The sequence below is a fragment of the Equus quagga genome, chromosome 2, assembly GCF_021613505.1.
Source record: "Equus quagga isolate Etosha38 chromosome 2, UCLA_HA_Equagga_1.0, whole genome shotgun sequence".
In the NCBI taxonomy this organism is placed as follows: Eukaryota; Metazoa; Chordata; class Mammalia; order Perissodactyla; family Equidae; genus Equus; species Equus quagga.
This window is the reverse complement of record NC_060268.1, coordinates 30,375,127-30,447,215: the sequence shown is the minus strand read 5'-3', so window position 1 is coordinate 30,447,215 and position 72,089 is coordinate 30,375,127. Positions and strand designations below refer to the sequence as shown.

The following is a 72,089-nucleotide window of genomic DNA, read 5'->3' as shown; positions in this document are numbered from 1 at the left end:
ATTTGTAAATATTTTATATTTTTTAATGCTATTGTAAATGATTATCTTAGTTTCTTTTTCAAATAATTCATTGTTAGTATATAGAATGCAACTGAGTTTTGTATGTTGATTTTGTATCTTGCAACTTTACTGAATTCATTTATTACTTCCAGCAGGTTTTTGGTCGAGTCATTAGAGTTTTCACATATGGCATCATGCCATCTGCAGAGGCACTTTAACTTCTTTCCTCCTGGTTTGGGTGCACTTTCTTTCTTTCTCTTACTTAATTGCTTTGGCTAATAGTTCCAGTAATATGTCAAAATTGTTGAAAGTAGGCATTCTTTTCTTGTTCCTGAACTTAGGGGAAAAGCTTTCAGCTTCTCACCATTGAGTATGATGTTCACTGTAGGCTTGTCCTACATGGACTTTACTATGTATAGATATATTCCTGCTATATCTAACTGGTTGACAGTCTTTGTCATGAGAAGATATTATATTTTGTCAAATGCATTTTCTGTATCTATTGAGATGATTGTATGAATTTTTATCTTTCATTCTGTTAATATGATACGTCACATATTTTGTGTATCCATTAAATTATTGTAATGAGCTATTTTTAATACTTTGCCTTTTATCTTTTATGATAGGATTGAAAATGATTTATGCACCACTTTTAAAGTATTAGTATATTTGGTATTTAACTATATATTTACCTCCACTAGTGAGCTGTTAAATTCATATTTTTCATCCTGCTAATTAGGGTCCTTTTGTTTCAGGTTGAAGAACTCTGTTAAACATTTCCTGTAAGGCAGATCAAGTGGTGATGAACTCCTTCAACTCTTGTTTGTCTGGTAAAGTCTTATCTCTCCTCCACTTTTGATGCAAGTCTGTGGCAGGTATAGTGTTCTTGGTTTGCAGTATTTTTCTTTCAACATTTTGAATATATCCTCCAACTCTCTTCTGGCTTACAAGGTTTCTGCTGAAAAACTTAATGGCAGTCTTACAAGGACTCCTTTGTTTAAGAAGAGTCACTTTTCTCTTGCTTATTTCAAAACTCTCTTTGTCTCTGGCTTTTGACAGTGTGGTTATACTATGTCTCACAGTAAATCTCTTTAATGTAAACCTATTTGGAATCTTTGGAGCTTCATGATTCTGGATATCCATTTTCTTCTCCAGATTTGGGAAGTTTTTAGACATTATTTCTTTAAATAAGCTGTTTTCCTCTTTCTCTTTTCCTTCAGGGCCTCCCATGATGCATATTTGTGTTCACTTGATGGAATCCCATAGTCCATGAGGCTTTCTCCACTCTTTTTCATTCTTTTTTGTTTTTGGTCCTCCAACCAGATAAGTTCAAATGACCTGTCTTCAGGTTCATTGATTCTTTATTCTGCTTGATCAAGTATGCCCTTGAATCCCAGTAGTGAATTTTTCAGCTGAGTTATTGTATTCTTTAACTCCAGCTTTTCTGTTTGGTTCTTTTTTCTATCATACGTATATCTTTCTTGATATTCTTATTTTGTTCTCATTTGCTTCCCTGATACCATTTGATTATTTATCATGTTCTCTTGTAACTATTAAGCTTCTTTAAGATGATTATTTTGAATTTTCAAGCAATTCACAGATCTCCATTTCTTTTGGATTGGTTGTATATATTTGTTTTATTTTTTGGATTGTGTCATTCTTCATGATTCTTTATGTTTATTGTAGGTTTGTTTTGTTGTCTGTGCATTTGAAGAAGGAGCTTCCTCTCCTTGTCTTTATAGATTTGTTTTGACTGGCAAAGACCTTCACCAGTCAGCAGTGCTCAATACAAAGCAAGATAAAGACCAGTCCCTCAGAGAATGTGCTTTAAAATTAGAGACAAGGCCCCTTTTAATTTCTGCCCTCCCTCCTGAAGTAAAAGCCTCAGTTCTGTGCTTTTTCTCAATCACATAAAACTGTGGCACCTGGAAGGGGACACCCACTCCTTTTCTTTTTTGCTAGCTGACCCAAAACACCAAGCTCTTCCAGTTTTTTGACTCTTTGTATGAGCAAGATAGAAATATTACAAAGGACACTGAATTTCCGGGAATTAGGCCCGATTTACTTCATTCCTTCCTTTCTAGAGGAAAAAGCTCAGTTCTATGCTTATTCCCAATCTCACAGAGCAGCATGAGCTGTAACTGAATGCCCTCCCCTTTCCTATGTTCTGAGTTGTCACAAGTGACCAGGCTCTGCAGGTTGTTCAGTGCCCAATATGAGGTGAGATAAGAACCTGCTGTCTAATGGACAAAAAAACAAGTCTCCATAAATTTCAAAGGATTCAAATCACACAAACTAGGTAATTGACTATAATGAAAATAAATTAAAATCAACAACAGAATAATAGTTGGAAATTTTCCATAAGAATTATAATTCATATGTTAAAGAAATTAAAAGGAAAACTAGAAAGTATTACGATCTGAATATAAAGAAACATCTATCCCACATCTGGAAATATCATGGGTCCATGTCATAATTTTTATCTTTAATATTTATACATAGTTTAGAGTACTTAAGAGGAGAAAAATAATCTGTTTATATTTTCCAGGAGATTTATCATTCCTGTTCCTTCTTAAGTTCAACCCTCTTCTGGCATTTATATTTTTTTCTGAGTAAACTGATATTTGTAGCATTACCCTCTATGTAATGTGTCTGTTCTCTTAGGCTGCTTTCAGGATTTGTCTTTGTCTGCAATTCTGTGAAGTTTTATTATAATGATTCTAAGCATGGTTTTCTTTGAGTATATTCTGCTTGGTTTTGCTGAGCTTTTTGAGTCAGTAAATCTGTCTTTCAATATATTTGGAAAGGTCTCAACCATTATTTTTTCAAACTTTGTTCCTATACTAATCTCTTTTTTTATTTATATCTTTATAATCTCTGTTATCCAGAGTGGGCATGTTTAATCTATGTTCTTCAGAGTAGATCATGTATATTGATGTATCTTCAAGTTCACTGTCTCTTTCTTTTGGCATCTCCATCTGTTATTGATCTCATCCCACAAATTTTTATTTCAAATATTGTATTTTGAAGTTCTAAAGTTTTCATATCATTCTTGTTTATACTTTCTGTATTTTTGCTGAGAAATTTTGTATTTCTGTTCATTTAAGGCATCTTTACCCTTCTTATAAATCATAATAATAATAGTTACTTTAAACTATTTGTCAGCCAATTACAGCATCTTGGTAATATTGTGTTAGTATCTGTTGATTATCTTTTCCCTTTGGAATTGATTGAATTTTCTTGATTCTTGCATGTCAAGTAATTTTAGATTTTATCTTGGACGTTTTTAATGTTATTTTGTGAGACTCTGGGTAATGTTAAAGTCCTCTGGAAAATTTTTTGTCACTGATTGATTGTTTTAGTAGGCAATAAATTAGGCTCGGACCATAAGTTCTAGTGTGTGTGTGTGTATATATATATATCATTTTCTTCATTCATCCACTGATGGACACTAAACACTAAAGCTGTTTCCATGTCTTGGCTATTTTGAATGATATATGAACAATAGCCAATATTGCTGAAATGAACAAGGGGATGCAGATATCTCTTCAACATAGTGATTTCATTTCCTTCAGGCATATGCCTAGAAGTGGGATTTCTGGATCATATGGTAGCTCTATTTTTAAATTTTTTCAGGGAACTCTATACTGTTTCCCTAAGTGACTTCACCAATTTACATTCCCACTAACAGTGCACAAGGGTTCTCTTTCCTCTGCATCCTTGGCAACACTTGTTATCTATTGTCTTTTTGATAGTAGCCATTCTAATAACTGTGAGTTGATATTGTGGTTTTGATTTGCCTTTCCCTAATGATTAGTGATGCTGAGAATCTTTTCATGTACCTGTTGGCCATTTGCATGTCTTCTTTGAAGAAATGTCTGTTCAAGTCCTTTGCCCATTTTTTGATTTGGTCTGTTTTACTACTGAGTAGTTTGAATTCTTTATATATTTTGGATATTAATCCTTTGTCAGATAGAAGGTTTGCAAATACTTCCTTCAATTCTGTAAGTTGTTTTTTTCATTTTGTTGATTATTTCTTTTGCTGTATAGAAGCTTTTTAGTCCACTAATTTATCTTTGCTTAGGTTGCTTACACTTCGGTATCATATCCAGAAAATTGTTGCCAAGACCAACATCAAGGAGAATTTTCCCCATGTTTTCTTCTAGTAGTTTTACAGTTTGGGTTCTTATATTTAAGTTTTAATCTATTTCAAGTTAATTTTTGTGATAGTGTTAGATAAGGGTTCAATATCATTCTTTTGAATGTGAATATCCAGTTTTCCCAGCATGACTTATTGAAGAGGTTATTTTTTCCCCATAAAGTATTTTTGGCTCCCTTGTTAAATATTAGTTGACTGTATAACCATGAGTTTATTTCTCTGCTCTGAATTTGTTACATTGGTCTATGTGTCTGTTTTTATGCCTGTGCCATATTATTTTGTTTATATAGCTTTGTCATAAAGTTTGAAATCAGGAAGTATGATGTCTCCAGCTTTGTTCATCTTTCTCAGATTGCATTGATTTTTGGAATCTTTTGTAGTTCCATGTGAATTTTAGGATTTTTTAAATTGTCTGTTAAAAGTACCATTGGATGGGGCCGGCTCCATGGCCGAGTGGTTAAGTTCGCACGCTCTGCTGCGGCAGCCCAGGGTTCAGATCCTGGGCGCGGACATGGCACCACTCGTCAGGCCACACTGAGGCGGCGTCCCACATCCCACAACTAGAAGGACCTGCAACTAAGATATACAACTATGCACCGGGGGGGTTTGGGAAATAAAGCAGAAAAAAAAAAAAAAAAAAAGATTGGCAACAGTTGTTAGCCCAGGTGTCAATCTTTTAAAAAAAAAGGAAAAAAAAAGTACCATTGGAATTCTGATAGGGATTGCATTGAATCTATAGATGGCTTTGGGTGGTATGGACATTTTAAAATATTAATTCTTCCAATCCATGAACACCAGATATTTTTCCATTTATTTGTGTCTTCTTCGATTTCTTTCATCAGTATTTTGTAATTTTCAGTATACAGATTTTTCACCTCTTTGCTTAAATTCATTCCTAAGTATTTTATTGTTCTTGATCTTATTGTAAATGAGATTGTTCTCTTTGTGTCTTTCTCAGATAGTTTATTATCAGCGTATAAACATACAAGTAAGTTTTGTATACTGATTTTGCAACCTGCAACTTTACTGAATTCGTTGCTTAGTTTCTAACTTTTTTTTTTGGTGAAGTCTTTGGAATCTTTTCTTGCCTAGTTGCTCTGGCAAGGACTTCCAGTAATGTGTTGAGTAGGCATGGCGAGAGTGGACACCCTTGTCTTTTTCCTGATCCTAGTAGGAAACTTTCAACCTTTCACCATTGAGCGTGATGTACACTGTGGGTGTGTCATATATGCCCTTTATTATATTCAGGCATATTTCTTCTATAGCAAATTTGGTGAGAGTTTTTATTATGAAAAAATGTTGAACTTTGTCAAGTGCTTTTTCTGCATCTGTTGAGATGATCATATGATTCTTTTCTTTCATTCCATTAATGTAATGTATCATATTTATTGATTTGCATACAGGCATCAAATAATCAGACTGTACACCTTATACTCACATGTTATATTTCAATAATATCTCAATAAAGCTGAAGATATATATAATCTATTTTCTTAATTTTAAGATTCTCTGTCTTTACTGATGGTTGTTGAAAAGAGGAAAGACTTAAAAATATAATCATGCAACTAGTTATACTTGGAAACCATACTTGCAATAGAGAATTGCAGTAGCTCATTTACATTATAATAAAGTATGTTTGTTGTTAGAAGGAGAATTCGTTCATTAAACTGTAAAACTACTCGCTACTCTCATGATAAATGAACCCATCACCATTAAGTTTTGTAGATTTCCTTGCAAGTCAGAAAATTTCAGCCCCTGAGTCTACTGTTCAGTTTGAAGCCCCCAAAACTACGGGTAAATTCAATTCAAACACCAAAAATCTCTTTTCTTTCAGAATGTGTGTCTGCAACTCATAGCAATTCCAATAGAAGGTAATCAAGCACACAACTTTAGCACTGAATCACAGGTGCACAAAAACCTTAAAGCTGCCATCCTTTCTTTGGAGTTTTCAAAGGGAACCACCTGTCTTTGCAACTAATCTCTAATTTGAGATAGAGCCAAATAGTTTTATTTTGTTCTGTTTTTCTTTTTCCTGTAAATTTGCTGGAAAAATTAATGAGATAATGAAAAGGAAATTCATGCAATTATTGGGTAAGGATCCAAAGTCATATGACAATCTGAAAAGCTGTATTCCCACTCATGAAATTTTATCAGACTCTCAGTATCTAAAAGCAGTTTTAGGAACTGAGAAAAGGAAATAGGAGCAAAAATGCATAATAAATTCTGAGGAGCAAAAGCATATCACAAAAAATGACCACAATGAACCATAGCTGGCCAGTGATGAAACAAATCACAGAAATGTTGAAAATGGACAAGCTGTACCACTACCCAACTCTAAGTTAGCAAACATTCCAGAAGATATCCCTGAACAAAAACCTCAACTAAAATTTCTTCAGGGAGTCACTACCATAACAGTCGTGAATAAAGTCTTTGCGTCTAACTAGTTTCAATTTTCATTTTGTTGGTGTTGCAAAAAAGAAAAAACTAAATAAATAAAAAAAATAAGAGACTGAAAAAGTGTTGAATGGAAACATTTTATTAAATGCAATCCAGCAACAGACTGACAAGATTGCTAGTTTGGAGGAAAAGTGGAGAAAATCAGTAAGTCTGTTAAAGCCAAAAGGCCATGATCTAACTCTGTCCCATTTTTGTAAAACAAAGTCTCTGAATTTGCCTGATTGGTTGGCAGTATCCAGGTAAATGGGTTAGGGAAACACTAACTCACTGGGCTGGCTGTTGGTGGTCTACTGCAGGAGAGGAGTCAGATTCTAGATCTGCACATGCGTCTGCAGGGCTAGTTGGCTAGGATAATTTTCAAAAAACTAAAATCACGATGCTCATACAAAGTCATTAATTAATGAGGGAACTGGTAAGATGTTAAAACCAGTTTAAATGAGGATTTGACTTACAGAGACTTATATTCTCTGTTGGAAAAACTGTGTTTGCACTGCCATGAGCAGAAATGATTTCCATTGCTCTGAAGAGGAAATATATGTATTATTATCAGTTTTCTAAGAGTTAACTTCTAGCTCTATATGTTTGTGAAATAGGCTAGTCAAAGAGAAAGGCCTGCATTTGTATAGAACCACATAATCCCAGAGGAGCCCCTAGACAATGCCCAGTATTCCATTGAAAGCACATCCAATAATCTCTTTGCCAATTTCCAAGTCATTCTCATTTTTCCTAACAGAAAGTATTTCCCTGTTACAGAGACCAAGACCTGATTAGATTGAGGTAGAGAACATTGTCTCTCCTCCAGTGCAGTCAAATGATGTTGAAAGGAGAGGAAAATTCTCCTCCGGTCATTCATTGGCCAAATCTAACTGCCTCACTGCAAATAAATGATCTGCAAGAATCCTGAAAGTGCTGTCCCAGTGTGATTGGGTTTGAGTGTATTCTGCATGAAATAAAGTTATAAATACTCAGTTGAGTTCTGACGCTGACCCAATGTGAATCAAGTTTCTCTACTTGATCCTGATATAATAGAAATAAACAGAAACATTGTTAATGTGTTTTGCAGTGCCTTCACCTCAAACACTCTTGCTGTACAAGCAGAAGCTGATTTTGAAGTGGGAGGAGGAGGTGGTCTAGAAATAGCTATCCCTCTAGAGAATTGTCATCACAAATTTTGGAAAGGTGGAATTGTTTTGCTTTTTCTCTTGCTAAAAATTATAACTGAATTCTCTGTCTTTGGAGCTGGGTGTAGCTATGGGAACAACTGTTTATAATCACAATTTTCTATCCTCTTCCTTTCCCATTAGCCTAGCAAATCACAAGTAATGAATTTCTTACTTGAGGGTTATTTCCTCCCATTAACAACTAGTGACTTATAGTAAGTTAAAACCCAGTAAAGTGCAGCCAGTATGTGTGGTTCATATGGATAAAACATGGAAATAAGGTAAAAGGCCAAAGAATATAGAGAAACCTGTATTTAAGTATGTTGAAAATATAGAAAGTAAGAACTGATGTGAGGGAGAACAAAAAGGGTAAAACTAAATTACCGAATAAGTCATCCTTTGGCCTCTAACCAGACAAAACTGACTTAACAACATAAACTAACTGAAGGAATCTTTCTCATTTTAACCTTAAAATCAACAAAAATCCTCTTCTGGCAAAGGAAATTGGGTAAAAGTCAAGTCTATTGATAGGAAGTGGTAAGAATGGAGCTGCAAAATGCTCTATTTTGACTATATCTTTTTCCTTTTAGATGAGGAGTACAGGTTAATGAAAAATTATCAACTTCTCTTTGAAAGACAATTACATGAATGCAAGGTAACTAGACAGAATGTTTACATGAATTTGTGAGAAGGTACGTTTGTTTTTTAAAAAGGCTGGATGTCTTTACTCATTTAGGATAATTGATGGATTTTGAATATACTAGATTTTAAAGGCCTTAAAACTAATCAAATTGTGTTATCGCAATTGAGTTATTCATTAAAATCATTAGCTTGATGGCAGGTTTGCTGTATTAAAAAAAAAAAAAACTGGGGCCCACCCAGCGGTGCAGGTGTTAGGTTCGCAGGTTCTGCTTTGGCGGCCCGGGGTTTGCTGTTTCCGATCCTGGGTGCAGACACTGCACCGCTTAGCAAACCATGCTGTGGCAGGTGTCCCACATAGAAAGTAGAGGAAGATGGGCATGGATGTTAGCTCAGGGCAGTCTTCCTCAGCAAAAAGAGGAGGATTGGCAGCAGATGTTAGCTCAGGGCTAATCTTCCTCAAAAAAAATAGTAAAGAAAGAAAATAAAACATTAAAAAATTTTAAAACCTTACTGAATGGTAACTAATTTCAATAAAAGATAGAAGTACTCTTTCATCTCAATGACAAGACTCAAGTTGATTCTTTATGGTTAGAACTCCAATAAAAATAGGAGACAAAGACTAAGCTGCAGACACACACTAGAAAAAAGTGTCTAACTTCCATTGAATCCTGATTTGCGCCTACTGTCACTATGATTTCTGATCTGATAAAAAGAAGCAAATAGCCATCCACTTTCCTATTTTCTAAAGGAAAGATGAATTTTAAAATTCACATTATGAATGTTAAGAGTTAGCACATTTGGAGACTTTTTATAGTAACTGTTTTGGTTTATAATACTAGAAAAAATATGGTATAATTGTTTTGTATCTTCAGTTTAGGAATTTCCCGAATAAAATATTTTAAAGTATTCATTAGTAAATTTAAGGATTTTTATGGGAACATATCCTCCTCAAGTAAAGAAATCTGCTATAATATTAGTAAATAGTATTATTGACTTATTGCAGCAGGGGCAAACATAATTTCAAAATAATATTTAATTAGAGGAAGTGCTAATCTGGATTTTATGGCTTATGAATTGACCTCACAAGTGCTTACAGAAGGCTGTCAGAAACATGGAAAATCTTTGGATCAGTTGATGTGTTAAGGCAAGAGTTGATGCAGGAAAGCCTAGGTTTTGTGCCAAGAAGGAAGTGTTATGTGAATCACAAGATGTTCCCTGGTTGTAGTTACACAATTGACAGAGATGGTTGTTCTAGCTGTCAATCTTACATAACTGATAATTATGCTTTGGCCAGAAGGTCAGGAAAAAAGTAGCCTCACTATTGATCTATAGCATTGTCAGGTTCAATAGATGGCATTGTTGTCACAGTAATAACAATTTGAAGTCTAATTAAGGGCTGATCTCCATGCTCCTTTTGTCAGATGATGAGTTGTTGAATCATGTGATATGACATTAGCTGTATAGCAGCATTTAAAACTTTGGAAATCACTTGCAGTTACAATGCATAGAAATTCAAGAGAAGAATAATGATTAAACATTGCAGAATGCATCAGAGACATTATTAAAAATTACCAAACTCAGACTAAAGTAATGTGTCCCTGAATATATTTACTTACCTTGGGGAGCCAGGTAAAAAAATAATAATTTTAGAGATTAATTGTTCCATCTGGCTCATATATTTATCCAAGTGCAACAAAAAATTTTGGTTGTAATACAGGCATAACTTGCTTAGCTAATAGAAAGTCAAAAGCTATTTGGTTGTCCATTATCACACAAGCTAAAATGTTTAGATTTGCCTATTGAGCCTCAAGAACTGTCAGAGTTTGCATTGGCCCCATGACCTAGCAGTTAAGTTTGATGTGCTCTGCTTTGATGGCTGGGGTGTGATTCCCAGGCACAGACCTACACCACTTGTTGGCAGCCATGTTGTGGTGGCGACCCACATACAAAATAGAGGAAGATTGTCACAGATGTTAGCTCAGGGTAAATCTTCCTCAAGCAAAAAGAAGAAGATTGAGAACAGATGTTAGCTCAGGGTAACTTTTCCTCAGCAAAAAAAAACAAAACAAAACTGTTAGAGCCATTTATAACTTTGGCTAAGATTAAAGCAAATTTTTGATCATGTTTTCCAATTAACAATTTCCCTAAAGGAATCTCCACTTGGATGATACCATAAAAAGTAAATCAGTGATGCTCTGGGAAATTCTCCAAGTTTTAGGTCATGCAATTGTTTCTTGGGAGGATGAGGAAAAAACATTCAGACCTGTTAAAAGACCATTCTATTTTATGAGTTCCTTGTAGCTTTTGGCCATATCTGCTTGCAACAGAGTTAGTCTAAGATTAGATGTTACTGTTAGATGCACAGATTGGCTTGTTACTAACCTATCGGAAGAGAGAGGATGAGCTGGGGAGGGTCAAATGTTTCTGAAAGTTCGACTAACTTTAACTTGAAAATTCCATTTTTCTTTCCTAATAAGCCAGAAGATTGCAGAGAGTATGGATAGTGGAGTTTTTGTGCAAGTAATGATGACTTTGCATAGTGGAGTTTTTGTGCAAGTAATGATGACTTTGCAGTGCTCTTTAATGAGAGTCTCGTGATTTCCCAAGTGGGAAACACGAAACAGTAAATTTTCACCAGCGTCAGAGCCATAGAGAAAGATTTCGACCATTCTGAAAAGCATACAAAAAAAAAATTCATATCCCATTGAAGAGATTAATAATAGGGAGTCAACTTGGAAGTATGAAATGTGCTGTGAGATTTTGCCTCCCACATATGTCCAATCTTGAGTGTTTTGCAGGATTATATTGTTGGAAGATGAGATGTATTAGAGTTATTCTAAGGAATTTTCCTAAAATTTCCCTGGCACTATTAATTTATAGTGATGGCCATTTTTTTCTTACTATGGTGGTTGAACTCACATGGAATAACAACAAGATTCTACTTGAAATCATCTAGGGCTACAAGACCAGTGCCCCGGAAATACTAGATTATCTTCATGTAATTTACATCCATATCACTTTCAATATTTTTTTTTTGATGTTGGAAACTAATTTGGGAATTCTTTGATGGCCCCTTGGAACTCTTCCAAGTCCTATTTAGGGGAAGTATTACAAAGGCAAACACCCTTGTAAGGGCTTTATACTACTACTCCCTGCAACGAGGCCTTCTCATTTATAAAAAAACTCCATTGTCCATAGCATCTCCAATATTCTGGGGTAGTGGAAAAGACAAACGTAATTCTTAAAATTCTTCAAAATTAGTCAAACTTTCAGGAACATTTGAACTTCCTTGGCTCAGAGTCTCTCTCCTAATAAGATAACTAATTACAGTGCCTTGTAATTTAACATGGTCCTTTAAATTTTACCTAGTGTGGAGACAGGTAAGAAGGGAATTTGCAAATCCTTGATCAGAATGGGTGAGGTACGCCTCTAAAAATGTTCATTCATACTAGCTTAAAGTATAATAATAATAAATGCCGTACATCAGGAGACTCAATTTCCAGGTTGCAAATAGTCATTTTAATTAAGTGACTACTAAGAGATGAAAATATAGGTGCCTAGGCCACATCCACATCCAGGGATCTTCATAAATTTCTTCTGTGAGTTGTCCTCTTAATGAGCTCTTTCCCTTGGCTATATCTCTGATTTTAGAAGCATAATAATCTAATCAATCAGCACCATGTAGATTGATCAAAGAGCATAAAATGAACTTGCCCTTTACTCCAACTGTTGCTAAATCTACATGAAGGAAGCCTTCACCTCATTGCATTCTTTTTCTCCCTTCTACTATCTTGTGATGAAAGTAGGCTGTTTTTCTTTCTCCAAAGACTCAATTCTCTTCGACTATAAATTTCCAAAGTCAAGGGCAGTTTGTAGTATTTATATGCCTTCTATGTGTAACTCGTAGAACACTCCTGTATATACAGTAGACAATCAGTTATTGTTAGGAGGCACATAAAACAAATGCATTAAATCTTTCATATTTTACCATGTAAATATTGTCATATTTGACTGCTCTATAAAAATGCTAAGAGGATTTTAACTTTCTTTTGTATGACTGGATTTCAGTATTTGCCTCGAAGTCAGCCTTCAGGATACTGTTGGTAACAACTCCAGTTGGTCTCACTCTTATTTTTAACAATAACTACCCAAGGATAAAACTGGAATCAACCAGTCCAAAGTGTGTTTCCTCATGAATTATGCAGAGAATTAGGGACTGCCATTATAAGCTCCATTTTTAAAGGATACAGCAATTGCATGTGAAAGCATCATAGTATCCCCGGTGGTACCAAACTCAGAGGTTGACCCAAACTCATTCAACGAATGAAGGATATGCAGACCACTCAGACACACTTTCCTATCAGAGAGAATGGTAAAATGTATAATGATCTATAGGTTCACTAAAGACACACCAATAAAAACGCAATAAAATTTTTGAGACTAAAACTCATGGCTGTTAGAATTATTTTAAAGGTCAGGTATAAGGCAAATAAGTTACCACCAATGATTACGATTTACACAGACTAGCAAAATACTTTTGCCAAGGTTCAACATGAAAAATCTGTGAAAAATACCAAATTTTAAGAGATTTTTAAAATGTGTTTGACTATTTTAGTATCTTCTTTCATTGTTACACGATTTGTTATAAAAATACAAAAATTACAGATAAATGCAAGAAGATAAAGAAAACCACATATATCAACCCTCCAGGGAGAAACATCACTATTAACAGTTTGGCTTATATATGTACATTATTTTAAAAATCAAATTTTAGATCTTGTTTCGTTACCTCCCTTTTCACTTATTAATCTATCTTGAGCAACTCTCCATTTTATTAATTATGCATTATATAATAGCAGAGATATATGTATATACCATAATTCCACCGTGTTCATAACATAATTTATTTAATTTAGAATTGTTTTACCATCAACAAGGAGCTGACATAAATATAGGGGAGAAAAAGAAAATAGACAAATTGGCCCTAAATGAAGAAAGATAAGCTAGGACTCTCCAGGATCAATATTAAATAAATTTTATAAGAAAAAAATAAGATAATGATTAAAAATCCAGCATCTGGAACCACACTGCCTGGATTTAAAGTCAAATCTACCATTTACTAACATTAGATAAATTACTTAACCTCTCTGTGTTTTCGTCTCCCAATGTATAAATGAGGATGATAATAGTATCTGTCTCAAGGATTGCTGTGAAGATTAAATGAGTTAATACAGATATGACTAAGAGCAATGCCTGACACATAGTATGCACCCTGAAAATATTCACCATTGGTACTTTTACCAATGAACTAAAGAAGGAAGTAAACTATTAAATCTTCATTTTGGCAGGTGACACAAAGCAATGAAAGTGCATACCACAATACTATGAAAAGACAAGTAATGGAGATCCATCACAAGATGTTTGTGTGTGTGTGTGTGAGAGAGAGAGAGAAAGAAAAAGAGAGAGAGACAAAAAGAAGTACAAAGTAGAAAGTAATTATAACATGCATTATAAGATAAAACTATTTTATATTTAAGCCAATAGACTCCAAGCAAATGGTTATAATCTACCAAAGAAACCAAGGCTAATTTTTAAATCATTAAAGCCTTTTCAAATATCACCTCAGTTAGTCATAACCATAAACCTATGAATTCTATTGTAGCCTTTGAAGAAACCGAAATTCAGAGAGGTTAAGTGACTTAAGTAAGATAACCCAAAAAGTGAGCCAGTGCTGTTGGGACTAAAATCTCTGAATTTTAACTGTAATTTTGTGGGATGCTATACTGCCTTTCGTTTTAGATTCTTGTTTTAAAACAAAGGCTGTGATATTTGACGGATTAGGAAAATCTATATATTGAATACCCCAAATTTGGCCTGCCTTCTGGTTTTGTGAATAAGTTTTATTGGAACTCAGCAATGCCTATTCATTTACGTGTTGTCTTTGGCTATCTCAGTACTGCAACAGCAGAATCGAGTGGTTGCAACAAAGATCATATAGCCCACAAATCAAAAACTATTTACAATCTGACTCTTTAAATAAAAAGTTTGCCAACACTTGATCTACTTGACTGAAAATGAAGTCGAGAACATTCTTTAACATATGGAGCAAAGTATGAAAGCAAAATTTGTTAATCAGGATGTGTAAGAAATCACAGATCCTAAAGATGACTGCTATTTTTTACTCATAACTAAAAGGCTGACATAACAAAGCAGAACAAGTGAAAAGAGAGATATGGGATACAAACAGATAATGAAGCATGATTTTAATAAATGTACCAATTATAGGGCAGGATAGCTTAAAAACAGTAGTATGTTTAGCCTGGGAAACAAACTTATTTACATCACAATTTGATATGTGTGAAAGGTGTTATTCAGTTATTTGGAAACTGCAAAGTGAAAGTTTATATAATCTTTGATTTCTATACCTTTGATATAAAAATTTCTCTTTTTTTTCAGGGAAGAATGACCTCCATTCTCGAATGATAACAAAATAGACTCACCATATAGGTGACAAATGTCCACAATCACTCAGTAACATATAGTAGAAAGATGGTTCCAGTTCCGGTTCAAGATGGGGAGGTAAGATGATCCTGAACTCACTTCCTCCTACAAACACACCAAATCTACAGGTACATATGGAACAATTTTTTCTGAAAAAAAAAAAAAAATAAAAACTGACTGAGCAACTCCTATGCTGGGCCAAACAGGTCAAGGATCCAAGGAGAGAAAGCACACTCTAAGCCAAGAGGAGAGGCTGGGACACAATTTTGCCTTAACCCCCCCAATCCCCAGCCTCTGTTCCCATTCCCCCCTCAACCCCTGTAACCCAGACTAGAGGGAACTCAAAACTCTGACCTTCTCTGTGAGGAGAGAATGATTCCAACCCCATATTGGGCAGCTTCAACTTTTAAGACCTGTACCTGAATGACAAGGCCCCAAAACATCTAGCTTGAAAAACAGCAGGACACTTGTCCAAGAGACTCACAAATCTATAACAATCTGAGAAACTGCTCTTAAAAGTTTCCTGCGCTTGGACTCACCTGCCTCAGGGTCCAGCATGGAAGCTGCAGATGAAAGCCGCCCAGACTTTGTGCGGAAGAGGCTTATTTGCTTTCTGCTTTTCTTGGAGTGTAGACCTGAGGGGCAAGCATGTGATTTGATACACATTTGGAAGCCTACTGGGGCATTATCCACTCCCAGGGACAGAGACTGGTGGGCGCCATCTGCCGACTCTCCCTTTGCTGCTCCAGAGTGCCAATATCTCCTGGAGCAGAACTTTTCCCCGTCTGGTGTCCTTTTTTTTTTTTTTACCTCTGGCGTCTCAGTCTTTATGATTGCCACCCAGAGGATGCCCCTTGATTGCCTGGCTCTGGTGGCCAGGGAGGCTTGTGTTCCTGTGTCCCACAGGATGGTAACAATGGGAGAAAGAGTCCTTGGAAGGCTACCACCCCCAGGGCGCTGCATAGACAGCAGATTGAAACAGACCCCCAGTCTTTCTGTGAAAGAGGCCTATTTTTCTTGTCCTGGAGCTTAAGCCTGGGGTCAAGCTTCAGGTTTAACCCACATTAGGAGCCTACTGAGGGATATGCTCTGAGGGAAAGTAGACCCTTGCACAATGTCTGTGCACTCACGTCTATGCCTCACTACAGCTGACCGATATCTCCTAGATAGGAGCTTATATACTTGTCTGGAACCCCAATTTTTGTGACTCCATCCAGGGGACACCTCTAGAGTGCCTGGCATTGGTGGCCAGAGGCGCTTACATTTGTGTAAGTGTATATATTTGCATACTTTAAAAACTGTTGCCTGATGATCTGTCTTCCAATCAACCTGAATCTAGGTTCTGACTGAGATCCTCCTTTTAGGGACACTAACAGGTCTTGGCACACCCTCAACTACTGGGAGCTATTAAAAATAAAATAAGCTGCTTGGACAATTACAAAGGCTTGAGAGACAAACAAGAGCTAGAGCAGGATTGAACGGTAAGGTTCATCTCCTACAAGAGGCCACTCATTCAAGACTGGGAGAGATAGCTGTTTTATCTAATGCATAGGAACCAACACAGAGTCAAACAAAATGAAGAAGCAAAGGAATATGTTCCAAATGAGAGAACAAAATAAAACCTTAGTAAGATGGTCCCGTCTTCATGAGAATTGGCTATTAGGGCCAGAAAATTTATTAATAGTCACTTGGAAACTTTTTGTTTCAATAAACACATTTAGTGATTTTTTCTAAAACCCATAAGCTGAGTGAACACTCACCTTATTGCCTTCTGCATCTCTCTGTTCCTGAATGTGTAAATGACTGGATTTAGAAAAGGAGTTAAAACTGCATCAAATATGGCTAGAAATTTATCCAGATGTGTTGAAGGAGAGGGCCACATATAGAAAAAAATCAATGGACCAAAGAATAAAACCACCACAATAATATGAGCTGATAGAGTGGAAAAAGCCTTGGATAAACCACCTGAGGAGTTTTTCTGAAGAGTGGCCAGAATATAGACATAAGAGAGGATGAGCAAGAAGAAAGCACCCAAGGAAATGAACCCACTATTAGCAGTGACGATGAACTCCAGCCTGTAGGTATCTGTGCAAGCAAGTTTGATGAGCTGAGGTATATCACAGTAAAAGCTATCTAATACATTAGGGCCACAGAAAGGCAAGTTTACCACAAAACCTAATTGAGTCAATGAATGAATGAAACCAATGGTCCAGGCAACCACTAAAATCAAAATGCACATTTGTGGGCTCATGATGGTCTGGTAATGGAGAGGCTTACATATGGCCACATATCTGTCAAAGGCCATAGTGATGAGTAGCACCATCTCAGTGCCTCCAACAGCATGGCTAAAGAAGATCTGAGCTATACAGCCCCCAAAAGAAATGACTTTCTGCTTCCTGAAAAGATCACAAATCATCTTGGGTGCTGCAATTGAGCAAAATATCAGGTCTATGATGGAGAGATTGGCTAATAGAAAATACATGGGGGAGTGTAAATAAGGGTCAGAAGTCACAGTGACAACTATGAGGAGGTTTCCCATCAAACTAGACATATAGAAAAGAGAAGAAAAGAAAAAAAGAAAAAGCTGGATCTCCCAGGAATTGGAGAGTCCCAGGAAGACAAACTCAGACACCACAGAGTGGTTGGCTCCATTCATCAGCTCATTCAGTAGGTTCAATCTCCTGTTACCTAAAGGAAGAAAATGACACAATTCAAATTAATACTATTATATTGATACCCTCTGTTAAAAAGTATATGAATTTTGGAAGTCAAGTATTACCTGAGCATTTCACAAAAATTAAATAATACCATTTTGGCTACTATTACTATAGTTACACATGAAAGTAGCTGAGTTGCCCAGTAGCCTTGCTAACACAAGGAATGGTGAGTGATCCAGTGGACTGGTACCCATGGGTGCACCTAATGAAACCACAGAAAAAGGGCATTCAATGTTAAATTGCTTTACCAGTATGATCAACGTCAACCATCCTCTCCTTGGAGGAGTAATAACTAGTGACATATACTAGATAGGCAAAAGACGACAATTGCATGACAAAGAGCCTTATAAGATCCTGTGACTCTGATTGTGTTGCTCAAGCCAGAAATTATCCTTCTTTTTTTATACTTCCTAAAATATGGTTAACTTTAATATCCAGATCAAATATCACCTCATCTGTCTAACCTTCCTCAAGACCCACCTATACATCCACATTTACTTACTATATTTAGAGTTAGTCATGTGACTATTTCCTCCATAGGATTATACACTACTCAAGGTTATAATTCATCATGCTTTTCAATTTTTATCCCCATAAAGTAACTTGCAAATATTAAGTGGTGAAAAAAAAGACTTTTGAGTAAAGGAGTGATTGGACCAAAGTAGTTCCCATCTAGTGACTCGTTCCATTCAACAAATATTCATCAAACACCTGCTTTGCTCCAGGAAGAGTCTAAGCACTAGGGATAGAGCCAAGAACAAAATAGACAGAAGCCCCTATCCTCATGCAGTTGCATTTTGTCAGAGAAAGAAAGAAAATTTAAAAATAAATACTCAAAAAGATATATAGGTTGTTAGATGATAATTCCATAATGGAGAAAAATTAAGCAGGGAAGGGAAATAAGGCAGTATGGGGAGAAATTTTATAAAATACAATTGATGGGAAATTTCTTGCTGATAAGTTGACTGATTAGAAAGCTAAAGAAGGTGAATGAGCAAACCATGAAGGTGGTTGGAGGAAGAATATTCCAGGCAGGGAGAACAGCAAAAGTAAAACCCTTGGGTTGTGAGCTCACTTAGTGTGTTTAAGGAACTACAAGGACGTCATTGAGGCTAAACCTGAGTATGTGGGGAAAAGGTTGGGGGTGGGGAGTATAGGAGGGCCTTAAAAACTATTCTAAGGATGTTCGTTATTATTTTGAATGAGATAAGCAGCTGGACTTTGAACAGGGGAACAAAATCTAGCTTACACTGTTAGGGGATCACTCTGGCTGCTGCATGGTGAGTAAACTTCAGGAGCCTCAAGGATAGAAACAAGGAGATTATTGGAAACTATTGCAATAATCCAAGCAAAGACGATGATGACTTTAATCAATGAGGAAGGTAGAGGTAGTGAGGTGGGGGTTATATTCTGGATATATTGAGATGATGCGTGTTGAAATTCCAGGGCTATAAATAACCCTGGCAATTTGGAGATTGGTAAATAGTACACCTCATTGCAGAGGGTTCATATTAAGATAAATTAAAAAATTCAAAACCTACAAATTTATGGAAGGCACTAATAGAGTAAATATACATTTAGTCACCAAATTTAGTAAGGACTCTATAATAAAGAGGCATCTGAAGCTTGAAGAAGGGAGTCTGAAGGAAGAAAAAGTAATCCCTTACACTGCAGGTGGAAAGCTATGAAACTCAATAGCACAAATAGTGGTACAGGCTGATAATGTTGTCACAACCCAGTGGGAATTTTTGAGTGAAGAGGACAAAATGTTCTCTGTTTATTTTTTTTTTAGAATCTAAGTCATTTACCCCTCTTTATAATGTAACCAAATTATCAACCCCAAAATGCAAATAAAGAGCAAAATACTGGAGCAACAGAAAGATCAGTTTCTACTTCCAGCCAGAAAAATCTCAACTTAGTTATTGTCAGGACTGCATGTGCCCAAAAGACAAAACGTCACCCTGCTATGGTTGGCTACATTGGCCAGCTAACCAAGGGCAGACCAGATTGCACTTTAACAAAGATTCAGATACAGTTCATAAAGAATGTATTAGCCACTTATACTACAATGAATTGCAAATTGTAGAGAAGTCATTCTCTCTCTGGTATGTACATTTATCCTGCAAAGACATCTAGAACCGTGATAAAAGTCTGTGTGTACCCAAGTGAAGAACCCCAGAGACGAACATTCGAATATTACTAGCAAGTGTCAGTTTTACCTCTATTTAAGAAGTTTACTCTGCATCTCTAATTTAGGCAGAGAAGTTATGCTCCTTAACCTCTCTTTATAGGTAGATAGGTATGGCGAATTAAATGTTGAGAAACATTTTGCCCTGGAAGTAAAGAGCTAATAATTGTCAACACGATAGTATAACAACTCTGCCGTCACAAACCTACTAATTACCAGAAACCTTAGCAAAAAGGAAATTGCAAATTCCTCCCACTTCTACCCATGGCCAGTATGCAAAGAATTCCTATACTCAAAGTTTTATAGGACTGAGTGAGGAGGGGGAAAGCATTTGAAGCAAGATTCAAATGATTACTTGAATGCTAGAATTAGAAATGCATAAAGAACCATGACATTCCATCAACACTCTCCAGAAGCTGAAGGAAGATAGGCTTCAATCTAGAATTTAAGAGAAAACAACACTGGAGCATCAATAAATGAAATGATGTAAGGAAAAGAATTGTAAAACTAAGGGACCTGTATTATCTGCTGCATGAGTAAATCAGTACAAACATCTCACATCCAGTTAGGTTTAATGAAATATCATATATCTTAACGATTGGCAACCTTTGCTTGTGCTATAAACCATGAAAGGTCTGTGCTTAAAAACTAGATAAGTAATAATAACCTCAATTAAAAGTGCTCTAAAATTTTTGTTTAGAAAAGGAAACATAGGCCCCCCAAAATCTATTTTGATCAGTTGATTAAAAATTCCAGTTGTTTCCATCCTGGTCTATACACTGGCTCATTTTTAGCAATTTAATATTTAACAACTACTGTTTTAAAAAGAGCATTTGTATTAAATATCTCTGCAAGTCATTTTAACAGAAACTGCATGATAGTAAAAGCAACAAGAAAGTCTAACTAGCTATTTGGCTGAATAATTTACCTGGATGAGGATCTATCACATGGAATAGCAAGTCACTGTAGTGCAAAAGAAGTCAACCACAAGTTGAGATGAGTAATCTCCTGAAATGTAAGATCTCCTTTTGGAATTGAAGTAAGAATTACCTTGAAGGAGTATATTAGTAATGATCAAGATGGGGAGAAAATTCAGAATACATTCAAAATACATCCCTAATGTGTGCACCTTAATTGTAGGATTTATCAAATGCAGGGAGATTATGCCCGTTTAAGTCTCTTTCATTAAACCAGTGTTCTCGTTGTGGATGCCTTAATTCCCCACAAGGGACATTTGGCAATATCTAGAAATATTTTTGGTTGTCACAAGAGGGGTGAGGGGGAGGGAGAGCAGAGTTGTTACTGGCACCCAGTAGGTAGGAGCCAGAGATGTCATTACGCATGCCACAATGCACAGGATAACAGTATATCCCCCACAACAAAGAATTACCAAGCTTCAAATGTCAATAGTGCTGAAGCTGAGAAACTCTGCATTAAACTGTAAGTTTCTCCAGGGAAAAGTCAGAGTCTTGTATATTATTCTATTCCCCCAATGTCCCCCAGCATCATTCCCATCACATGAAGTGCTTCTAATTAGTGTTTGTTGAAGGGGCGAATGAGTAACTGGATGAATGGATAGATAAAGGGAGGGAGGGAGGGATGATGAATAAGCGGACAGACAGATGGATGTGAGAGGAGCAAAGGAAGAAAGATCGCTAATTAATTGCTAACTAGTCATTTTTAGAAACACTAAGAGCCAATAATGACCACAATCCATAAAAATGTAAACCTCATGAAATAATTCATTATCTCTACACAAAGAACTTGTCCATATACCTAATATATTGCCTAATTTTGTAGATAGAATTTTCCTAGGCACCCAAGCAATACATCTGGAAAATAGTATACTAATGTGCTCAAGGGTTAGACAATAAGAAATGACAAGTTTTTTCACATCCTTATGCAAATTATTTTTCCAATCACTTTTGGGGAGCAGGAGCTAACTCAACTCTAGGTATTCAAGCAACTGAGAGCTTTGGTAGTAAAAAAAAGTAGTATAAAACAAGGTAGTATAAAAAGCCACATAAATTTGGAACATTTGATGCTGTCCAAATATAATGATCCTAAACGAGATACAGTGGAAGGAAGAATTGGACAAAGAAACAGGAAAAATAGGGAGTCTGGATAGGGTTCTGAAAATTTAAAAAGGAAAAGGAAGCAAAGCAAAGAAATGAATACTAGAAGACATGACCATGTATATGGCTTGTATCTTCAGACTTTCAAAGAAAAGGTTGATCCTGGTTGAATACACAAATTAGAAGAAGAGATCCAACTGCCCCGAAACAGTGATTCTGAGCCATTTTTGCTCTGAGTAAACTGAGCCTCTTCTAAAAGAACACTTTGAATCTTTTGTTCTCTAGGACTTTCATCTACAACGATATTTTTCTTCATTAAAGGTCATTAAAGGTAGAATGACCCTTGACCATTTTCCCTCTGAAAACAACCATGTGTGTTGTAGATTTACATAGATTTGGTTAGTCTCCCAGAAGAGATTCTCATCCATTTTAAAGTTTGCAGTCGAATAAAATAGAATGAGTGTCCTACTAATTCCTGGTCCAGCACAGATAAAACCTCGGTGGCATATCTAAATCATCTAAGACATACTATTTGGGCAGTCAGAATGTCTCCTGTTTGGCTCTTCCTATGCTTTATCAATTCAACAGTCTGAAATTTCTTCCCTGTTTCCAACTGAATGTTCTGGTTCTTTATTTTAAGCCTGTATCCACTTTCTGTTGCTCTGTGAAAGTGAAATAAAGATTTTGTCAAAAACTCTTTTAAATAAGTTATTTCTGTACTTGAATTAAGTAACCAAATTAAGTTCTCCCTTTCTTTCACCTTTCCTCTTGAGATCAATTTCCATACCTTGGATTCCTAAATTTGTTATTTTCTCTGAACCCTAGCTACATCTATTTGACATTATAGTGGCCAAAATTAGAGAGGGAGGAAAAAACAACTAAATTCCCAACAAATGTAGACCATGGCAGAAGGATTAATTCCCCTTTAATGCCATTACAGCAGTTTTTCTACATAGCAGTTGAAAATAATGACAGGTGTGTAATTAGATATGCAAGTGGAGTCAGGTGAGTTCTCAGGAAGCCAGTTTACCAGTCAAGGCTTCTCCAAAGTCTGTGTGCATTGTTTTATTTTAGCCCCAAGCAATGCCATGCGGGACTAGTCTCTAGCAGATTTCTTCCTTTATAACTTTTCTGTAAACTAAGAAATAAATCAGAATAACTGGTCTTGACTTCTAACTTCTGTGAGTTATTAATTTTCATTCACTCCAATCAAAAACGTTAATGAGATAAAAAGTAAATCAATTCTTTTCTAAGTCATGATCTAAACCCCCAACTCCCTTGCCTATGTTAAAGACATTGCATTGTGCTAACCGTGACTCTTCTCCATAGCTTTAGTTTCACCCTGGAAACCTAAGACACATGTCTAGAACCAGATAAAATTCAAGGTCAGTTATTTGCCTTTCTCCACAATCAATAGCCCGTTATGTACTCCCTAATATTATCTTTTCCTTCTTCCCTACATTATAACCTACTTAACCATAACCACAATTTTATTTGACATCTGCAAATGGAGATTCTGCTAGTAAAACTATTTTTCTGAAACTAAATTTAATAGATCAAGACCATGTTTTTCTTTCCTATTGTTGCTTGACGTTCTGTCTTTCCATCTGCCTGATCCCAGGCCACAGTATCTTCAGGGAATTAGAGTATCTTGTCAATTGAGCTTCTTCTTGTGTCACTGCTACTATGCAAAAAGTTGAAAGAATTTAAAAAGGTAATTAATTAACAGCACTGGAGAATAGTGACCAGATGCTGCTGCAGAGACCTGGATTGCTAACTTAGCGCATGTGGTCAGGGAAATTGTCCCTGGAAACCGATTGTTTTAGGAAGAATAACTGAAAGAAAATCTTGTAATGAGTCCTGGAGAGGAAACAAAACTGAGGCTGGGTGTTTCAAGAACATCACCTTTGGTAGCTTTGCTTGTCAATTCTGACTTGCTCATTGGTGATTTCAAATGAGGCAGAATACCTAGGGGGTGTGACGGCATTTAATCAAAATCATGTGGCTTTCACTATAAATTTCAATCAGCTTAAGCACACGTAATGCTGAATAGACAGAAGAAATTGCTTGAACCTCTTTCACATTACAAAAATTAGCATGGGAGGGATTACCAGGGCGGGTGCTTGTTCACGTTGTGTGGTCAAAGTAGCTGAGACCTGAAGGGTTAGGAGGAGGCAGCATGGGGTACACAGGGGCATGGAGAATGTTTCCAGCAGAAGGAACAGCAGACAAAGACTGGAAGTGGGAGGAAGCCATGCAACGTTTACCCTTCAAAACATGGTAAAATCTCTCCTTTTCCAGAAACCTCTCAGGATTGACCATCAGCACAAGTTGATTATTCTATATGTTTTTGGCACTTTCAGGACCTCCACTGAAGCAAAGCCAGCAAGGAAATGTGCATAAAAATAAAATCAATGAAAGATTTACTTTATAAAAGAATGATTCCATGTAATATTCCCTTTTCAAAAGGAACTAATTCCATATGTGTGAAATAATGTCCAGCACAGCGTAGGCCCTCAATAAATGTTTGATAAGAATGGATGATTATATTTATTAAAATACAGGAAACAGATGTCCACAATTCACTTTGAAATGCATCAAAAATGTATTGATACATGGCTAGATGGATATATGTATGATAAAACAAATATAGTAAAGTGGTTTTTTCCTAGTTGTTGAGATTTTATTGATGCATAGTGTTGTATAAGTTTCAAGTACAACAAAATGATTTGATATATATATATATCACAAAATTATTACCACATAAGTTTAATTAATACCCATTGTTTCATATACAATTTTTTTCTTGTGATGAGAACTTTTAAGATCTACTCTCTTAGCGACTTTCAAATATACAATAGAATATTGTTAAATATAGTCAGCACACCTGTGCATTAAATTTCCAGAACTTATTTATCTTATAACTGGAAATTTGTTCCTTTTGACCACCTATATCCATTTCACCCACCCCCCAAGCCCCCACTTCTGATAACCACCAATCTGTTCTCTGTTTGCATGAATTTGGGATTTTCTTTAGATTCCAAATTTAAGTGAGATAGTACAGTATTTGTCTTTCTCTGATTTATTTCACTTAGTGTAATGCCCTCAAATTTCTTCTATTTTGGTATAAATGGCAAGATTGATTTCTTTCTTATGGCTGAATAATAATCCATTGTGTATATGTACCACATCTTGTTCCTGCATTCATTAATCAATGCTCTCTTAATTTGTTTTCCTGTCTTGGATATTGTAAATAATGCAGCAATGCACATGAGGGTACAGATATCTCTTTGAGATAGTGATTTCATTTTTGTCAGATATATACCCAAAAGTGAAATTGCTGGATCATATGGCAGTTCCAGTTTTAATTTTCTGAGGAAACTTCACACTGGTTTTCATAGTGGCTCCCAATTGACATTCCCACCAACAGTGCACAAGTACATATTTTCTTGTCCTACTGATAGCAGCCATCCTAACAGGTATGAGGTATTATCTCATTGTGGTTTTGATTTATGTTTCCCTATGACTAGTGATGTTAAACATATTTTCATATAACTGTTAGCTATTTGAACATCTTCTTTGGGAAATATTTATTCAGGTCCTTTGCCCATTTTGTAATTGGATTATTTGTTTGTATGCTGTTGAATTGTATGAGATCCTTATATATTTTGGATGTGAACACCTTATTAGATATGTGGTTTACAAGTATTTTCTCTCATTCTGCTGATTGCCACTTCATTTTATTGAAGGTTTTCTTTGCTGTGCAGAAGTTTTTTAGTTTGATGTAGTTCTATTTGTTTATTTTTGCTTTTGTTGCTTGTGCTTTAGATGTGATATCCAAAAAGTCATTGCCAAACCCAGGTCAAGAAGCATTTCCCTGTTTGTTTCAAGGAGTTTTGTGGTTTCAGATCTTACATTTAAGTATTTAATTCATTTCAAGTTAATTTCTGTGAGTGGTGTAAGGGGCCTAAGTTCATTCTTTTTAATGTGAATACCCAATTTTCCCAGGGTCATTTAATGAAGAGACAGTCTTCAGAATGATAGAATCTCTCCAGTGACTTAATGATAGAAGCTAAGTTGTTGGTATGCAGATATTCTCTATAAAATTCTAAAATTATTTTAGAAAGGGGTCAAACTAAAGAGACCATTAACCTAATATAGATTGATATATACATAGCTTATTATATATGAACTTCATGGTAATCACAAACCAGAAACCTATAATGAATAATTAACAAAAAATTAACAGAAAGGAACCTCAATATAATACTAAATAAAGCCCTCAACCACAAGGGAATAGAACAAGAGAAGAAGAAAGGAACAGAGAAGAATTTCTAAAACATGAAGAAAAAGAGTGACAAAACAGCAATAAGTACATACTTATAAAAAGCTACTTTAGTTATCAATGAACTAAATGCTCCAATGAAAAGGCAGAGGGTGGCTAATTGGATAAAAACACAAGACCCATATATATGCTGCATACAAGAGACACACTTCAGACCTGAAGACACTCACAAACTGAGAGTAAAGGGATGGAAAAAGATACTCCATGTAAATGACAGTGAAAGAAAGCTGGGATAGCAATACGTATCAGACACAATAGGCTTTAAATCAAAAATTGTAACAAGAGACAAAGAATGGCAGTACATAATGATAAAGGGAACAACCCAACTAGAGAAAATAACACTTGTAAAAATCTATGCACACAACATAGGAGAACCTAAATATATAAAGCAATTATTAACAGACATAAAAGAAGAAATAGTAACACAATAACAGTAAGTAAATTTAACACTCTACTTATACCAATGGATAGATTATCCAAATGGAAGACCAATAAGGAAACATTGACCTTAAATGACACATTAGACCAGATGGACTTAGTAGATATATACAGAACATTCCATCCAAAAAGCACAGAATACACATTCTTTTCAAATGCACATGAAACATTCTCCAGGATTGATCATGTATTAGGCCAAAAAACAAGTCTAAATAAATTTAGTAAGACTGAAGTAATACCAACCCTCTTTTCTGACTACAAAGGTACAAAAATAGAAATTAACTACAGTAAGAAAATCAGAAAAGCCAAAAATATATGGAGATTAAACAAAATGCTAATGGAAAATGATTGGGTCAATGAATAAATCAAAGGAGAAATAAATAAATTCCTGGAGGTAAATGAAAATGAAAATACAACATGCCAAAATTTTTGAGATTCAGCAAAAGTTCTTCTAAGAGGGAAGTTTATAGCATTACAGGTCTTCTTCATCAAACAAGAAAAATCTCAAATAAACAATCTAACAGTAGACTTAAAGGAGCCAGAAAAAGAAGAACAAACAAAGCCCCAAATCAGTAGAAGGAAGGAAATAATAAAAATCAGAACAGAAATAAGTGAAATAGAGACTGAAAATCAATAGAAAATATCAGTGAAACCAAGAGTTGGTCCTTCGAAAAGATAAACAAAATTGACAAACCTTTAACTAGACTCACCAAGAAAAAAAGAGAAAAGGCTCAAATAAATAAAATCACAAATGAAAGAGGAGAAATTACAATGGACACCTCAGAAATACAAAAGATTATAAGAGAATACTACAAAAAGCTGCATGCCAACAAATCAGATAATCTAGAAGGAATGGATAAATTGTTAGAATCATACAACCTTCCAAAACTGAATCAAGAAGATATAGAAAATTTGAATAGACTAATCACTGGTAAAGAGAGTGAAACAGTAACCAAAAGCCTTGCCCAAATTAAAAGTCCAGGATCAGATGGTTTCCCTGGTGAATTCTAACAAACATTTGAAGAAGACTTAAAACCTATCCTTCTCAAAATCTTCCAAAAAATTGAAGAGAGGAAGATTCCTAACTCATTCTATGAAGCCAACGTTACCCTGATACCAAAATCATGCAAGGACAACATACGAAGAAGAAAATTACAGGCCAATATGACTGATGAATATTGATGCTAAAATCCTCAACAAAATACTAGCAATCAAATAGAACAATACATTAAGAAGATCATACTTCACGATCAAGTGGGATTGATTCCAGTGATGCAAAGATGGTTCAACATCTGCAAATCAATCAAAGTGATACACCACATTAGCAAAATGAAGAATAAAAGTCACATAATCATCTCAATAGAGGCAGAGAAAGCATTTGACAGGAATAGTATCCATTTATGATAAAAGCTCTGAATAAAATGGGTTTAGAAGGAAATTACCTGAACATAATAAAGGCCATATATAACAAACCCACAGCCAATATCATTCTTAATGGAGAAAAACTGAAAGATATTGCTCTAATAACAAGAACCAGACAAGGACACTTTCACTACTCTTATTTAACATAGTATTGGAAGTCCTAGCCAGAGGAATCAGGCAAGAAAAAATAAAGAGGATCCAAATTGGAAAGGAAGAAGTGAAACTCTCACTAGTTTCAGGTGCCATGATTTAGTATATAGAAAAACCTAAACAATCCACCAAACAACTCTTGAAAATAATAAATAAGTGTAATAATGTTGTAGAACACAGAATAAGCATACAAAAAATCAGTTGTGTTTCTATACACTAGCAACAAGGTAGCATAAAGAGAAATTAAGAATACAATCACGTTCACAAGTGCAACAAAAATAATAGAATACCTAGAAATAATCTTAATCAAGGAGGTAAAAGATGTGTACAATAAAAGATGTATACACTGAAAACTGTAAAACCATCTTGAAAGAAATTGAAGAAGTTGGGAGAGAGGAGGGTGAAAGATCAGACGAGGCATGTGTTTGTCACGGTGGATTGTATTAGTCTTTGGGTGGTGAACGTGAAGTAATGTACACAGGAATCAAAATATAATTATGTACACCTGAAAATTACATAATGTTATAAACCAAAGTTACTTCAATAAAAAAAGACTCAAAATAGAAAAAGTAACTAATTTTTTGACAAAGAATAGTACGAAGAGTTTATAGACCTCTGAATCCTTTCCCCAGAGGCAGCTACTACAGTTTCTGGTTTAGCCTTCCAGAACGTTTGTCTACATCTATATTAACACCAGCCTTTGAACACTCATAATGTAAGTACATAAGTACAAAATATAAGAACAGGTGTACGAACTGAGAACTAAAGAAATATTTTTGGAAAGCTTACTTGGGAAAGGAAGGAGAGAAGTAAGAGAAACAAATATTGGGAAATCCATTACATAAATGAATGCCAGATTTCCCTATGAAATAAAATAAAGGGCCAAAACAAAGCTTTCTTAATAAATTTATGCTTAATTGTATTAATTTCATATCCAAGTTTTTCTGTTGTTGTTGTGTCATACGTTGTAAAATTCCATGTAGCAAAGGTATTTGTTCCAAAATTATAGTTGGCTTTTTCGTTCTGTCTAACAATTATGTAGCTATATCATTTCAGCAAAGTGCATCTAATTATTGTAATTACTGTCACAAAAGCCTCAAAAGAAAAATTCCTGCCCACTCACATGATAATCATGTAACACAACCTTTTAAAGGAGGTGTGGTGTGATGTTGGTCCTATGCTTGCTCCTCCAGGTCCATAGTCCACCATTTAGCATTCATTCTGTATACTCCTGGATGTTGACCTAAGGAACCTACATCATTTTCATCTTTATCTTCCCTAATTTGTAGTTATTATCCTTTTCTTAAAATATATAAGATAGGAAAGCAATTGAGAGAATTAAGGTTGGATAACGGTGATAAGATAGTTTGACAATAGCCTGAGTAGAAATTAAAACAAGGAGAGAATCATAGAACATTGAAGAAAAATGAAGACACATCCTGTGCATCTTTACATCTTAATAAAATCCCTTTTCTAAATAAACCACTCTTCCTGTTCTCTGCTCTTAATTCTTCTTATAAATTCTCACAGATACTCTAAGCTTTGTCCTTTGTGTTTACTGACCATAAGAATTGTTTTTACTTTTTAAGCATCTTAACATAATAACAACCAAGACTGAAGTTGTATTTGAAAATTGTCACTTGGAATTGGTCTCCATTCTTTGAAAATTCTAACAGGTTGCATGCACTGTTTATTGATTTAAATATTTTTTAATAAGGTTATTATTATTTTTTGATAATTATGTCTCTCTGGATTGTACTCCTTTTAGAAATAGGGCATTGATTCATTCTGTATAAGAAAAAATATGCAGTTAATTATAACATAGACCGATTTGAACACACTTGTTGAATCATATCTACTATGTTGCATATGAATGGAACATGTATATGTTCCAAATTAATTCAATCTGTACTTAATAACTTGACCATTAATATATTTGCCTTTAATTTTGGAGGCATTATGAGGTATCGGTATAAGCCCAGATTCTGCTGTCAGACTGAATGGGCTTGAATACCAGCTTGGATTCATGTGTAACAATGAGTTAGTCATTAAATAATTCTATGCCATAGTTTCCTTAAATGAAAAATGAGAATAATAATAGTACTTACCTCATGGGATTCTTGTGAACATTAAATGTGTTAATGCATACGAAAAACTTAGAACTTAGCATATTGGAATCACTTAATTGTTTTTGATCATTTTTAGTCACTCTAGATCCTATGAACAATGTCCAAAAAGCCAAGAAAAGAAGACTTAGTATGATAAATTACAACTAAAGCAAAATCTATGTGTTAGGATTGAATAATTTCCCTATTTACTTCTAAGCCACCACATATGTATATTTATGTACAACACACAAGCTCCTCACTATGAACAATGGGAATATAAAGATCTGAGGAAAGAAGCTCAAAGACATCTGAGGCTGAGTGCATGTTCCTGAAATTCTCAGTATAATAAACGTCAGAAAATAAAAATGCAAAGTGACTTTTAAGGAATTCGGACTTTCTCCCATGTATAAATTAGCTTCTAATTGTGTGTGTGTGTGTGTGTGTGTGTGTGTGTGTGTGTGTGTAGATTTGTTTGTTTTAGAACCATGGAATGACCTTTGTAACTTACTTCAAAAATACTAGACAATACAGTTCTCTCCTCTTCCAAGTTTTACATTCCTTTTACATCATAATAACATAATCTCAAGGGGTGACAGGTATAGAAAATTATGGTAAAAGGCAAAATACATACTCATTTAATTACTTACCTAATTTTTCTACATGAATAAAGTAGTGACAAAGTCAAGATCAATTGATAAAACAGTATCATTTGACAGAATAAAACCACAGAAAATGAAACTTCCAATCTTCAAATGTTTTTTATTTACTGCGTAGCTATAAGACGCTGTTTCAAAGTGATGTGACCCAAAAATAACCTCAAATTTTAAACAATAATGTGCTGGTATATTTAATATTATATGCTCTCATATCACCAACTATTATCATCCAATAGAAATCTAAAAAGATTGGTGCTAATTATGGCTTTTTTCTTCATTCTCTTTGCATATAAGGACTTCTAGAACCTTTCTGAGTGGAGAGAATGGATCTGAAAATGGATCTGCAGTGACTGAATTTATTTTACTAGGATTTTCTACACCATGGGAATTTCAGATTTTCTTTGTGACATTCTCCTTGATCTACAGTGCTACTGTGTTGGGAAACATTCCCATTATGGTCACAGTGACATTTAGTTCCATCTTTCATTTGCCTATTTACTTCCTCCTCGGATACCTCTCTTTTTTGGACATATGTCTCTCCACTGTCACCACACACAAGATGATCACAGACTTGCTCACTGAACATAAGACCATCTCAATGTGGACTGCATGGCCCAGATGTCCTTCATGCATTTCTTTGGTGGTAGTAAGATGACTCTTTTGATAGCCATGGCCTATGACAGATACATAGCCATATGTAAACCCCTGCACTACAGGACAGTCATGAGCCACAGGTTGCAGGATGGGTTGTGATACTTGCATGGATAATTGGTTTTATACACATTATGAGCCAGATGATATTAACAGTGAACTTGCCTGTCTGTGGCCTTAGTGTCATAGACAATATACTGTGACCTTCCCCTTGTGATTAAGCTTACTTGTTTCGTACATATACCCTGGAATTACTCGTCATTGCTGACAGTGGACTGCTCTCATTTATCTTTTTCATCCACCTGCTTGTTTCCTACACTGTCATCCTGGGCACTATACAACAGAGATCATCTGGAGGGCTCTGAAAGACTGTGTCCACATTGTCTGTCCAGATCATTGTGGTCACTCTGTTCTTTGCATCTTGTATTTTTATCTACGCCTGGCCATTCAATAGTTTTTCAGGCAATAAAATCTTTGCTGTATTTTACACTGCTATCACATCTTACTTAAGTCTATTATTTACACACTGAGAAATCAGAAAATGCTAGGGGCCATGAGAAAATTATGGTTCCAACATGTTAGCTCCACACAGAACTTCTAGATTTTAGCACTATATCATTAACACAACCTTCAAATACTACGCTAACAGAATTTGAATAGATTATACATAATGCATAGTTTCGTTCTTCTTATGTTTCAATCATAGCCAGCACAGGAAAAATTAATAATAAAATATTTTAAATTTATAGTTAATGCTGTTATAACACAATGATAATTAGTGACCTGCAACAAAATACACATATAAAATTGTTGAATACTTTTCTATAGGGATTTAATATATGTTTATTAATGATGAAGTAAATATGAAAAAAATATGTGGTGAATACTATTAAACATGGTTTTAATAGATAAGTATTGTTAATGACATTCAAAAAGTTATATTATCATTAAATAAATTAGTCTGAACAAATCATGATTAACGTAATGTTAACAACAATGGGAAAAATATGATTCTAGTCTCTTGAACCAATGAGATGAAAAGTAAGAATAAACCATGAAATGTGACAGTATAGTGAATATAAGATCCCTAGGGGGCGGAATAAAAGGGCAATTTCAATAGAACAACAAAGAACAGCCTTGAAACCAAGTGCTCCAAGAAATATAAGGATGCACAGCTAACATTCAATCTTCAATAAATAAAAGTAGAATCATACATCTTGATTTTATGTAACATATCATGTAACTTTTTCTTTAGCGTTTACATAAAACTACAATTAAATTTACTCCTGGTAGGCTTGTAATCCTTACTGGAATTATAAGCTAAATCTGACGTGTTTGTGAGTTTTAAGGAGTGGGGCAGTGCATGTTCAATTGGGAATCCCATACTCGTTGATGATTAACCTTAAATATTTTCTTCCAATGACAGACACCAATATTGCTCAAGTCTCAATATTACTTGCTTGACTAAAACTATTTTGTGTCATTAAGACTTAGACCCACATAATTTAAAAACATTTTATTGAGATCACATTACTTAGAACGTTGTGTAAATTTCAGGTGCACTTTATTATATTTCAACTTCTAAATAGACTGCATTGCGTTCACCAACAAATTCTAGTTTCCATCTGTCACCATACATATGTGCCTCTTTACCCCTTCTTGCCTCTCTCTGCTCACTTCCCCTCCAGTAACCACCAATCTGTTCCCTTTATCTATGTGTTTTTGTCTATCTTTCACATATTAGTGAAATCATTTGGTATTTGTCTTTCTCTGACTTATTTCACTTAGCATAATGCCCTCAAGATCTGTCAATGGTGTCACAAATGGCATGATTTTGTCCTTTTTTTTATGGCTGAACAGTTTTCCATTGTATGTATATAACACATCTTTATCCATTCAACCATTGACGGGCACTTGGTTTGCTTCCAAATTTGGTTATTGTGAATAATGCTACAATGAACATAGAGGTACATATATCTTTTTGAATTAGTGTTTTCATGTCCTTCTGAGAAATCTCCATACCCTTTTCCATAATGGCTGTACCAGTTTTCATTCCAACCAGCAGTGTATGAGGGTTCCTTTTTCTCCACACCCTCTACAACACCTGCTATTTCTTGTTTTTTTTTTAATAATAGCCATTTTGAAGGGTATGAGATAATATCTCATTGTAGTTTTGATTTACATTTTCCTAATAATTAGTGGTGTTGAACATCTTTTCATGTGCCTGTTGGCTATCTGTATATCTTCTTTGGGGCAATATCTGTTCATATCCTCTGCCCATTTTTTGATTCGGTTGTTTTTTGTTTTCATGTTGTATGAGTTCTTTGTATATTTTGGAACCTAATCGGTTATCAAATATACAAGTTGCAAATATTTTCTCAAGTTGGTGAGTTGTCTTCTGGTTTTGTTGATGGCTTCCTTTGCTATGCAGAAGCTTTTTGTTTGATGTAGTCCCATTTGTTTATTTTTTCCTTTGTTTCCCTTGCCTAGGGGGACATAATATTAAAAAAGACACTGCTAAGACAGATGTTGAAGAGACTACTCCGTATGCTTTTTTATAAGATTTTTAAAGTTTCAGTCCTTACATTCAAATCTTTAATCCATTTTGAGTGAAATTTTGAGTATTGTGTAAGATAGTGGTCAACCTTCATTCTTTAGCATGTAGCTGTCGAATTTTCTGAAAACCATTTATTGAAGAGATTTTACTTTCTCCATTGCATATTCTTGTCTCCTTTCTCAAAAATTAGCTGTCCATAGTTGTGTGGGTTTATTTCTGGGTTCTCAATTTTGTCCCATTCATCTGTGTGTCTTTTTTTCCAGTAACATCTTGCTTTGATTATTATAGCTTTCTGGTCTATTTTGACTTCAGAGAGTGTGATACCTCCAGTTTTGTTCCTTTTTCTCAGGACTGCTTTGGCTATTTGGGGTCTTTTGTGGTTCCATATAAATTTTAGGATTCTTGTTCTATTTCTGTGAAGAATGTCATTAAGATTCTAGTTGGGGTTGCATTGAATCTGTAGATTACTTTAGGTAATATGGACATTTTAACTATGCTTATTCTTCCAATCCATGTGCATGGAATACCTTTCCATTGCTTTATATCTTCTTCAGTTTCTCTCTATAATGTCTTATAGTTTTCAGTCTATACGTTTTTCATATCCTTGGTTAAAGATATTCCAAGATATTTTATACTTTTTGTTGCAATAGTAAATGGGATTGTATTCTTGATTTCTCGTTCTGCTACTTCGCTATTAAAGTGTAGAAATGTGGCTGATTTTTTATGTTGACTTTGTACCCTGCATTTTTATTGTATTCATTAATTATTTCTAATAGTTTGTGGTAGATTTGGGGGGGTTCTATATATAGAATCATATCATATGCAAATAGTGACAGTTTTACTTCTCCCTTTCCAGTTTGGATGCCTTTTATTTATTTTCATTGCCTAATTGCTCTGGCTAAAATTTCAAATACTATGTTGAAAAAGATTGGTGAAAGCAAGTATCCTTGTCTTATTCATGTTCTTAAAGGAAGATCTTTTACTTTTTCACCATTGAGTATGATATTGGCTTTGAGATTGTCTTATATGGACTTTATTACGTTGAAAATCTTTCCTTCTATACCTATTTTATTGAGAGTTTTTATCATAAATGGATGTTAGAATTTGTCAAAGGATTTCTCTGCATCTATTGAGATGATCCTGTGATTTTTATTCTTAACTTTTTACTGTGGTATATTGTTTGATTGATTTGTGTGTGTTGAATCACCACTGCATCTCTGGAATAAATCCCACTTGATTGTGTTGTATGAACCTTTTAATGGATTGTTGTATTCAATTTGCTCATATTTTTTTGAGGATTTCTGCATTTATGTTCATCGGTGTTATTGGTCTGTAATTTTCTTTTTTTGTGTTGCCCTTGTCTTGTCTTACTATCAGGGTAATGTCCGCCTCATAAAATGAGTTAGGAAGCATCCAATCTTCTTCAATTTTTCATAATGGTTTGAGAAGAATAGGGATTAAATCTTTCAGTGGTTGGAAGAATTCACCAGAGAAGCCATCTGATCCTGGACTTTTGTTTTTTTAGAGGTATTTGATTAATGTTTCAATCTCTTTATATGTGATTGGCCTATTCACGTTCTCTATTTCTTCTCCATTAAGTTTTGGGAGATTGTATGATTCTAAAAACTTATTCATTTCTTTTAGGTTATCCAATTTGTTGCTATAGAACTTTTCATAGTATGCTTTTATAACCCTTTAGATTTCTGTAGTATATGACGTATTTTCTCCTCTTTTATTTCTGATTTTATTTATTTAAGCCTTCTCTGTTTTTTTTTTCTTAGTGAGTCTGGCTCACTAAGTGCTTGTCAATTATTTTTCATCTTCTCCAAGACCGAGGTAAGAGTTATATTTATGCTTTCTATTGTTGTTTGCTGTCGTTATTTTTTGTGAAGAAGATTGTCTCTGAGTTAACATCTGTTGCCAATCTTCCTCTATTTTGTAAGGGGGTTCTTGCCACATCACGGCTTGATGAGCAGTGTGTAGTTCTACGCCTGGATCCATATGTTAATAAGTGTTATGTCTTCTTAGTGGAATCTCCCTTTTATCATTATATAAAGTTCATCTTTGTCTCTTGTTATCTTTTTTGTCTTGAAGTCTAATATATGCATAGTTACACTCACTTTCTTTTGGTTGCCATTTGCTTGGAGTATCATCTTTTCCCCTTCACTCTGAGTCTGTTTGTCTTTATTGCTGTGATGTATCTCCTGGAGGCAGTATATTGCTGCGCCTTGTTTTTTCCATCCAGTCACTCCGTGTTTTGATTGCTGAATTCAACCTATTTATATTTAGAGTGATTATTGATACATGAGGATTTCATACTGCCATTTGATGTTTTGTTTTCCTGTTGTTCTACATTTCCATATCTTCTTTTTTTTTTTTTATTTCTGTCTGCCATTTCAGTTTGGTGGTTTTCTGTGATGTTTTTCTCAGTTATATTTTCATTTATGATTTGCTACTCTGCTCTGATATTTTGTTTTTGGTTAACATGAGGTTTGTATAAGAGATCTCAAAGACATCTTATCTCCCTTAGCCTATGTAGGTTCTGTCCTTTTTCCTCTACCCCTTCTATGTTTTTGTTGTCATAAAATATTCTTTTCTGAGTTGTGAATTTGTGATCAAATTGAACTGATTATAGTTAATTTTGATGCTTTCTTTCCCTTTGCTTTTATGTTATAATTGTTTTCTAACCTATTCTGATATTAAGCTGCAATTTTCTGATTCTGCCTGTCTACTTATCACCTTGCTGAAATCTTGTAAACCATTTCATTTTCATCTCAGGTAGGAAGGTTCCTTTCTACATTTCCTGTAAGGCAGGTCTAGTGGTGATTAACTTCCAGAGCTTTTGTTTTTCTGGGAAAGATTTTATTTATCCTTCATATCTGGAAAACTGGGTTCACAAATGTCACAGTGACTGACAGGGGCCTGGGGACCTGAGGACATGTATGTAACCCCCACAGCTGGTAAGGCAAATGTCAAGGATGCCATCAGTGAGAGCTAAGTCACAGGTTCTGCTGTGGTTCCTGAAGCTTCAGTTCACATATTCCACCTGCCACCAATGAGCAGTGGCTAAGCACAGAGTGAGTTTCCTTGATGCTCGCTTGTGCAGCTTCTGGTAAGTGGTATGAGCATGTGTGTTCTGAAAACTCAGGTAAACATGCTTTGCCCAAGCTAGGGAAATCCACATTTTGGATACTGTCTCCACTGTTAGAAAGACAGAGCCAGTGCTGAGGGAGGGACGAGCTGGGTCACTGGCTCCTCTCTGTGTCCTAAATCCTCAGGATGTGTAGTCCACCCACCACCTCTGGGTTGGGGGGGAGGCGGCAAGGGCTAAGCTGCAAGTGATGTATCTGTCCCTGCAGCATTTGTTCACAGGCTTGCTTTCTAGTTTAAGGATCTGTGTTTTGGATTGCTGATGCTTGGGGAGTAGGAAGGGGCTGTTCCCCTATTTACACTGCCTCCTGGAGGTCTAGTCACCCACCTTCAGGTGTATAGATGCATAGATCTCTTAGGCATTCTGTTGTGCTTTGTAGGGAGTCTCTTTTTGGCAATGGATGTCCAATTGTTTGTAACTTAAAGAGGAGAGGCAAAGGGAATAACTCACTCCACCATGATGCTGGTTTTGTATTCTCTATATCCTTAACTGTCCTTCAAAACCCTACATAATATGGCCTGCCTCTTGGAAATTTGTTACAATTCATTAATTTTTTTTCATAAAGTTTGTATCACATTGGTTTTCTTTCAAGTTCTCCAAAGCAGCAGACATCATCTTTGGAATATTTCCAGGCTGTTGCCTTCACCTGGAATGATCTTCCATCATCTCTTCACCCAGCTAACTCCCTCTTTGAGTATAAAACCCAGATAAAATATTAAATTTTAGAACATCTTTCATCCTTGGCAGGTTTAGATTTCTTTATTTTACTCACTATAGCGTATTGCTAATTTCACCCTTTGAATAAGTAATAATAATTACTGTGAAATTATAGGTTAATGTCAGCTTTGTCTTTCAGCTATAAATTCCATACAAGTGCAGTATCTATTGCACATATTGGCACACAGTGGATCATAGACACTTACTGAATGAATAAAGAAAGGATGAAATAACCATAGTGTAGCAGAATATACTCAATTTGACCTACAAGTAAGGAATACATTCACATCGTTTATGAGATAATATCTATTGAAAAGAATAGAGTATACAAGAGTATATGGTGCTCACATATCTCAATGATTGAATTGCAGGGATTAGAGCTCTATAATTAAATCACAAGAGAATGAACACATTAAAAATTTAAGAAAATGCAAGAGAAGACACAAAGCAAGTCCAGAATATTTCTTTAAGAAATTATTTCCAACTCTATTTCTACATAGTAAACAAAACATCTCAGTCTTACATTATAGCACACCCTATATTAAAGGAATCTTAACCACTTATAATTTAAAATACACATTTGCTTGTAGGTGGGATTATATTTCAGTTGAAAAAATATTATATAAGATTTTCGTGACTGTCAGTACATCACACTCAAGATCCTGAATCTCTCTGTTTACAAAACATCTAAAACTGCTAGAATCATTTAAAATTACATTTTAATTAATGACAGATATTAAAAGGAAGTTAAAAATTACACCAGAGGCCAAGTATGAAGCTTGAGCTCCATTCCAGGAAAGCAAACCAGCAATGAAGCATTCATTGCTCACTCTGAGAACATCTACAGAATACCATTGCCTAGAGAGCCTACAAATAGAACTGTGAACTTGGGAGAGAACGGTGGCCTGGGCTTTGAGCCTGAACAGGGTTGAAGACCGACTGAAGGCCATGCTGAGGGCTCAGATGCTGAAAAAAAGAGAAAATTAGAAGAAAGCCTTCCTAGCAGAAGCAGACAAAAAGAAAAAAAGTCTCTCAAACTTGATTCTTGGTGGAGATGAAACTAATTGTTTCCCTATCCAGAGATTGGCTTGTCATCACATTCTTTGTATGTTCCAACACACAAAGGTGAGAATTTTCTTTTAATTTGATACTTAAAGTTATAGGTTATAGTGATGTTGATCATCTTTTCATGTGCTTATTTGCCATCTGTATATCTTCTTTGGAAAAATGTCTATTCGTATCCTCTGCCCATTTTTTGATCAGGCTGTTTGCTTTTGGTGTTCAGTTGTGTGTGTTCTTCATATATTATGGAGATTAACTCCTTGTTGAATATATGAATTGCAAATATTTTCTCCCATTTGGTGGGTTGTCTTTTTGTTTCGATCTTAGTTTCCTTTGCCTTTCAGAAGTTCTTTAGTCTGATGAAGTTCCACTTTTTAATTTTTTCCTTTGTTTCCCTTGTCTGAGAAGACATGGTATTCAAAAACGTCCACTTAAGTTCAATGTCAGTCTACTATCAATATTTTCTTCCAGGATTTTTATGGTTTCATGTCTTATGTTCAAGTCTTTGATTCATTTTGAGTTTATTTTTGTGTATAGTATGAGATAATGGTCTACTTTCATTCTTTTTCAAGTGGTTGTCCACATTTCCCAAGACCATTTATTGCAAAGATTATCTTTTCTCCACTGCATTTTCTTGGCACCTTTGTCAAAGATTAGCTGTCCATAGTTTTGTGGTTTTATTATTGGGCTTTCAGTCCTGTTCCATTGATCTGTGAACCTGTTTTTGTACAGTACCATGCTGTTCTGATTACTATGGCTTTGTAGTACATTTTGAAGTCAGGGATTGTGATGCCTCCAACTTTGTTCTTTTTTCTCAGGATTGTTTTAGCTATTTGGGGTCTTTGGTTGCCCTCTACGAATTTTAGGATTCTTTGTTATATTTCCAGGAAGAATATCATTGAGATTATGATTGGGATTGCGTTGAATCTGTGGATTGCTTTAGTTAGTATGGACATTTTAACTATGTTTATTCTTACAATCCATGTACATGGAATCTCTTTCCATTTCTTAATGTCATCGTCTATTTATTTCAGTAATGTCTTATAGTTTTCATTGCACAAGTCCTTCATCTCCTCCGTTAAATTTATTTCTAGATATTTTATTCTTTTTGTTGCAATTGTAAATGGGTTTGTATTCTTGAGTTCTTTTTCAGTTAGTTCATTATTAGAGAATAGAAATTCAACTTATTTTTGTAAGTTGATTTTGTATCCTGAAACTTTACTGTAGTTGTTGATTACTTCTAATAGTTTTATGATGGATTTTTTAGCATTTTCTATATATAAGATCATGGCATTTGTAAACAGTGAGAGTTACAGTTCTTCATTTCCTAATTGGATTCCTTTTATTCCTTTCTCTTGCCTAATTGCTCTGGCCAAAACCTCCAGTACTATGTTGAATAGGAGTGTTGATAGTGGGCACCCTTGTGTGGTTCCTGTTCTCAAAGTGATGACATTCAGTTTTCCCCCATTGAGTATGACGTTGGCTGTGGATTTGTCATATGTGGCCCTTATTATGTTGAGGTAATTTCCTTCTATGCCCATTATGTTAAGAATTTTTATCATAAATTGTCATTGGATTTTGTCAAATGCTTTCTCTGCATCTATTGAGATGATCATGTGGTTTTTATTCCTCATTTTGTTAATGTGGTGTATCACATTGATTGATTTGCAGATATTGAACCATCCCTTGTGTAAATCCCACTTGATAATGATGTATGATATTTTTGATGCACTGCTGTTTTCGGGTTGCCAATATTTTGTTGAGGATTTTTGCATCCATATTCATCAGCAATATTGGCTTGTAGTTTTCCTTTTTTGTCTTGTCCTTGTCAGGCTTTGGTATCAGTGATTTTTGGCTTCTAGAATGTGTCAGGAAGTGTTTTGTCTTCCCTAATCCTTTGGAATAGTTTGAGAAGGATAGATATTAAATCCTGTTTGAAAGTTTGATAGAGTTCTCCAGGGAAGCTGTCTGGTCCTAGACTTTAATTTCTATACATATCTATTAAGTCCAACTGGTCCAACCCTTCATTTAATTCCACTGCTTCCTTGTTGACTTTGTCTGGATGATTTATCCATTCATGTGAGTGGAATGTTGAGGTCCCCTACTACCATTGTGTTATTGTTAATATCTCCTTTTAGATTTGTTAATAGTTTCTTTCTATACGTTAGTGTTCCTGTGTTGGGTGCATAGATATTTATAAGTGTTATGTGTGTTCCTGATGTAGTGTCCCTTTCGTCATTATAACTGCCCCTCTTTGTCTCTCTTTACCTGTCTTATCTTGAAGTCTACTTTGTATGCTACAAGTATTGCAACACCTACTTTTCTTTTTGCTATTAGCTTGGAGTATCATCTTCCATCCATTCGCTTTGAGTTTGTGCTTGTTCTTGGAGCTGAGATGTGTTTCCTGAAGGTAGCTTATTCTTGGGTCTTATTCTTTAATCCATCTCTCCACTCTGTGTCTTTTTATTGGAGAATTCAATTGATTTACGTTTAGAATTATTATTGATATATGAGGGCTTAACGCTGCCATTTTATCACTCATTTTTTAGTTCTCCTGAATTTCCTTTGTTTCTCATCCTGTTTCTTTTGGTCTCCCAATTGGGTTGTGTAGTCTTTTATGCTTGGATTCGTAGTTTTCTCCTTATTTATTATTTGTGTCTCTGTTCTTTTTTGTTTAGTGGTTGCCATGAGGTTTGTATGCAAAATTTCATAGATAAGATAGTCCATTTTCTGATGGCCTCTTATTTCCTTAGACTAAACCAATTGAGACCCCTCTCTCTTCCCCTCCTATGTTGTTTTTGTCACATTTTATTCCATCTTGTGTTGTGAGTTAGTGGTTAAAATGACAAGATTACCTTTTTTTGGTGTTTTCCTTCCCTTTATTTTTAATGTTATACTTGAGTATTTGCTAACCTGTTCTTATGTATAGCTTCAATTTTCTGATTTTTTCTACCTATTTATCTCCTTATTCTGGGGTTTGTAACCCTTTTATTTCTTTTTTTTTTCAGGTATGAGGACCTTCTTGAGGATTTCTTGTATTCCAGGTCTGTGGCTACAAGCTCCCTTAGCTTTTGTTTATCTGGAAAAGTTTTTATTTCTGCATCAAATCTGAAGGATATTTTCATTGGATAGAGTATTCTTGGCTGAAAGTTTTGTCCTCCAAAGATTTGAATATATCATTCCAGTCTCTCCAAACCTGTTAGGTTTCTATTAAGAAATCTCTTGAAAGCCTGATGGGGTCCTTTATAAGTTACGTTTTTCTGCCTTGCTGCCTGTAGTATTTTATCTTTTCATTGACTTTTGCCAGTTTCACTACTATATGCCTTGCAGTAGGTCTTTTTACATTGAAATATTTAGGACATCTGATAGCCTATTTCACTCTGATTTCCATCTCCTTCCCCGGGTTTGGGAAGTTCTCCACTATTATTTCTTTGAACAAGCTTTCTGCTCCATTCTCCTTCTCTTCTGCCTCTTGAATACCTATAATTCTTATGTTGCATTTCCTAATTGAGTCAGATATTTCTCAAAGATGTTCTTCATTTCTTTTTAGGCTTAGTTCTCTCTCCTCCTCTATCTGGAGCATTTCACTATGTCTATCCTTGATTATGCTGATTCAGTGCTCTACGATGTCCGCTCAAGCGTTCCAGGAATCCATATTTTGTTTTATCTCATTCATTGTGTCTTTCCTCTCCAATATTTCTGATTGATTCTTTATAGTTTCAATCTCTTTTATGAAGTAGCTCCTGAACTCATTGAATTGTTTCTCTACATTCTCTTTTAACATGTTGAGTTTTTTGATGGTAGCTATTTTGAACTTCTGCCATTTAAATTATATATTTCTGTGTATTCAGGATTGATTTCTGGATACTTGTCATTTTCTTTCTGGTATGGAGATTTAATATAATTTTTGATACTGCTGGAAGGCATGGCTTTGTTCTTTCACATTATAGTATCATCGATCGCCATTACCACCTATCACCACTGGGTGAAGTTCAGGTGCTGCATATTCTGCCCTCTGCATTCTACTAGGATCTCAGGTGCTGAAGCCAGGCTCTAGGTGGGTGGGGGGAGGGACCCTTTCTTCTCCTGTGTGCATTCAAGGGCTTCTCGCTCTTCTCTCACTATCTGCTATCCTGGGGTGTTGGCTTAATGAAGTCACCCCACAATAGCTAGTCACCTCAGTAGAGGGCTTTCTTCGAGACTGCAAGGGACCTTGAGGATCTATGATTTTCCCATGAAAGAGTGCCCCCTTTCCCCTTCCTTCCCACTGAGAGGCCACAAGCAATCCCCGAATAGCAGTCTTTTGGGGAGGGAACTAACCTTTCTTTTACCCCACTCCACTTCCTCTGAGAAGGGCTCCAGCATCTCCACTTTCTGACATATGGCTGCATGGGTCTCTCAGATATCTTTTGTGTTGTGTGGATGTCCTCTGTTGGGATATGAATGTCCTTTTCCTTATATCATTTAGGGGAGAGTTCACCAGGGGAGCTCACACTCCCATGATGCTTAAGTTTTTATTTTTTAATAATAAATGCCATTGGAAACATAATACAGATTGCATTAACCTATAAATGGATTTGAGTAGTATGGACAATTTAACAATATTAATTCACGCAATTTATGATCATGGATATCTTTCCATTTATTTGTGTCTTTTTCAATTTATTTCAACGACTTATAGTTTTCAATGTACAGAGCTTTCATCTCCTTGGATAAATATTTTTTAAAACTTTGTCCAACTTTGCTTGTTGTATCAATGAGAGGGACTTTTTTCTTCTAAAAACAGTAACACACTTTTGACCAGAACTTGTATCTATTATATTTTAATTCTTTCTCATCAACTTTGTTTTTGAGGTATAACTCAATTTTGTGCTAACATGGAATCTACTTGACTAAATAAGACATCATATGTTACATGCTTTTCAAGTGATGATTTACCATTTACATATCTCCTGTTGACTATAATCAACACTTTCAAAACTGATGAAGATAAACCATTTCTTTTTCACCCTAACTCATGAATAGTTTATTAATAATTGGCATGTCTATACATATTCAATGCTGTCTCATTTGTCACTCTATTGTATCAAATGAGCTTAAGGATATTCCTGAAGTCTACTCCATATGGAGAACCCAACATCCAAACTAAAATACATTGATATGACCCGTAAAAGAATACCACATATGTTTTATGAACTCTGATTGCCTACAATATATAGCATAATTCTTCTTCTTTTTAATTTCACAGATATTGACTACATGTTACACATCTTCTTTTACTGTTACATTATAAGAGATAAATGAGAGAGAAAAATAAAGACTCATATCTTTGAGGATCTACCTGGGGGAAACACAAATTACTCATTATAAATTGATATAATAAATAAGTATATTCTTGTGTTAGAGCTAATCAGTACAGTGGAAAAAAATTGATAGTACGGAAAAGTAAGATCACGGTGAGTATGTAGGTTCAAGAAGTTTGCAGTATTAAATTGAATGGCCAGCATAAGGAAGCTATCATTGAGAAGGTAATATTTAAACAAAGACTTTAAGGAACTGGAGGAATTACACATAAGGAAAACTAGGAGTACTATCTCCCAGATAGAACGACAACTACTGCAAAGGCCATCAGGTGCAAGCGTGACTGCCATGTTCTAGGAATAGCAAGGAAAGTAAGGCGGATAGAGTGACATAAATGAGAAATAGAGTAGTAGTCATCAATGTGCTTTTTAAAGATAGTACCAGCGGGACTATGTCAGGGAATATGTGTGTATACACACACGTTATTAACAATACATATATTATTGCCTCATAATAAATAAATACAGTGACATTTTCAAAATGGGGACTTTTCCCTAAAAATATTGAAGTTTCAATATGTTTAGCCTCAGTAGGAATATTTTACTTTAAAATTAGAAGATATAATAGGATCATTTCTATTTTAAAACATGAAAGGGGGAGACACTATGGAAGACATTTTATTCTGCATAATTCCAGATTACAAAATGAGGGATATAATATCAAATATAGAGAAACAAACTCCATCTCAATATATAAATGAAAATTCAACAAATGAAGCTTTCCAGAAGGCATTGTATTGTGTTGTGTGGTTGTGAGCTCGCTGTAAGTCTAAAAGCTCAAGCTTCATTCTTGAACAGAGAGGTGTTCAGTGCTGTGTTGGATCCATTGTTGGAAAGGATTACATCTGAATTCTTTAATTTAACAATTTTTCAATATCCATCTAGTACTACTCTCATTGGCTGTATGATACTATCTAATTAATATCATTTTACTGTCAGTACGTAATTAAAGAAAACAGTTAAAATCAGACTTGAAGGAGACATAATTTTGCCCTCTTAGTGACCACATGCTAAAATGTCAGTCAAAATATTAATAGCTGTTTACTATTTGCTTGTCTACTTTATTGTTTTCTGCACATATAAATATTAGACAATATTTAATCTATGATTTAATTTATGAAATAGAATAAATATCTTTCAAAAGTTGTATTCATGTAACTGAGTACACATATTAGCACAGGTAATAAAGTAATAGAAGGAAAAGAAGCAACAGCACACTTGAATCAACTTAGAAACAAGCCTGCTTTGCTTGCCAAAAATAACTGTTATAAGCACCAATCATTGTCTTTATATGAGAATATGTTCAACCCAGTGACAGATGAAAATATCAGTATATACCAGAACCTCTGCAAATACATCACTGTGGCTGGAAACATAAAACTTTTCAAGATTCTATGGTCTAGTAAAAATAAGCCATACAACAAGTGTATTATCAGTATTTTGAAATCTTAAAAATATTTTACATAGCCTTAGATAAATAATTAAATACATAATGACATTATTGACCATTAACATGGAATGAATGATCCAAGCTTTTTTGAGATGCTGAACTAAAGAGAATAAATCGTCTCAAGATAGCATAACATTCAACATCTGAGTATACAATAGTACTTACAGAAGGCACTAATTGTGCTCTCATGAGTTATTTAGGAGATCTTCCTCAGACTCAATAGTTGACTATTCAGTCTCCTCATCGCCATCTTCATGTCTTTGCTCCTCAATGTGTAAATGGCGGGATTCAGAATGGGTGTAATCATAAAGTCCAAAATGGCAAGGAACTTATCCACTGACACTGCTGGAAATGGCCACACATAAATAAAGATGCATGGTCCAAAGAACAAAATCACCACAGTGATGTGAGCTGATAGAGTAGAAAGGTCCTTAGAAAAACAACCTGAAGAGCATTTCTGTAAGGTTACCAGAAGGAAGATATAGGAGACAATCAGTAAAAAGAAGGTACCCATGGAAATGAACCCACTGTTGGCAGTAACCATGAATTCCATTCTGTAAGTATCTGTGCAGGCAAGTTTGATAAACCATGGAAGGTCAGAGTAAAAGCTATCTATCTCATTAGGACCACAAAAAGGTAAATGGACAGCAAAAGCTAACTGAGTAACTGAGTGAATGAGGCCTATAGCCCAGGCACTAGACAGAAGTAAAATGCACATCCGTGGGCTCATGACAGTCAGGTAGCGGAGGAGTTTACATATGGCCACATATTGGTCCAGGGCCATGGCAATGAGCAGCACCATCTCAGATCCACCCAAGACATGAAGGACAAATATCTGAATGATACACCCCTGGAAGGATATGGTTTTGTGCCCAGAGTACAGGTCATAGATCATCTTAGGAACAGTTAAGGTAGAAAAACACAAATCAATAAATGAGAGGTTGGCTAAAAGGAAATACATCGGGGAATGTAAATGATGGTCAAAGGTCACTGCAAACACAACAATAAGATTTCCTAGAACAATTGTTATATATAACACTGTAGAGAAGGCAAGGAGGAAATGCTGCACTGGTCTAGAGGTAGAAAGTCCCAGGAAAACAAATTCAGACAACAGAGAGTAATTTGCTTCATACATTGGCTTTGTCTGATGATACCTAAAACCGAAAACAAAATAATAACTAAAGAACTTATCAAAATTAATATTTAAAGAAACAGATATAAGCTTTTATCAATTCTGGTTTCAAGAAGAAGAAATTTTCACTACCAGCCATAATGTGTTTTGATAAACGTATGCATTAATTATGCAATCAGCCAATATACTTAAGGAGAATAACTAATATTCCTAATGAATATCTACCATATACCTGGAACTATGTCAAGTATTGAGGTAAACCACTGATCTTCACTTTAGGAAGTTACAGGCTAATGATGTATTTAGACATTAAATACTTTTAAATACAGATACAACCCTGATAATTGATTTGAAGGAAAAGAACAGAGTGCTAGGAGAACAATGTGGCTCATCACAGTGGTGATTTTCAGATTCTACTAAACAGAGAGTTACTATGGAAGAATAAATAGGGTAGTCCAGACTTTGGAAAAGCCAAGTGAAAAGACTCTGAGAAGGGAAGACCAATGGGGCAAGAGGATGAATGATGGAGATCAGGCTGGAATAACAGGCCAGACAGGATGGAATCAGGGGCCCACGATAAGAGCTTTGCCTTATGTCCTAAGAGCAATAGACACTTATTGGGGATTTTATGTAGTAGCTTGATCATATTTGTGTTTTCAAACAGTTTCAAAAGCTTCAACATAAAGAATGGAATGGAAGGGCTGTAGTAAACTTAGATTGACCTCTCAGGAAACCACTGGGGTCGTATCACATCAGTGTAGACAGGGTGAACTATTCAACCAATGGTGTTGACACAACACGTACAACTTGGAAAATGCAGATCTTTGCTTCTCAACATAAACTCAGAGAAGTTTCAAGTAGACAGTGAAACTTTAAAAAGAGAAACAAACCAAAGGAAAGTATAGGAATATTTAAACAAAAAAAAGATGGAAAATTCATTCTAAGCCTATCCCCTATTAACAAATCAGGGAGGAAATAATTGACAGTATCCAAAATATTAAAATCAAAACATATTACACATAAAATTATAAAAATAGTGTATATATATAGATATGTGCATCGATATCTTTATAAGGAAATATAAACACTATAAACATAAAAGTAAAAACACACTGAGGAAAATGGTTGTAAAATATCACAAAGATGATTATCATTTTTAACGAAATTACTTCCTCCAAATAGATAAAGAAAAAAGTGTGGTATACCAATTTTAAAATGAGCAAAACATGTATACATTATTTTCTTGAAAAAAGAAAAAATTCTAACAGTTAATAATCATATGAAAAGTAAAACGCTCATTAGCAATCCAAGAAGTGTAAGTAAGTTTGCCTTGGGGTGCTATTTTGCACAAACAAATTTCAAAGTTTTTAAAAAATTGATTATCATAGATAAGGCTGTGAGGAAATAGACACTCTTATACACTGATAATCATAGTGAAAACTGATACATCTCTCTAGAAGGTACATTCAAAACTGATGAGAAAAGTTTAAAATTTTCCTTAACTTATGACCAAGAATTCCACCTTAAGAATATTTGCTTAGTGTAATAACAATAGGTAAAGTAAAAATTAGCGTATAGAGCTACCTATTACAACAATGTTTATTAAAAGAACTATTAGAAATAACCTAAATGTTCACAATAGAGAATTAAATTATTCATTTTAATTCCAACTGTGAATGGCACTATTCTTCATATAACGAAACAAATATCAGTGCCTTGGAAATATGTGAATAATGTACATTTGAATAACAAAGATATGATTACAAGAAAAAATTTATAGTAAACTCATTTTAAGACATATCTAGGAAAAAATAGAAAGAATCCTTTTCTTTAAGGCTTATTAATAAATTGTTTATCTCTGTATTTCTATCTATTAACTTTGAAGCACATGAAACAGTACTTTCTGTAGATCCAAAGAAGTTTAAGCTCCAATATTTTAGATTTCAATCTAATATATTAACTTATTTCTTTCTTATCTAGTTTTCTAAACTACTTTATCTTTAAACAACCAAACCAAATTATGGAGGCTTATTTCACATCTGAATTGAATACCCTGGGTTTCCCACTTGCACTTCCACCACCAAGCTTTCCTCCAAGCCCACATCACCATCAATCATTCTTTCTTATGCCATCCCTCCTCCCTTTACTACCCGACATTGTGCCCGAGCTCTTGAATGGGCACAGTTCTGCTACTCAGCAAGAAAGCAGCATAAGTAGGCGGGAGAACCATCCTCTCATTATAGCCAAGAATAGACTTGTGGAAAGTCAGACCAGGCAGGGATGGAAATCTTGAGGGTTATGGATGTCGAGTGAGTATTGTAGCCAGAAGGAAACACTACAGGAATGATACTAGGAGGCCCTCCCACAAGGGCACTGGATGGAGAATTTCACAGCCAATAACTGGTAAAAAATACAGCAGGATGAAGCAAGGGACAATGGGATTTAACAGAGGTAAATTGCAGTGGATGTGACATCTAAAAGGGCCTATAATCAACTCTTTCCAAAGATTTTGACTGTGCCATATCTTGGATTAGAAATGTGGACATGCTAGAATAAAAAAATATACGTTCGATATGTTCTCATCTGTAAAAAATGAATGAAAATACTTTAAAAACAAATAGAAAAGTCAGTTTAAAAAAGTACTGACATCTTTTTTCTTAGTACTAGGAAATTTTTTTTTCTATTTTCATTATTTCTTTATTTTCCATATGTTAAAAATTCTTTATTAATACAAAATGTCTTAATTTGATACAGTTCAATACAAAGGGAACAAAACTGTTATCAAACAGAATATTATATTTGATAGAAAGGTCAATATATTAACTCCACAAGGGAGAGACTTAACTTTAAAAAGTAGAGAGTCATGCACAGGTAACTCACAACAGGAAGAGCATCAACACATACAAATGGCAAATAAGCGTATTTATTGATGTCCAATCTCATCATCATCAATGATCAAGACCTTCATTGTATTTTGTTTTACCAATCAACAGAGAAGAGGCAGATAAGAGAAAGAAAATTCTCAGCATGATGAAGATTTCAATGAAAAACATACTGATATATGCTGAAGGGATTATGAACCGACAATACTCATTAGAATGTACAAATCTAGTTGTAGAGTACTATCACAAGAGCAAATAGTATGTATATGTAGCAGATATATTTACATAACATATATATTTACAAATAGATACACATATAAGCATATAATACAATGTTGACACACGTCAATCAAGTGAAGGTATTAATCCCATTTTAGTACACATTTACAAGGAAATACTGTGAAGCTCTTAAAATCAACTGAATAGGTCTACACATACAGATCTGGAAAGATTTCAATTTTAACTGAATAACAAGAAAGTGTACACAATTAATATTATGAAATTTTGTGTTTGAATAAAAAAATTCTGTAGGAATGAACACCAAATATTATAAATAGTCCTGAAAAGTAAAATTACGTGTGAGTTTCATGTAACTCCCTCACTTCTATATTTCTCTACTGTTTAAATTGTCTAAAACAACCTTATAATGCTTTTGACTTAGAAAGTTTTATTTTTTAAGTACAAAATAGATTTCGAATGCACAGCCCTTCAAATTCAGATGGTGGGGATGTCAATACCATTCAAATCAGCATTTAAAAATTGAAATAAAGTTTTATAAATCCATGAACAACTGTTTAGTCATAAACTATCACAATGGTCACTTAGAAAATGTTCTCAGAGATTCATTGCCATGCCAAAATCTCATTTTTCTTTGCAGTCTATTGCTAGTTTCTAAAAATATATTTGTTTAATTGATTGATACCAGAAAGATAGGAGATAGGAAAAGAAAGGAGAAGGGAGGGGGGAAGGGACAAAAACAAGGAGAGGAAAAAATTGGAAAGAAAACTAGAAGCCAGAAGGAATACCATAAAGATTGTAAAGGAGACAGCTAAGATCCTATACCAAGAGAGTTCTTGAGCCTTCTCTTACCTACTAACTGCTCAAAATTCCTCAGTAACTTTTCCTACCTTCCCAACGACACAGCACAGTGTATAAGCTCTTGATATCTGTCCACAGCCCATCTCCCCAACCTCTCATCTTGCCTCTCTACCTCACAAACCTCATGAGCCATAAGGACGCTGCTGGTTCTTTCATGAATGCTCAGGTTTACCCATACTATTTGTTCTGCACTAAAGGTATCCCAAATCTTTTTCATTTGGTTGATTCCTTCTCATTCCAAAAATTTGATCTATGAAACAACTACTCAAGGACATCTCCCTCTCTCCTCCTGTCTGGATTAGCTATTCCTCCTCTATGTTCTCACAACATACTTGCAAACCTCTCGTAATACTTTTTCGTGGCAGTATAATTTATATTTGAGTCTCTCTGTTTCCCCTGCTAGGTCTAAAAGCTTCTTGAGAACAGGGACTGTGTCTTAGTCATAAATCCACGCCTGCATAAGAGTTGAAAGGTTGGGAGAGAAGGTGAGTGGTTGGATAGATGTGGGCATGCGTATGTATATAAATGCATGGATAATTAATGATAATACTTTCTTGGTAAAGACCTTTATTTTACATCTTATTCCTATTAAAACCTAATTCCAATACAATTTTAAACCAGCTGCTACCGTAGAAACTGCCATGAACATATGGCAGGTCTAAAGCTATTCATATTAAGCCAATTTCCAAGGTACTTTCTAGTCCCTGGTGAAATATAATCTAGACCCAGAAATTTCCCTATAAATCAAAGCACACTCTAGGCGCATGGAGCAATTCATGCACCTGAAATGAAAATTCGCACTTCCCCGTGGAAAGACTGGCAGCAGTAGTGTTCAATCAGTGCTTGTTGAATTGGAAAATAGAAATGGAGATAAGAAAAAAGGAAGGAGAGAAAGAGAGATTGATTTTTAATGTTGTGCAATAGGTAGTATGCATTACCTTTATAACGAAAATAGCTGATAATTTTAGCAGGCTATTCACTTAAATTATAACATCCCCACTTACCTGACCAAAAAGAAGAACCCCAGAAATCAGAATTTTCACTATTACTGGACCTTTTAAGATGTATTTCCCTCTTCAATCTATATGGTTAGAGCTTCTCACAACTGTTCCAGCTCTAACAACAACTTAACAACAGCTTTTGGTGACCACTTGATGGCTCCATGACCTGAGTCCCCAGGGCATTCATCATGGGAGCTCCACTTTTAATTCCCGTGGCATTAAGAGAAGAAAAAATATTAGAAGTTTGGATAAAACAATAAATGGAAAGCAAAGGAAACTATGTCTAATAAAATATGACAGCAAAATATCTTCAAGGAAAATCAGCATCTCCAAACATTTAATGCCTATTTTAAATGAATTATCGTTTAGGCCAATATCCATGAAAAAGGAATAGTTATTAACAAACTCATTAGTAATCGTTATTCAAAATTCTCTTAGGAGCATATTCATGGAATATCCTTCAAAGCACTGTACCTGCTTTTTACCTCATTTTTACAATTGCAATCCTCATTCTAGGGATACTAATATCAAATACACGGAAATTAAATATGTTGGCAAAGGTCACTCTGCTAGAGTCAGATCCAATATTCAGACACAATTACAATCTGGTTTCAGAGTCCATGGATTTAATACCTGCTCTCTACTGCCTCCTTTATATCGTTGCTATAACATACCAATGAGAGTTCACAAGTCTATTTGGCTTTTAACTTTTTTGAGTGTTTTTACATATATTATCTCACTTATTCTTTCTAACAAAACGATGAGATGGAAATGCAATATTCTTCCCTATCAGGTGTAGGAATAAGGTTGTCATTTACATCCAGTTAATAGCATAAAACGGACTAGAATCTGTGTTCCTTCAGATTCAGTTCAGTGATCTTTTTGTTCCTTAACTGAATCCAGACATACTGGTGTCTATAATGCTGTAATGTTGCTCAGAGAAGCAATGCACACCCACAGAACACCAAATATCACACATCCTTACATCATGTAATACTATTATAAGAGATCCATTTCAGCATATTGTTCTAACAAGCTTTATTTTTGTTAATTATATTGTTATTAACTATTCTCATTTTATAAAATTTCAGACTAAGTTCTACATAACATCTAACCTGGAGAGTTTAAAATGAGCAAAAACTTAGTGTGTGAATTGTAGCATACTCTTTTACATCCAAGGTACTTGTACCTAAGGACAACTAGGATAATTATGTCCCAGTTAGAAGCACAACTAGTGCAAAGGTCATCAGGTGGAAGCATGACTAGCATGTTCTAGGAACAGCAAGAAATCCAATGTGAACAGAACAGAGTCAGTGAAGCACAGGTTAGTAGGAAATTGGTCAAAGGACTAAAGAAGGGCCAGGTCATATAGGGCCTAGTAGACATCCATGAGGACTTTGACTTTGATTGCATCTGTTATAGGTATCCTCACTCAGAATTTTTCAATTTTCACTGTACTCAGCACTTCATTGCGTATGATACACAAACACACATACACACACCTTTTGTCCTTGCTATTCATTGAATGAGCAGAACAAAGACCAATAAGGCAATCAACAATGGCTTTCCTAGTATGTTTCCACATAATATTCTTTGATCCTCTGGTCTCCTCTATCATTTTTTCTCCAGTCTTCACAGTATAGTGTCTAGGAGCACAGATTCTCTGAGTCAGGCTGCCTGGGTTTGAATTCCAAGTTTACCACTTAACAGTTTTGTGATCTTGGGCAAATTATTTACACTCAGCTAAAAATAAAATAAGTTTATATGATAAAGCACATGTGAATACAAAAATACTATGGATGTTAGTTACTAGCACTCTAAAATAACTCCTGATTTCCATCTGTATGTACTTAAGGAATAGCATAGATCTTACTTGTTATGAACGCTTTTCTGAGTTCCAAATCCAAATTATTCCCTCTTTTACTCCCTCACAGCACTGTGTACTTCTCCGCCACAGAAGTTATCTACAGCTTTCAACTATTCATTTATTTATGTAAGAATGTGTTTGATATCTAGTTCCCCCTCAGAACTCTAAGGTCAACTTAGTATTTCTAGTGCTATGACCATTGCTCTGCACATGTGAGCACATGACATAAACATTTGCTCTCCTTAGTGGCCTCAAAAATGTACATTTGGGGACCAGCCCTGTGGTCAAGTGGTTAAATTTCCTCATGCTCACCTTTGGATTCCTGGGTTCACAAGTTCGGAGCCTGGGTACAGACTTCCTTCACAGACATGCTGTGGAGGTATCCCACATATAATGTAGAGGAAGTTTGGCACAGATGTTAGCTCAGGACTAATCATCCTAAAGCAAAAAAGAAAGAGGAGGATTTGCAATGGGCATTAACTCAGGGTGAATCTTCTTCACACACACACAAATTACATTTATATTGGCTTTTCTTCCTTCCCTGTCTCATCCCCTTTGCTCCCTCACTCCTACCTCCAGAGATCCCCTTCTCACATAAATACCTACACACAAGTTATTATTTCAAGCTCCTCTCGGGAAAATGAAACTTAAACCAGGACAGGAGCCAAGAGGTGGGAACTCCAAAGTAAAGTGTTAGTAGGAGACAATATAATGTCTTATCACGCCAGAGAGAGACACGACGGACCTATAGAAGCAACCACATTGGGCCCTTGGTTGTGTAGACTAGGCAAAGGCAGTCATTGTTATGAATACTCCAGCAAGCGATAGGCAAGAGTGCATATCTGATGTGATGTATAAGCTAAATCTGGTGCACTATTATCACCATTTACAGATTACGCATTCCTTTGTTTACCCAAGCTACTTTGGTTGGATACTGTAGCCGCCCCTGACACAGGAAGGGTTAAAAATCACAGGAAAAAGCTTGCCAACAAACTGTGACCCGGAGGTGAGAAGGCCGGTTAGCCAATGACGGGTAAGATCTCCGGGGGGTGGGGGGGGGGGGCAACCTAAGACAGGCGGCGGCCGCCCGAGGGCACAGATGGAGAAACGATATCGATATCGGGAGCAGGAGGGACCCTTGCCTAGGAGACCTTGCCTGCTCCGAGATAAAAACATACGAGCACAGCAATAACATGATAATATCAAAACTGACGCAGAGGGAGGGATCCTTGAGAAATCACTAAGAATTCTTGGCATTTGCTAATTACTTCATCCAGAACACCTGTGTATGTTTAACAGATGTAAGCTATGTATATATTGAAACCCTGGTTATAATAAACTCAGAGTGGCCATCAGCCCTCTCCTCATCTATCCTGATGTGTACATTGGATTGCGACACCAACAGATACTGTCCAGAAATACACAAGAATAAATAAATAAATCAACACTAAGTAAATGCAAGTAATCCCATTTTAGATACAAAAATATATGCGGCTCAGAATTTGTAACTTGACTGAGTTCCCATAGTTCACAAATGATACAGCTAAGTTTCAGACTACAGCTGCCTGTCTTCAAAGCCTGGGCTTTTTGGTCTATCCTATTCACTATCCTCTTTCATGCACCAGGCTAATAAGGTTCCCATTATTTGAAATCACATTCCTTTCCTCCTCCATCTTTGCAGAGTCTACCCATCATTCAGTCAAATTTGATGTTTTCCATGGCACTTTCACCAATCTATCCTGCCCATATCAATCCTTTACTGCTTTGAATTTTGGAGCCCTTAATTGTATACTAACTTCTGCCATTCAATGTTTTATTTATTAGTTTTGACTTACCAACCTAATAATATATTCTTTAAGTCAAGGAATCTGTGTTATGTGTATTTATATGTAGCCATTCTTCTAAGACAGAGTCCTAGTTCAGTCTCTTCCTTGTGTAGACTGCCAGAAGATGATGCGATAGAAAATGATGAGCACCAAGCAAGTGGGATTTTACCAAAAAACTTTGCTTTGAAAACAGCAGGTTGAAGAAATCATAACCTTTTACATCCCAGGGTTCCATAACTGGCTGGAAAGAAGTTGAAGTTTGGGGTAAAACAATGCATAGCAACGCAGAAGTTCTTATCTCTTAAGGGTCTAAGAAGAAATGATTAAAACAGTACTATTAAAAATGCGGAAAGTGGAACCCATCCATTACTTCACCACTTAATTCTTCCCTGTTCATTACCCTTGTACAAAAATTTTTAGCTTGTAGATGTCTTGATCTTATTTAGAATTATATTAATCAAGCTGAGGTTTTCTATATTTCTTTCTCATTATAATTGGTTAGGAACCCCATTGCCTAGAAGCTGCAGGAGTATATATGTACAGTTTTAAAGCCATTGAGATTTTTAAGCTAGTTGGCCACATGAACTAGTCAAGACCAAAAAATAAAAATAAACAAAAAAGACAATGTTTTTCAAATATTGGTAAGGGAACAGATTCAGTTTAAGTTGCCTTAATAATTTCTGGTTTTATTTGAAACAAGCAGTTTATGTAAAAGAAAATAAAACCAAATAAAACAATGGAGTTTTAAATTTCCTTCCTATTACTTTATGGAGGCCCATCTAATGTTAGGTGGTCAGCACAGCAGAGAATTATGAGCAGTCTGATGACCAGGGACCTCAGTGCCACTAGCCTATTACTTTTCACACCATCAGTCAGGGAGAAGATCCAGACCAACATTCAAGAAATCTACCTACTGCTATATAAGGAAATTTCCTTTTGTGCAATAATTACTTGACTCCAAATTATAATTCTTATTGAGTCAGTGGTCTTAGAGTAGCTCTAACATAATCCAGCATCCTGGTTTGAGATATGAATGTTTACCTCTCTTTCCCAATAAATTACTAACAACCCCTATGATATATATATATATAAATATATGTAAGCCTTCTTAAGTTGGCAACAACTCGTTTGCATACATAATTATTTAAACTTCACCTCCTTCTTCCACCTTGAACATTAATGAATAATATAAATCTCAACAGGAATCGTTCAAGTTTTGAGTCTTATTGGATTGTGCACATGTGTTTTATACCTTGGCTTATGCTGTTGTAGTTACATTGCTTGTTCCTAGCAGGAAGTTATTCCAGTTTAATCATCACCCTTATGCAATGTGGCTGGTCTACTGGCCAGGAAGCGTTCCAGTACCTCCACAGTCAGCTGTGCATGTTGCCACAAGTCTCAGAAGGATAATGTCTAATTACAACATTGTCTCAGGAGTAGCATCCTCATGTCCCGGATGAGCAGAATGATCCTTCAGTCCCGCTAAGAATGAAACTTTTGAGTCAACATCAGGTGGTGGTTGATGAGTGATTAAAATCTCTGTTAAGTGAGTTTATCAATATGACCAAAAATTATTGCTCTCAACTTCTATCATGATTCCATGCTATCCTGTCCTTTGAAATCACTTCCATTTGCCTGATTGGACCCACTTCAGGCAGATGATATATGCAGTGGCATTTGCTACATAAATGCTCATCTTCCTGGGTGAGTGTCTCTGGGACTTTCAACTCTTTCAGTTTTACCTAGGGATAGGTGAAGAAGATCTAATGAGGTAACTTCTCCCTTCTCCTTCTTAAAGAGTAAAACATTAACACCTGCCTCAATTGAACAGATTGACTCCTTCCTCTACTGTTGTCTCTCCTTAGTTGGTGAAGCTGAAACGCAAGATGCATTTACTCTTAGAATACATACATAGATTGTTCCAAATAGAAGGACAGTGACTATGAAGTTTAGGTAAATGCTTGGAACATGTCAGGAGTCCCTCATCACTCAAGACTAGTAAAATGTTTTTAGCAAAATTTCTCTAACAATTAGAAGAGAAGAGGAATTTGTGTGCAGTTGAGGTGAAGGTGTGTGACCATGCCCTTCTCCATATTCAGAGTTATTTTAGTGTAGTTGCCAGATTTAAATATACTTGCATTCCCCATATTGTCTAGAACATTCACACAATTCAACTTGAATAATCTATTTATTGGTTTACCCATGGATTCCATTCTTTAAACATAATCAACTAAACTTTAATATAGAGATGTCTATGCTATGTCTCAAGACACAGACCGTCCTTGGCCTGACCTTCAGCCAAGTAGACCAGTGCATTCACATTACTGACCCCAATCACATGGTTAATGTCAATCCCAATAATCCTACCCTTGTACCTCATTGTCTTTCCACATTTGTTTTCTAAACTCCAAGTACCCATTCCTCAAGCATGAAGAGAACACTTTAAACATGTCTCTTTGCTTTTGAACAAAAAAGAAGTTCTATTTTAAATAAATGTTCCCTTAATTTTTCTAAAAGCAACCATTACCATTGAACGAAAGATATTTAACCTTTAACTGATTTTAAATACATTGAAATTTAAAGTACCCTTCCATATCCTAAATATTCAAAAATAAACAAGACTTTTCCAAATATGTATGTGGACATACGCCCATATAAGTGTATAAATGCATGGGAAGGAAACTGAAAATGTGAACTTTTTTTTTTCTGGTGAAGAAAGTAATAGGAAAGGGAAGAGAGAGACAGACTATCATATTTCATTCTCAAACCTCTAAAGTGTTGGAATCTTGATCAATAAATATTGAATTTGCATAATAAAATAAATATAAACAAAATGAATATGAAAATGTTATTATTTTAAATGAAATTTAAATGTAAATAAAATGAAAATAAAAGCAGTCTTCCACTATTGTTGTATTATTTAGAAATATACCATTAATGCTCAATTTTACTCAGTGTTAAACCTAGAAAATTGCTCACATAACTGCAGAAATTTTTGAGACTTTCAGATATTTCTCTACTCTCCATTAAAACCCCACAAAACCAGCAGTTCAAGTCTGGCTGTTCTGTCATAGACACAGTTGGCATACATGAGTGACTAGCTCATCTCTTTCTGTTGCTTGTAACCTGCCCACCCACCCAAGTCATCTCACTTCTGCTGGGACTGTAAATGGCAACTTTAGTCCTGAAATAATGTTTTTTATTAAAAAATGAAAGTTAACCAAAGAAATGTTTTAAAACTGTGATTAACTTCCATAATTGGCGCTTAATAACTGTATTCACCAGGTCCATCTTTAATCTTGACAAAAGGCACACTTTCAGATGATACTCTCAGTTCAAAGAAACTCAGAAATTAAGAAGTCCCAAAGGAAAGTAGCATAGGTAGCTTGAAAGTTTCCTACCCCAGAGGCTACTCTCTACAGTGAATATATGCCTCATACTCTCCCATAAACACTGGTCACAAAGAAATGGATTATTTCTCTTGATGCAATATGATTTTATTTCAGTTTCTAGTTAGAATATGGGCAATGGTTTATCCATGGAAAAATATATGGTCAAATTTGGTTTCTCTCCAGTAAGAAGGTATAGTCTATACTCTGTAAATTTTTTAACTTCTCCCTTTAATTCTCTTTCTCTACCATATTTAAGACAACTTCATAATGTTTTGATTCCATTTGTCCATACATACTACTTGGGATGGTTTGGAATTGCTGCATAGCTTCCAGAAATAGCAAGAGTTTCTTCTACCAGCTACATTTTGGACTTCTGGACTTCCTACACCTTCAAAAAGAATGCCTTCTCTTCTGTCTCACAGCTCCCTAAATGCCCTGGTTGAGGAAGTATTCATGTTCTCACAGTGCCACAACCATCAGGGTCTATAGTGAAGGGACTGTTCCAGGCACAGATGTGTAACTGTAAATAACAGAAATTTCCAAATATGGAGAAAATGGATTGTTAATGTTTTAGTTCAGGAAGAAACAACATACGGAGCGAAATCTCCCAAAAGGTATAACAGTCAATAGTTACCATGGAAACAGAATTATGCTCTTGGAAGTGAACAGAGACACAGGATGATACCACATGAGGAGAAGGACTGGAGTCAGAGACATTAGCACTCAAGTCATGCTATTTCTCCGCACTGAGACTTCTAACAGTTTAAACTGAGAGTTAACCTCAGAATAATAAGACCTGTTTCATGGGGTTATTGTGAAGATTAAGTTAGTGTGAGTGAAAGTTTCTAACACATGGAGATATTCAGAGAGAGACCGGAGACGCAGAGAGAGACAGAGAGAAGTAGCTTTCAAATGACCCTGAAATTAGCAGCTCAAAAAAAAAATGGAATAGTTTCATTTTCTTTTTTAAAAATTTTCCTGGGGTGGGCCCAGTGGCGCGGCAGTTCAGTTCTCATGTTCTGCTTTGAGACCTGGGGTTTGCCGGTTCAGATCCTGGGTGTGGACCTATGCACCCCTTGTTGGGCCATGCTGTAGTAAGCATCCCACATAAAACAGGAAGGTGGGCATGGATGTTGGCTCAGGGCATGTCTTCCTCAGCAAAAAGAGGAGAATTGGAGGCAAATGTTAGCTCAGGGCTAATCTTCCTCAAAAACAAAACTATTTTTCCTAAGTTTTCCTTCTCTTTGGTGAGTTCTGCATTCAGCCATTTGATTTTACAATTACATTCTTGGAATCTGGAGACTTACTCTCCTTTCTAGACATGCTTGAAAATTCATTATAACAGTATTATTAATATGGCTATTGACATTATTTCAGTAGTAATGTTTTGTAGTTTGTAATTCAGCTAAAACAATATTAATAACTTGTAAAGCAAGTATTAGGTGAGAAAGCAGGCATAGCCTTTTCCTTCTTTGGTGTAACCTGCGGCACCTAGAGTCTATTTCCTTTTCATCTGAAGCACCCAAAAGGGATTAGAATATGCAGAAGAAAATATTCAATAAATTCTCGTTGACCATACTAGAAAAAATTAAAAGGCTGTCCTACATTTAGTATTTTCTAATTCTGTTCTTATTTCCACCCCTGGTATCTGATAACTCCAGTGGATTTAAACAACAACATCAACAACAACTTTAATTATAGACAACAGTGAGGGTAAACCCAGACTAAATTAGAGGAAAACCTGAAACAATTAGTGCCAAGAGCGATAATAGAATTACTGTAGATACAGAGAATATTTTTCGTACATGTGTTGGCCATTTACATTTCTTTTTAAGTCAATTACCTTCTCATAGGACATGTATTCTTAGGAAGAGTTTTATTTATTTTTCTTGATTCATAGAAAGGAAATTTCTTCTCAACCAAATTAAATTCTTCTCTAAACCAACATTCTTTTCAGAAGCCAATTCTAATAGAGCCTCTATTAATTGTGTTACTTCAGCAGTAAAATTAGTATGGCTGTTATCATGGATATGAAACAGTGATTGAAAGTGTTTAGCGTAGCTCTGAGTTAAATAGAAAACAAAAATAACTCTATAGCTGGTTCCTGGCTTTGATCGAAGGCTATGAACACCAGTCATCAAGAATTAGTAGTGGCTATTGGAGATAATTGATCCGTAATGGCAAAGCTCTCGAGATCCAGAAATTTTTAAGAAGGAAGAGGAAGGAGTGGAAGAAGTGGAGAGGACGAGGAGAAAAAGAAAGCAAAAAGAAAGAGAAGGAGAAGCAAAACTTGGAGGAGAGAGAAAAAGCAGTGGAAAGGGAGAGAGAAAGAATAGAAATCTATTTTCCAGCTCAATAGGACTTTTAGACTTTTTTTTTGTTAATTAACTTAAATAGCAAAAATGATTGGTTTAAAGACAAAGTTTCTCTAAATTGTTGGTAAGAAATTTTATTAGTTCTCATGTGCCATTTATTCTGCTATAGCAAAATAAAATCTTCTCCAAAGATCGTTAGAGGGAACATAACATATTTCAAAATTCACGGCTTCTCAGACTAAGGCATCCGAGTCTAATCGGAAATGGTTCCCTATGGAGATGTCGGAAATGGAGGGATTTGCCTAACTCAAAAACATGTAGCCAGCGTCTCAGATCCCAAGACCTTCTGATTTGTAACACAAAAATTCTTTGTCTCAAGTAATTTCATGCATTGTCTCTCTCCCAGAGTTAATCACAGACTTTGGATCATTTTAATTCATGCAGAGATTCCCAGATTTTAGTTCCTCAGAAGCCATCTTTTTTTTTTTTTAATCCATAAATTGTGCATTCTGTGGTCTTCGATCATGTCTGGGAAAATGGATTTTCAAACACATTTTAAATTTCAATATTCGAGACTAAACCTGAGGATTGTCTGAGGCTGAAGGTAGACCACAGCTTTGGAATAATTTCTTACAGGTTACAGACACTTTGAGACTCTTGAACAGAGAATATTTCTTCCTGATGCTCATGATTTATCCTTTGCTTATGCCTGGAACATTTATTATTTTACTAACGGTTTACCACCTTCTCTTTGATTAGTTTATCGGCTCTTGTACTTAGTTAACAACGTTGATGGGTGAAAAAATTTTGTCATTTAGTAAAGATTAGTGTTAATATCTCTTTTCTTAAACTGACTATTGATTCATTTATTTATTCTTTAACAGAAAATACTAACCTTCGGTATCCGCCCGGCGGCCAGTGGTTAAGTTCGCACGTTCCGCTTGTCGGGGGCCCGGGTTTTGCCAGTTCGGATCCCGGGTGTGGACATGGCACCGCATGGCACACCATGATACGGTAGGCGTCCCACATATAAAGTAGAGGAAGAGGCGCATGGAAGTTAGCTCAGGGCCAGACTGCCTCAGCAAAAAGAGGAGGACTGGCAGTAGTTAGCTCAGGGCTAATCTTCCTCAAAGAAAAAAAAAAAACTACCCTTCAAGAATGTGCTAAATATTGTTTCAGTTTTTCAAATTTATATATAGAAAGTATTGTTCTATCCTACAGCCCCTAAACAATAAAATGTCATTTAAAAAAGATCTTATTTTACCTTAGGACTACAGTATTGACTTGATCGTAATTTCTGATTCATAGCATACTCTCACCATGTTTCCATGTTCATTTTGTGTTTTTGTTTGTTTATTTTATAATAAAATTGTACTTATGAGAACATGATCTAATTCAGGATCTAAACAATTGATAATAACATACAACAGCTTATGTTCTCATCCTCGTGCTGACACTTGGCCGCCCACCACTTGAGCTTACTAACATTTTACTTCTTCTCTTTTTCTACATAGTTTTATCATCCATACAAGTTCCTGCCAAGTATTCTGTCATTTTTCTATTGATGTTCATCTTATAAAAATTATGCTGAGTGGATCCCTTTCGGACTTTTTTTCTCATCATTATTATATCCTACTAAGATACGTCTTTATCTTTTTATACAGTCACACTTTATTTTTTATGGTTCTGAATAATGTTCCATTGTCCTTTTTATGGGCATTATTGTAAATTTCTTTGTATATACATATGCAAGAATTTACCTTGTGTATGTAAATGAGGGGGAAATTACTGGGTCATAGAATGTGCAAATGTTGAACTTACAAGGTAAAGCCAAACTCTTCCCCAAGGTGATTATATTAGTATACACATCCGTTAGGAATGTATAAGAAATCCTCTGATTTACACAGTGTTTATTCAGAAAATCTAATTTCATGTCTTTTCTTCAGATGAACTTAGAACAAACTGGACTAAATGGAAGCAGTAAACCAGTCTATGGTGTCTGAATTTACTATTCTTGGGCTTTGCAATTCATGGGAGCTCCAGGCCTTCCTCCTAGTGATGTTTACTTTTCTTTATTTGATCACCATTTTAGGCAACATCTTCATTGTGCTCCTAATTGTCACTGACCTTCGTCTCCACTACCCTATGTACTTCCTGTTAGCTAATCTTTCTTTCATTGACTTCTTCCTTTCTTCAGTCACTACCCCTAAAATGATCACAGACTTTCTTAAGGAAAACAAGACCATCTCTTTTGGAGGCTGCATGTGTCAGATTTTCTTTGGACACTTCCTTGGAGGAGGTGAGATGGTATCGCTTGTTTCAATGGCCTACGACCGTTATGTGGCCATCTGCAAACCACTCCATTACACCAGCATCATGAACAGACAAATGTGCATTGGGTTAGTGATGACATCATGGATCATTGGCTTTGTGCACTCAATAAGCCAACTAGCTGTGATTATAAAGCTGCCCTTCTGTGGACCCAGGGAATTGGATAGCTTTTTCTGTGATATTCCATTGGTGATCAAACTAGCCTGCACGGACACCTATATTCAAGAAATGTTGATAAATGCTGATAGTGGGGTACTGGCAACCATCTGCTTCATTCTGCTGCTGGTCTCTTACTCTTTCATTCTGTTTACTGTCTGCCTTCACTCTAAGGATGGGGTGTCCAAGGCCCTTTCCACCTGTACTGCCCATATCACAGTGGTGGTGTTATTCTTTGGGCCTTGCATCTTCATCTATCTGTGGCCACTAAGCATCACCTGGGTGGACAAGTTTCTTGCTGTATTTTATGCAGTCATCACACCTCTCCTAAATCCAGCCATTTACACCCTGAGAAACAAAGAGATTAAAAATGCCATTAAGAGACTACAATGTTAGCATATGCATTTCTGTGGGTATTTCAAGAGCTCATATTATCAGAATGTTCAAGGATACTGCCTAAGTTAGCCACACCTGTCCTGTTACTTGGGACTAGGAAGCATTCCCCAACTGACATATGGAAATCATGTCTATCTTCAGATATAAGCTTTGTGTAAATTCTATTATATTCTACAATCACTTATTGATCATTGAATGCAAAATGATTTCCAGCCTGGGAAATCTGGCCAGTCTTTATGACTATGATTTTGATTGTGCTGAAGGATGACTTGAAATTAATACAAACGTTAATATGACTTGTTCAGTGTTGCTACTTCAGTACCAAACACCACATTCTGAAATTTTCTATTAAGCTAAGCATTTCCTTGAGCAAAGCATTTCATATAGATCTTCTCTAATTTTTGTCAATAATTCAGTGCTTTGAATATTTCTATCTCTACTTTTACAAATGAACGAATTAATCTATCAGTTAGCTAACACTCTAGCTACCTTATCTGGAGAAACAGCTATAAAGGTAATCATTAAGTATTCTCTATCATAGTCAGCAAAAAAATTGAATTATAGTTATAATCTAGAGAGAGGGCTGTTCCCTCAGCGTCATGTTTTAGCCATTTGTGAAAGTGTAATTGTCTTTAGAAGATCCATGCTCAATACAAAGAAGGATGTACTAACAACTTTTGGAGATTTTGCTCCTTCTCTTTCTATTTATAAATGGATTGAGGGTTCATTATCTATACCAGATAAAAGCAGGGGAAAAGTGGTATGAAGGTAGGTCAGAAAGTCCAATTTTAGAATAAGCTATCCACCTAATTTATTGTTCAGATGGCCTGCAAACAATTAGATTATGTACAAAGTTTGTGAATTGTTTCTGAATACATGTGACAAAATTTACTTAAAAATTCTTCCTACTCTATGCCTCAAAAAGGTATACAAGCTTACAGCCTTCTATCTGAAATCCAGGGAGCCAGCTATACCTCAAATTATGCATTGCTTTTCAAAAATAACACAGTTCTGCCTACTTTGCAACATTCCCAATAGAGTCTGAGGCCTAAACCCTCAAAAACAATAATTCCTGCTTATCCATGTGTATGTCTACATGTATGTATGCAGACATATATAGATATGAAAATAATATATCTGTATATGCTCTAATTGTTTTACCTTTTATATCTCTGTACATCAATTAGGCTAATATCTATTGAGTTGTGTTTGAATTCACAGATATCTTCTTCTGCTGTGTCCAGTCTGTTTGTAAGCCTACTTAAATTCATAATTTCATATGTTTCTTTTTCAGTTCTAAAATATCATTTGATCCTTTCTTAGATATTCCATTTATCTGTTGATATTCTTCATTGTTTTTTCCAGTTTTTCAGCTTTTTAATGACTTTTTAAAACTTATGAGTTATTTTACACTCTTCACTAATTCAATAACTGAGCTGTCTGTGTTCTGCTTGTATTAACTATTTTGTTCCTAATCATGAGTTACATATCCCCACTTCTTTGCATGTTCCGTAATTATTTTATATATTTTACGCATTGTGTTTTAAAAGACAGTATAGCTCTGACTTGGTGTGTTCCTCTAGAGACTATTTACCTTCTACTCTATGAGGCATAAATGTTCAAGTGTGATCACCTCAATACAATCAAGCACTGAGCCTGTTTGAATCTGGACTATAGCTTCTATAAGTCTCAGTACACTCTGGTATGTGTCTGTTCTTTTTATATATCCCTACAGGTTTTGGTTATGATTCTAATGCATCTCTTTCTGCTTAGCCTGAAATATTTCAGGTGATTGAGTTTTGCCCTCAGAATGTTTGAGATTAGAACTTTAGTTGTCTTTTCCTTTCTCCTGCTAGCTTCAAAAGTATAATAAATTCCTGAAGCAGAAATGTGGCTTTATGTTTGTCCTTTTTAATTTAATGTTCATGAGGAGAATCCATTACAAACACAAATGTTAAGCAACAAAATAATCTTGAGCAGGAAAAATATGAAATATTACTGATTGTATAATAGAGCGAATTTTGGATTACTGATAGTCAGGACATAGAGTCCTTTCATAATTTAACATGAATTTGGCTCAATCTCTTATTTATCAAAAAAAATATAAATAAATTAGTTTCAGAATTTCTACAGATACACTCACACACACACACACTTGGGCCCCTTGTCTCGAGCAAGAGAAGAGTTATGCAAGACTAGTTACTAGAGAAAAAATGTCAGCAAACAATTTAGACAGAGTAATTGTTGGATGATAATAATACCAGCCATGATATCTAGTTAATATTTAAAGAAAATTGATTGATTGATTAAGTCATAAACATTAAGCTACAATTTCAAAAATTGGATAGCAACATATATATATGTATATATATATAACATATATATAAATTTCCCTGCCCTGGCCAACTGGATAGGGCTTGAGTCCAGTGGAATGGAGCCAAGCAAGGCTGAGAGTAGTAACTACAGGCCAAATATATGAAACATACTATCTCTGAGGGTCTCTCTCGTTTTCCCCCCTACCATATGGCAATCTCCCCTTATAACACTACCTTATTCATTTGTTGTCTACTCCACTTCTCCCACTGTGTTCTTTTTTCTTCCAGGTTTTAAATCCTCTCTCACACATATTTTTGCCTTTCATAAAATATATAAAAATATAGTTCTTTCAAAAGTTTGAGTATATAGCCTTAATATATTTAATAAATTCAATTAATTGAATTCAATTGATTAATTGAATATAGACAGTCTGGTGTCTGAGACCACGTTTTCAGCAATTCTAAGTCTGTAATCTATGCTTTTCTTCAACTTCCCATAAATATTTCCTGGAACTTTAGTTCAGTTGCCAAACAAATTTGTTAGAGAATTAAGTTAATAATTTAATATAATGTCGTAATAAATTATATATTCTGAATATTATAAGATGGTTACTTCAGAAACAACAGTCCAAAATTCTGTATAATTATTTAAGCATTAGTGTTTCTTGAAGTTGGTTGAAATGCACAAAGTAATTTATGGTCTTGTGAGTTATTTAGGAGATCTTCCTCAAACTCAGGAGTTGAATACTCAGTCTCCTCATTGCCATCTTCATGTCCTTGTTCCTCAGTGTGTAGATGGCAGGATTCAGGATGGGTGTAATCATAAAGTCCAAAATGGCAAGAAATTTATCCACTGGCACTGTGGGAAATGGCCACACGTAAACGAAGATGCATGGTCCAAAGAACAACACCACCACAGTGATATGAGCTGACAGAGTAGAAAGGGCCTTGGATAAACCCCCTGAAGAGTGATTCCATACAGTGACCAGCATAAAGATATAGGAGACAATCAATAAGAAGAAGGTGCCCGTGGAAATGAATCCGCTATTGGCAGTAACCATGAATTCCATTCTGTGAGTGTCTGTGCAGGCAAGTTTGATAAACCAAGGAAGGTCACAGTAAAAGCTATCTATCTCATTAGGACCACAAAAAGACAAATGGACAACAGAAGCTAACTGGGCCACAGAGTGAATGAGGCCAATAGCCCAGGCTCCAGAAAGAAGTAAAATGCACATCCGTGGGCTCATGACAGTCAGGTAGTGGAGGGGCTTACATATGGCCACATATCGATCCAGGGCCATAGCAACGAGCAGCACCATCTCAGAGCCACCCAAGACATGAAGGACAAATATCTGGATAACACACCCCTGGAAGGATATGGTTTTGTGCCCAGAGTACATGTCACAAATCATCTTAGGAACTGTTAGTGTAGAAAAACTCAAATCAATAAACGAGAGGTTGGCTAAAAGGAAATACATGGGGGAATGTAAATGAGGGTCAAAGATCACCATAAACACAATAAAGAGATTTCCCAGAACAATTGTGACATAAAACGCCGTAGAGAAGGCAAGGAGGAGATGCTGCACTGATCTAGAAGTAGAAAGTCCCAGGAACACAAATTCAGTCACGGGAGAGTAATTTGTTTTATTCATTGACTTTGTGTTACCTGAAAGGAACAAATCAAAATAACTATAAGGTAATACAACACAGCTATTGAGAGAAGCAGACATCATCAGTTTTCAAATTCTGATATTAAAGAAAAATCTTCACCCTCGGTCACAAAAATCCCTTGAAAATGTCATACAATAGTTCATTTATTTAAGAAATGTTCGTTGAGCAGCTGCCGCGAAGACCTTCTGTGTACTTGGCACTGTTCCACATTCTGGAATGAAACACACACCCTGTCTTTATGTAGTTTGTAGTATAGTTGTCAAGCTAGACACTAAATAATTAATCACATAACTGGATGATTATAATGGTATTAAGTTCTTTGAAGAATAAAACAAAGTGTTATGAGAATTATAAGAGCTCAATGTAGTGCCATCCACTCTGGTCTGGAAGAAGATGTTTGCGCTAAGATAGAAATGATGATTAGGAGTTAAATAAGTGAAGAAGAACAGAAAGAGTGATATACCCAGAGGAAAGTCATGGGGAATCCTCTGAAGCATAAAGAAACAGAACACGTTGTAATAAATAAAAGAAGACCAGGAAGGGTCTGATCAGAGCAGAATTCTCTAGGGTGTGTACAGAATTTAGTCTCTATCTTAGAAATGATAGAAAACCATTGAGGCAGAACAGGGAACTATCGTATTAGTGCTTTAAAAAGTTTATAATAGCTGTGAAGTGAAGAATGTAATAGAGGGATTGAGAGGGGAGAAAGAGAGACAAATTATGAGTCTATCTCAGGACCATATCAAATCAGTGTAGAAAGGACGAATTTGTCAACAAATAGTATTGACACAACTTAACCATACTTGGCAAAAATAATAGAATCCCTTAAAACAGTAACTAAAATGAGCTTTTTAATTTTATTTCATTTTTATTTATTTATTTATTTTTAATTTGTTTGTGAGGAAGATTAGCCCTGAGCTAACATCTGTGCCCATCTTCCTCCACTTTAGATATGGCACGCATGTCACAAGCATGGCCTGATAAGAGGTGCATAGCTCTGCATCTGGCATCCAAGCCTGGGAAATCTGGGCCACCAAAGCCGAGTGCATGAACTTACCCACTATGCAACCAGAATGGTCCCTACAATGAGTTTTTAATGGCTATTTAAATAAAAATAAAAGAAACAAAATATAAAAGTAAATATGGGATTATTTTTAGATAATCCTTATGTGTGAAAAAAATCTTTCTAAGCTATCCCCACATGTGCAAATCATGCAGAAAAAAAAAAATGACACTCAGATGCAAAAATTTAAATTTTTGAAATGAAAATATTTTTATATTTATTTGAAAATAAATTTTTAAGCCAAAAAACAAATGTGGGAAAATAGTTGTTAAATATAACGATAAACCAAATTTAAAAAGACATAAACACTTGAAAAAATAAGAAATCAAAATAGTCAACATATGAAGAACAGCAAATGCACTAGTAATTACGGTAATGTAAATGAAACAATATGGAGTTGCTATTATGTTTGTAGAAAAATATCAGAGTTAAAAATATATGGATAAATTGAGTGAGGCTGTGAGGAAACAGACTCTCTCATGCTCTGCAATTCAGAGTATAAATTCATACACCTTCCCCATAACCACAATTTCAAAATACATATCAAATATTTAAAAATTGCCCTATTACTAAGATTCCCATGACAAAATTTTTTTAAAGTAATAACAGCAGATAAGCTGAAATATTTAGGTATTGGGACAAGTCCTGTACAATTATTTATAAAAAGAAAAAGATGGGAAATAACCTAAATCTAAAGAATGAGGTATTTAATCATAATACAATAGTGCTGTAAATTACAGTATAATACTACATCAAACTGGGAAAGGCATTCAACCTTATATGTAGAAAAATATGAAAATGTTTGTACTGAACTTTTAATTAAAAAGAGCAGCTTACAAAAGAAAATGTTAGAAAACACATTTAAAAAACATTAAGCCTAGAAAATAGAAATAAAGAATAAGCAACAGATTGTTGATCTTTGGACATGCATGTTTTATTAGGTTGAACCATATGAAATTGGTATTTCAATACATCAAAAATAGTCAAGTATCACTTTCACAGAATTCAACTAATACGTTATGTTTTCTTGTAAGTTTTTCTGAACTATTTTCCCTTTTCATAACCAAAGGTTGTTCACGCTTATTCCATACCTGAATTGAATACCATGGATCCCCTACTTGTACTGCCACCACCAAGCTTTCCTCAACTTTTCCCCACACTACTGTCAATCATTCTTTCTCATGTCATCACTTCTCCTTATGCCACTCTACATCATGCCCAGGCTCCAGCTTGGGTACAACCCTGCACCATATAAGCAAGTAGGAGCACTATAGACCCACTATAGCCAAGAATAGTCTTGAGGGCTGCTGTCTAGGCAGTAATTGGAATCCTGAGGATTACGGATGTGGAGCAGATACTGTAGCCAACACGAAACATTCCAGGGGTGATGCTAGGGAGACCTGACAGAAGGGCACTGGATGGAGAATTTTATAGCTAACAGCTGGGAAAAATAGAGCATAATTGAATCAGAGAGGATGATGGGACAATCACAGCGGTGAATGACAATGGATGTCACTTACAAAGAGCTACCAGTTGTTTTTACATTTTGACCATGTAATTTGTGGATTTCAAAAGATGTCTATTATGAAATGTAGAACATATATTCAGTATGATCACAATTTAGAAGATGAGGAAATAATTGTTTTAAAGACTCAGAGATAATACAGTAAAAGGAAATTACCAATACTTTTCTCTCAGTAATGAAAATAAATGGTTGATCTTGTTGCTTTTCCTTATTTTTCTTATTTTCTTTATTTTCTAAAATTCAGTATTTTAAAACTAAATATCAGTTGACTTCAACTAATACAGTACAATGGGAGAAAAAGAGGCAATAGCGTCATTAGGTAAGAATGTAAGCAATTTATGCTAAAATATGTTAGTGCACTGACTGCATAAAGGGGAGTTCAAACTAAAAAGGAAAAGAAAAATACAAAAACAAGTAACCCACAGTTGAAAAACTATAAATGATTACTAAACTCCTTTAAAGATATTCAACCAATCATTAAGAAAATGCAATTTTAAAAGAAGAACTTTGTTTTGCTTTATTGTTTTCTCCTAATAGACTGGCAAAGACAAAAGAAAAGGAAAGAGGTAGAGATTAACCCCAGTGTGTTCAAAGGTGTCCTTATAATAGGAATTCTTATGCATGATTGGTGAGAGTGGGGGTTAGTAATATTTATTAGAATTTAAATTGTCCAAATATAGACAATAACAACGGTACTTGAGGCCCCAAACCCTAAACAGAGGGTTAAATTCATGGAGGAACCATCATAACCAAAAGGAAATCCCACAGCTTACTTGCACATTGTTGATATATATATATGCATATATATATTCATATATTCAGTGCACTATTATCCAGTAGCAATAGCAAAGAATAACCAAAATATAAATTAATACAGGAAATTTTAATCAAATTATAATGCAGCTATATCGTGAAACACTATGAATCTATTAAAAACAATGGTACAGCTGTACATAACAGAGACTCAAAGTGAAAAAATCTTGCATAATAGAATCAAAAATAAGATTCTGTACGTTTGCACATAAAAACATCTTAAATAACAAATGCCTCCCTTTTAGGAATTATTAATGTAGTAAAATGTGATTGATTATACTTGACTTTAACTTCCTAAAAACTTTTTTTCTGCATTTTTGGATGACTTTTACAAAGAATT

General features: G+C 35.2%; 4 protein-coding genes and 1 pseudogene across 4 annotated transcripts; 2 read left to right on the top strand and 3 right to left on the bottom strand.

The window, feature by feature from the left end:
- Window positions 1-16,675: 16,675 nt before the first annotated feature.
- LOC124235922 (olfactory receptor 4F15-like) lies at window positions 16,676-17,584 on the bottom strand. Its single transcript, XM_046654463.1, has one exon. The coding sequence runs from the start codon at window positions 17,573-17,575 to the stop codon at window positions 16,676-16,678; it is 900 nt and encodes a 299-aa protein (XP_046510419.1). The 5' UTR covers window positions 17,576-17,584.
- A 6,494-nt stretch (window positions 17,585-24,078) lies between these two features.
- On the top strand, window positions 24,079-32,270 carry LOC124235108 (olfactory receptor 4L1-like; annotated as a pseudogene).
- A 13,892-nt stretch (window positions 32,271-46,162) lies between these two features.
- LOC124236388 (olfactory receptor 4F6-like) lies at window positions 46,163-47,101 on the bottom strand. The gene has a single exon (XM_046655361.1). It carries the CDS (start codon window positions 47,099-47,101, stop codon window positions 46,163-46,165), a length of 939 nt encoding a protein of 312 aa, XP_046511317.1.
- Window positions 47,102-63,447: 16,346 nt separating this feature from the next.
- On the top strand, window positions 63,448-64,362 carry LOC124236199 (olfactory receptor 4K3-like). Its single transcript, XM_046655002.1, has one exon. The coding sequence runs from the start codon at window positions 63,451-63,453 to the stop codon at window positions 64,360-64,362; it is 912 nt and encodes a 303-aa protein (XP_046510958.1). The 5' UTR covers window positions 63,448-63,450.
- Window positions 64,363-67,390: 3,028 nt separating this feature from the next.
- On the bottom strand, window positions 67,391-68,329 carry LOC124236182 (olfactory receptor 4F15-like). Its single transcript, XM_046654981.1, has one exon. It carries the CDS (start codon window positions 68,327-68,329, stop codon window positions 67,391-67,393), a length of 939 nt encoding a protein of 312 aa, XP_046510937.1.
- Between the last annotated feature and the right edge of the window lie 3,760 nt (window positions 68,330-72,089).

Bases quoted from the DNA above. Each gene is read 5' to 3' on its own strand.
- LOC124236388 (XM_046655361.1), bottom strand. From the start codon at position 47,101: ATGTATGAAGCAAATTACTCTCTGTTGTCTGAATTTGTTTTCCTGGGA.
- LOC124236182 (XM_046654981.1), bottom strand. From the start codon at position 68,329: ATGAATAAAACAAATTACTCTCCCGTGACTGAATTTGTGTTCCTGGGA.
- LOC124235922 (XM_046654463.1), bottom strand. From the start codon at position 17,575: ATGAATGGAGCCAACCACTCTGTGGTGTCTGAGTTTGTCTTCCTGGGA.
- LOC124236199 (XM_046655002.1), top strand. From the start codon at position 63,451: ATGGAAGCAGTAAACCAGTCTATGGTGTCTGAATTTACTATTCTTGGG.